This window comes from Mobula birostris, chromosome 3 (genome assembly GCF_030028105.1).
Source record: "Mobula birostris isolate sMobBir1 chromosome 3, sMobBir1.hap1, whole genome shotgun sequence".
Lineage (NCBI taxonomy): Eukaryota > Metazoa > Chordata > Chondrichthyes > Myliobatiformes > Myliobatidae > Mobula > Mobula birostris.
In genome coordinates, this window is record NC_092372.1 from 29,773,711 (window position 1) to 29,842,588 (window position 68,878).

General features: G+C 40.7%; 2 protein-coding genes and 1 long non-coding RNA gene across 8 annotated transcripts; 1 reads left to right on the top strand and 2 right to left on the bottom strand.

Annotated features, from left to right (window-relative positions):
- The first annotated feature begins 914 nt into the window (after positions 1 to 914).
- On the top strand, positions 915 to 9,277 carry LOC140194953 (uncharacterized). Of its 2 annotated transcripts, XR_011885331.1 has the most exons (4): positions 915 to 1,268; positions 5,959 to 6,181; positions 6,877 to 6,985; positions 8,417 to 9,277. It is a non-coding gene; the product is annotated as an uncharacterized lncRNA (long non-coding RNA). The 2 variants fall into 2 exon arrangements; XR_011885332.1 differs by lacking the exon at positions 5,959 to 6,181.
- rgp1 (GP1 homolog, RAB6A GEF complex partner 1) lies at positions 8,414 to 35,677 on the bottom strand. Of its 4 annotated transcripts, none has more exons than XM_072252406.1 (9): positions 35,438 to 35,521; positions 34,162 to 34,960; positions 29,884 to 30,020; positions 26,381 to 26,464; positions 20,051 to 20,200; positions 18,707 to 18,853; positions 16,647 to 16,774; positions 14,738 to 14,915; positions 8,414 to 10,706 (listed from the first exon to the last, which is right to left on the bottom strand). In XM_072252406.1, the coding sequence occupies exons 3-9, from the start codon at positions 30,014 to 30,016 to the stop codon at positions 10,483 to 10,485; spliced, it is 1,044 nt and encodes a 347-aa protein (XP_072108507.1). In that variant the 5' UTR covers positions 30,017 to 30,020; positions 34,162 to 34,960; positions 35,438 to 35,521; the 3' UTR covers positions 8,414 to 10,482. The 4 variants fall into 4 exon arrangements, 3 of the variants coding, with proteins under 3 accessions (XP_072108507.1, XP_072108506.1, XP_072108508.1); XR_011885330.1 differs by lacking the exon at positions 34,162 to 34,960 and adding an exon at positions 14,375 to 14,524 and having other exon boundaries at positions 10,620 to 10,706; positions 35,438 to 35,677; XM_072252405.1 differs by lacking the exon at positions 34,162 to 34,960 and having other exon boundaries at positions 35,438 to 35,677.
- Positions 35,678 to 47,262: 11,585 nt separating this feature from the next.
- Positions 47,263 to 58,578, bottom strand: tdgf1 (teratocarcinoma-derived growth factor 1). 2 transcript variants are annotated; one of them, XM_072251772.1, is made up of 6 exons: positions 58,299 to 58,578; positions 58,168 to 58,217; positions 57,693 to 57,866; positions 53,641 to 53,755; positions 51,007 to 51,113; positions 47,263 to 47,869 (listed from the first exon to the last, which is right to left on the bottom strand). In XM_072251772.1, exons 1-6 carry the CDS (start codon positions 58,319 to 58,321, stop codon positions 47,691 to 47,693), a joined length of 648 nt encoding a protein of 215 aa, XP_072107873.1. In that variant the 5' UTR covers positions 58,322 to 58,578; the 3' UTR covers positions 47,263 to 47,690. The 2 variants fall into 2 exon arrangements, with proteins under 2 accessions (XP_072107873.1, XP_072107872.1); XM_072251771.1 differs by having other exon boundaries at positions 57,693 to 57,872.
- Positions 58,579 to 68,878: the final 10,300 nt, after the last annotated feature.

Genomic DNA, 68,878 nt, shown 5'->3' on the forward strand with positions numbered 1-68,878 from the left:
CTTGTGAACTTCCTCTGAACCCCCTCCAAGGTCAGCACATCCTTTCTTGCATATGGAGCTCAATACTGAGACAAGTGAGGCCTCTCCAGTGCTTATAAAGCCTCAGAATTACATCCTTGCTTTTAGAATTCTAGTCCTCTCAAAATGAATGCTAATATTGCTGTCATGGTCCGGAACAGGTTCCCTTTAAATTTACTTTGTGTTACGATTCGGACCGTTGACTCCCTATTTCCCTTTAATTCCCTGTTTTCCTGTGTCCCTCAGGCTTGGTGATTAAAGGCAATTTACTCTCGACTGAACCGGCAGTTTATAAGTCTCCGGCTTCAGCCGTTCGGCGCGAGAGCGTTAACGAAGTCAGCGAAGCTAGTGCAAGCCAATGTCATCTGGCCAAAGCCAACTAAGTTTCTTGCCAGAGCAAGCCTAGTCTCCTCCCGAAGCAAGTGCCAGCAAGCCGCCTTCCCTTGCCAGAGCGGGTCCGTCAAAGTTAACCCGCCGCGGTGAGTCAAGAGCTAGCCGCTGCTTGGAGCAGACTTGTGCCCAGTTATAGTACTGTCTATCATTGCGTGGCCTCCGTATCCATGTCCTGTGTCGAAAAGGGGTCCCAGCCCTGTACACTGGAAGGGTCCTGACCCTGTGTAAAGAAGAGTCCCGACTCCGTCCAGTGTCTAAGGAGGATTCCCGGCTCAGTGTTTTATGTCCTGTGTCTGGGTCCCGAGTTCCGAGTACCAAGTCCATGTCTGGGTCCCGAGTTCCGAGTACTATTACATGCTCAAGGAGATCTGTTTTTTTTCGTGAGAATGATGTAATGGTCTTTTGGAGGTCACCTGATGTGATTTTCCCACCAATGTGAGGTCACGTGATGATATGTGCCCCCCCCCGACTATATAAGGGTCAACCCAGGTGCCGCAGTTAGTTTTTGAGTTTGTAGATTTCCAGGTAGAACGTGTTGTGCCTCCGTTTCTGTTGCATGTTGGCTTTTGTGACGCAGTTTCATTTTTAAAACGGTTGTACGTTCTGTTGAAAGATTCCATATTACTTGGACTGGAAATTTGTGGCTGGAAGTGCCAATTTACTCGATTCCGACAGTTTTGAAGGGAGAGTGAAGAATTCATCGAAGTGAAGGATTGAGAGAAGTCGGCATCGTTTGGCAGTTTAATAAAGGATCGACCTTATTGAGTCTTCGTTGGAGAGAACCTGCATTGAGATAACTCTTGCAATAGGGCAATGAGTTTATGCAAAAAGGTGCTCTCTCTCTAAAGGAATTTAAGGTCAGTTGATTTAAGCTGTTTATTTTTGGCGTCAGGAATCCTGTGGACAGAACCAGCAGTAAAGGTGTCGGTGAAGAAATCTTTCTCCAGAGAAGTCTCTCCCAATTGAATGTGTAAAACTGTTGGACTTTCAAAGTTATCACTTTAAGAACTATATCTGACTATATCTCTTTAAGAACTGTTTTCGCATTTAACGCTAAGAACTAGAGCCGAGTGGCGAGTTGGTGAACGGCTGCGTACCTGTTAACCTCCGGTTAAAGTTTTCCCTTGTTTTTTTTTTCCCTTATCGTCTATATGTGTTTAATAAACGTTTGGTTGTTTTTATATAACCTGTCTCGATTAATATTCATTGTTGCCGGTTACGTAACAGTACCAAGTCCATGTCTGGGTCCCGAGTTCCGAGTACCAAGTCCATGTCTGGGTCCCGAGTTCCGTGCTCTGAGGTCTGTGCTCCATCCAGGGCCTGAGTCCTTGTCCATTACGCTTATTCCTGCTTCTGCTTTGTTCTCCTTGTAATGAGTAATAAACTCAATTTAGTTAACCCTACAAAATGTGTTTGTGTCCTGTATTTGGGTCTGCCCCAGCACCCGCTTTGTGACAATTGCATTTGCTTTCCTCAGCACCTACTCAAGCTGCAAATTATCCTTCAGGGAATCTTGTACAAGGGCTCCATAGTCCCTTTCCCCTGCTGATTTTTTTTTAATTTCCTGCCTGTTTAGAAAGTAGTCTATGCTGTTATTCCTTCTATCAATGTGCATGACCATATGCTTCCCGTCACTGTATTCAGTCTGCCACTCTTTGCCCATTCTCCTAATCTGTCTGTTCCTCTGCAGCCTCCCTGCTTTCTCAATACTACCTGCCGCTCCACATATTTTTGTATCATCTGCAAACTTGGCCACAAAGCCATCAATTCAGTCATCCAAATCATTGACATATAACATAAAAAGGAGTGGTCCCATCACAGACCCCTATGGAACACCACTAGTCACTAGCAATCGTTGCCTCCTGCCAATCAGCCAATGCTCTATTCATGCTAGTACCTTTCCTGTAATGCCAAGGGCTCTAATTCTGTTATGCAGCCTCATATGTGGAAGCTTGTCAAAGGCCTTCTGAAAATTCAAGTACACAACATCTACCAATTCTCCTTTGTTTATTCTGCCTGTTACTTCCTTAAAGAATTCCAACAGATTTGTCAGGCAAGATCTTTCCTTCAGGAAACAATGCTGCCTTTGGCCTATTTTATCATATGCCTGCAAGTACCTTGAGAACACATTCCTAACAATTGACTCCAACATCCTCCCAACCATTGAGGTCAGGATAACTGGCCTATAATTTCCTTTCTTCTGTCTCCTTCTTGAAGAGTGGACTGACACTTGCAATTTTCCAGTCCTCTGGAACCATGCCAGAATCTAGTGAGTCTTGAAAGATCATTACTAATGGCTCCACAATCTCTTCAGCTCCAGGTGACCTATCCAGACCATTCAGCTTCCCAAGCACCTCATCCATAGTATTGGCAATTCCACACACTTCTGCACCCTGACACGTTCCAGCATACAGCTAGCATTTTCAGCAGTAAAGATGGATCAAACTACTTATTTATTTTGTCTGCCATTTCCTCATACCTCATTAGTGTCATTTTCCAGCAGTCCGGTATCTAGTCTCACTTCTCTTTTACACTTTATATATCTGAAAAAAACTTTTGGCATCCTCTTTGATATTATTAACTATTTTACCATATTTCATCTTTTTCCACCTTATGACTTTTTAGTTACCTTATGTTGGTTTTTAAAATCTTCCCAATCCTCAAACTCCCCACTAATTTTTGCTCTATTATATGCCCTCTCTTGTAATTTGTGTTGTTATTCTTAGCCCACATTCTGGCTACTGTTCACCAATATCAGACTCCCTAGCCTGTAGTTTCCTGGATTGGTTTTGCTACCCTTTTTGAACAATGGTACCACATTAGCCACTTTCCAATCCTCCAGAACATTCCTGTGGCCAGTGATGAAGCAAAAATCTCCTTGGGGCCTCAATTTCTTTTCCAGCTTCCCAGATCCAAGAATGCATCAAGACAGGCCCTGGATATCTAGTCATCCTAACAGATTTGAAATCTTCCTCCCTGCTAATATACATGTAGTCCAAGACATCACAACTCATTCCCAACACCACCCCCGGCCACACTTTTCCTTAGTTTTCAGCTTTTTCTTCACAGTAAAAGCTGAAGGAAAGTATTCATTAAAAATTTCTCCAGTTTTCTTTGGTCCCATGCTGATCTTTAAGGAGACATTCTCTCTTTAACCACCATTTTTGCTTTTAACATACCTATGGAATGTCTTGGATTTTGATTCAGCTTGTCTGCCAGATACTTCCCATACCCTCTTGTTCTCTCTTAACTGCACCCCTAACCTCCTGTGGTCATAAAGGGTTCACTATTTTCCAATTATTTCCCTCTTTAGCCAGAGTCTCAATATATCTCATCAACCAATGTTCCCAAAACCTGCCAGCCCTGCCCTTCACCCCAGAAACATGCAGAACCTGAAGTCTTGACGTCACACTTTTAAAAGCCTCCCTTTTGGCAGGCACTCCTTCCCCTGCAATCTTGCCCAGTCATCTTCCACAAAAATTTACCTAATGGCTCCAAAATTTGCTCTGCCTCAGTACAGGACCCTCGCCTGTGAACTGATTGTCTCCTTCTCCGGAATTATTTTAAAACTAATAGAATTATGGCCACTGGACTATAGTACCTACCAACAGACACTTCCACCACTTGCTCTACCTCATTCCTCAGGAGGAATTCCAGTGTTGTACCCTTTCTAGTAGCTCCCTCTAAAGGAAGGTTTTCCCTAGACACATTAACAAATTCCAGTCCTTTTAAAATATGTTTGTCCCAGTCAATATTAGGGAAGTTAAAATCTCCCATTAATACTGCTCTATTGTGTTTAGATCCGGCTGCAATCTCAGTACTTACCAGTTCCTCCAATTCCCATGGCCTAATGGGGGGCCTATAATGCAATCCTCTTAGAGTGACCATCCCTTTCTACCCATATGGCATTACTGAATGATCATCCAAGATTATCCTACAATGTCTTCTTTCACCAAGAAGACAACTTGGCCTCCTCACTTACCTGCAGCTCTGTCAATACCTGTAGCATAGCTATCCAGTATTTGCATAATAAAGCAATAGATTACTGAAAATGTTTTAAATTATTTTTCTTCTCTGAATAAAACACATGAACTAACTGATCCTTTTCCACTGATGTTTGTGTTACACAGTAACTGTCCTTCTAATCCTATAGTGTTTGCCTCTTTGTGAAGAATTGAAAATATTAGTAGATTGGTAATAAATCCATATAAATGTATCACGATTGAATTACTTAGGATTAATCAGGAATTTAATATGAATTTATGTCAATTGAGAACTTAATAGGATATTTGCGAAGATCCAGACTCACATTCAGTGGAGGTGAAGATGAAGAATGGTTGCCTCCTGTTCCTGGGCATTCTAATAGGACGGAAACTGGACAGTAGCATCGGAAATGGCGTCTATCGGAAACCCCTCATGCAGATTTATAACTCAACAATAACAGCCACCATCACGCCTCCCAACGTAGAGCGGTTCTTTCTATTTTGATTAACCGTGCGAAAACTATTTTGAACCCGGAGAGTCTCCAAGAGGAAACAAAACGATTACGCACAACGTTCCTAACAGAATGGCTACCAGATGAAGCGCCAATGGAAACCTAATAACGAGCTAACCGTCGCTACCGCCTCTCTTCCCTATATTTCCACGGTTTCCTGAAGGAATGCCAGGATCTTAAAGAAATAATGGATTAATACCATCCACACACCCGTAAAGTAAGCTCTAATCACAGGTTATGCGAGTCAAAGATGACCTGGGACTCAGGACGGCTCACATAGTTATTAATAATGCATGGATCACCTTGTGAAATTTGAAATCTTTTTAATGTCTCCTTAAAGCTGAAAGCAGTGCATTAGAAATGCCAGTTATTGGGTAAAATGTTAAAATGTTATGAAATATTTTTGGAACTGATTGCCAAATTGCAGAAACATATTACAGTACTGAAAATATTACTGAAAGGGCAACTTCAGAGTTTTGCACGGCAAGACAGATTGTACACTAAAATATGTTTGAGCTTCCTCTGGGTGACAAAAAATTGCAAAGTTTTTCATGGACAAATTTTGATTTCAATGTAACACACAGAATGCTGGAGGAACTTAGCAGGCCTGGCGGCATCTATTAAAAAAAGTAAACAGTCGACTTTTCGGGCCGAGGCTCTTCATCAGGACTGATTTTAATCCCCCTTTCACCAGCCTAGTTCTGGCATTTCCTTCCTAAACTTCTCCTTTAAGATAGTCATAAAAACCGTTTCACTGCTGAGCTTTTGATCATCTGTCTTAATATGACATTTACAGTAATTAAATGTTAAAATTGTTTTCAAACTTTCTCTCTGTGATCTCTGAAATTAATGGTTCAATATGAGTACATTTTGCTGTTACAGACTCTTAAAAACAAAGTTACCCTCTAACAAGATTTCCTGAAAAAAGTAATGGAGTTCATCTTTCACATATTTTCATATTGATGCATAGTATGTAAGAGTAACGCTAATTTTCTATTATAAACTGATTGGATTACTTTTTACCTATTTTAAAATACAAACTCTGTTTGCAGGCCAGTAGTTGGCACTTTTATTAAGTTACGAGGTACCTCTCCAGGGGTTGGTAACTTCCTCGATAGATCTTTAAACAGCTACATAGCAGGCTGCAGTTTGAAACATTGAACTTCCACTGGCTTTCATTCATGGAACAACGCAAGTTCAACTTTCTCATTCTCTCTCTTCTCTTGGCATTATTAATCCCTGAATTCCAGGCTGAATGCTACTGGCGAACAACAGGTAATGTAATAGTTAATCTGTACTTTTCTTTTACATGCTTCATGAGCAACTTGTTTTTGTTTTGCTTTATTATTGCTTTAAACAAGAAATAAACTTTTAAAAACTTTTTACTGGTTTATATTGAACTGTTTCAAGACCATCTGCGATAAATGTTGTCGTTAAGCAGATATACATTTTGTATAGTGCTGCATCCAAGTGAACTTTGTTTGGTTGGGTGTTGAGTTATGTTTCAGATAGACTGCTTCCAATTGCATAAGTAATTCTATACTCTTTGCGTGTTTTATTATAAAGTGTTCTCACAGTAAAACGATTTGATTGTTCAAAATGGAGCCTCTACCTTGAGTTCAACGCTGACTGGCAACTCCTGCGACACTGCTGATGTCAAACTATCGGTCTTTGCCGTTCCTTTGGATTCATCAGCTGTGTGGAGAGGAACAGCCTGCTACAAGGGCAACAGTTCGCTCTCTGTATCGTACTGTTACGGCTTGCACACTGGCTTGTGTATTACGTAGGCAGCTGACAGGCAACATCATTGTTGACCCCTGACAACCTGGTAGTGGGTTAATTTGATCGTTAAGCTTTTTTGTTTCCGAACAAATCCAGCTGCTTTTCCGTTTCCAAACAAATCCAGCCGCTTTTTTCACTGAGACACCATTTTCCAGCTATTTTGCAAAGAACATGTTTGTATTTTCCAGGTGCCTGCAAGTACGGAAAATACAAGTATAAAGTTGGGGAGATGTGGAAGACGAATGACTGCTATCAATGCAGCTGTATAGCTCCAACACAAATTATTTGCTGTGACATGTAAGTGATTTATGGATTTCTCATTGAACAGGGATATGAAATGTACTGCCAATCAGCTAGAAGTTACAAATTTCCTCTAAAAATGCCTTCCACCAACCAACAGCGCCAAATGTTCAGGTGTTTGTGGATTTGCTGAATTGGCTGGCAGATCTTCCAAGACAGGCAAAAATTATTCGTGTTAGGATTTTTTTTCAAATGGCTCCATCAATGCAGGAATTCATAGCCATTTAGAACAATGAACTGGCCAAAAAAATTACATTGGAAATAAAGATTGAGAGATGACCTAATTATTGAAGAATGAAACAATGGGTCACAAATGTAACATCACCATTTTTTTCTGATTCAGTCATAGTCATACAGCACCATGTCTATGTAAGCTATCACACCCATTTATACTAATCCCACTTCCCATGCAGTGAATTTCTATTTCATTTACACTGAGTTTTTCTAAACTTTGGTGTAATCAGGCTTTAGCTAGTGTCATTGGATAGGAGCAAACAGACACAACCTCAGTTTAGTATCTTACCAGACTAAAATTGGACGAAAGTGTAAATTTATGTATTCAAGCTCTCAACAAAAGTACTTTCTGGCTCAGAGAAACTTCGAAGTCTGGCTGGCTGTCTTACTGTGGTCAATTCACAAAGACACTGGCCCCAGCCCAGTACAAATGTAGCCTTCCCCAGTAATATAGCTTCATCTTTCTCCTATACTGGTTCAACACAGAAGTCTCCTTAAAATTGTTTCTTTCAAGATTTAGAAGATGTGCAGAGAACACTGAGCACATTGTGGCCTGAGCAACAAAATAGGCCAAATTATCTGCAGATGATGAACTGCCTGAAATTACTGGAACCATGCCATTTCTTCTTGTATAGTCCCGGATGCAACACTGTCTCTTGAATGACCTAGACAGCCAGGAAAAGCTTGACTCTCATCTCATAGTGGAGCCAGAATGCTTGCAAGTAACACTGGCATCCGTAAATATTTCAGACTATTACAAAGAAAAATACATTTTAAAACATTGCCACATACGGCTGGAGACCAAGTCATTTGGGTATCTTTAAAGCAGAGGTTGATTAGTAAGGGCATCAAAAGTTATGGGGAGAAAGCAGTTGGATAATGAATCAATCATGAAAAAAGTGAGGCACTCTGGACAGGCCAAAATAGCCTAATTCTGCTCCTATGACTTAGGGTCTTAAAAATAATGATTTCAGTTAGCATATGCTTTGGCCTGCATAGTTTGTCATCTAAAATGTATTTAAACAGTGCTCAGTTATCTTAATGCAGTTATTGTTGCTGGATGCTAGAGACCTTTAATTGCTGTTGTACACAAAATGACAAAAAAGACCCCATCTCATCAACTTCACAAGTAACTATAAATTACAGATTCATTTTTATTAAATTGAAAGTTAACTAGAATTGCTATCTGTTCAGGGTAAATTATACAGTTGATGTTCGTCAATATTGTGATACGTGGTACGATGCAAGGACTTGCCACCCCTCTCAACCATGCGGTCGACGTTTGAAGCAACAATTGAAACGATACAAGAAATCAATTACAGTATACAGAAACTTGCTTAGCTTACCTTCAAGCTTGCGAAAATAGAAAAAAAGCCGTTTTTGAAAAGCAAAATTTATTCGTATTTACATTTGTATATTTAAAACAGTTGACTGCATTCGCAAGTATGCTGTAAGAACTTCATTTATTATGCTCATTTTGTATGGAATGTGGCTGTAATCTGCAAGACTTTTGGATGAGAACTAATAATATTGTACTTTCAAAACCAAAGTCCTTTGCAATGCTACTTCAAAGCCAGAGGGTATGCATTGATGGTGAGAGAGGGTAGGTTCAAAGGGGATGTGAGGGTTAAGTTTGTTACTCAGAGAGCAGTGAACCTGGAATGTGTTGCCTGGTAATGTAATTGAGGCAAGTGTATTAGAGGCTTTTGAAATGTTTAGACAGGCACATGAATATGAGGAAGATGGAGGAATATGGACATTGTGTGGATAGGAGGGATTAGTTTTTGAGGATTTTTGATTTACTTTTTAGTTGGTTTGGCAAAACATTGTGGGCTGAAGGGCTTATTCCTGTGCTATACTGTTCTATGTTAACCACCAAATCAGTTATAACTTCCCCATTTCTTCTCAAATAATTTTGCCATATTTACTGCCAGTCTTAGTCCAAAATCAAATGTTTCAAGTCTTCCCACGTTTGTTCGCACCTGTTTAGACACAGTGCAAAATATGAAGTTGCTAGCATTTTTAGAGTAGGTATGATTTTTGAGATGTTCATTTTGTTCAGATGAATTGCTAAATAAATGTAAAGATACTGAATGAGTACAGAAATGTTTTCTTGGTGAAATAAAACCTTCAACATTCTTCACACAGCAGATGAATATTTCTGTCAGCCTCTAGGCTGCAAAACCTTTGCACAAAACATCACATAAATACTTCAAAAGGAGTGAATGTTATATCCTACAAACATGACATTAATATATTTTGCAAAAAACTGGGTAACATTTTAAAGTTTATTTCTTCTCAAAATTACCAATAAGTAAGGTACACAGGATATATACAAAAAGGGGGAAAACTAGATGAATACTAATTTAAATACTATTTGTTCTATAGATGAGCAATGCTTGCATGTATAATTATTGCCATTTAATTGTGATGACCAGTAACTTTAATGTGAAGTAAACATACAGGAGGAAGACTAAAATGAAGTTGAACATGGTTTTAGCTGCCAGTTAACCAAAACACAGCCATAGATGCAACTTATATGACATGCCAAGAGTCAAGCAGTAAATAAAATGTAATAACCAATAGGAACACAGAAAAACAAAACTGATTTACTAAAATATAATTAATTTTTCACTCCTGAGGTTAAGATGTTGAATGGTGATTGACAAGGTTTATTATTGTATTACAGCACGAGTAAAATCTACGTTTAATAGATGTTCCAGAACAACAAACTGTGTAATTGTGCAACACGTTTTTAAGATAAATAAATGCAAATACAACGAGCACCAATCTGAAGTTGCAATTCTTCTCAATTGTGGGATACAGAATTTAGACTATCTACAGCAAAACCCACAATAAAAAGCACTTCAGATCTACCAGTTCCAAAAGCTATACATAGTCTAGACAAAACAGTTCTCCGGATAAAATCTTCTCATCATTATCAATGTAAGGAATTTTTGAAATTGAATGTCTAAAATGAAAAAAAAAAATGTGGAAGGTGTAGTGTTCCATCTTAGTCTGTTCAATGATGGGAGAAACTGTAGTCATCGCTAACCTTGTTCCTCACACTTCCAGGAAGAAATACTGTCATTTGCAATTGCATTCTGTAGCATGTTCCAGTAATTTTTGATTAAGGAATAGAAGAACTACATAATACTTGAAGCAATATCATTGCTTGTTCTTTCATTTGTTGTTGCTATTCAACTGCTTCTCCAAAATTTCAAATGGTAAAACTTCCCAAGCTTAAAAAATTTAAGATTTCAGATAGTAATGGAGTTAAAAGATGTCAACTGTGAAACATATGACGCGAGTACAGGATTAGTTGGAAGCACTTTGATGGGCAGGTCCCAGCTGAATGTGTCCACATCTATTTTCCCTGCCCCAGTCCAAGTAATTATCTCCGATTGGTTCTCAAGTACAGTAGGTGGTTCCACTGGCTCACAAGCAGTGACAAACTCAAAGTGTAAACGCCACTTCAAGGATACTGAAATTGAAATATACAAGTATATCAAATTATTGTTAAAATTATGAATATAATAAAATATTATAAATTTGGTGTGTTGCACAAGATTTAATGAGAATTTTTGCACTGGTCACTTAAGACCCAATTACAACCAAATGATGAAAATAGCATGTTTTAATACTTTTAAAGAAGAAAAATGCTCAATTTTTGAGAAATGAGAAAAAAGATATTAACCAAAAAATAAGAAGAAAGAAATAGAGGTTTCTAAGAAAGAGAACAAAAGAGAAATTTGAAGTAATAAGTTCTAAAGAAAGATCCACAATGGGATGGCCTAAATTCATTGTAAAACATCCAAAGCGCATTGCAAGATAAAACTTGGAAATTCAGAGTCACAAATAGCAGTTGACTAGCAATTTGAATTTAACATAGTGAGATTTTAAGCTATTGGACTGAGGACTAGGGTTACAGGAGAAAAAAATAATACAAAATAGAACATGAGCAGTTGTTTTCAAATAGAGCTTAGGGAATAATATTTCATAGCACAGTTAATAGTGCTAATTATGGACTGCACTATGATCATCATCGAGTGATCATTCTTTTAAGAATGGCAAACTACCACCTATTAGGTACAAAGACTAAGTATCATCAGAAATCAGAACTTTCTAACAAGTGCACAGTTATGTGAAGGACCTGAATTAACACAAAAAAATTCCAGGGCTTCTCAAATTCACTTAGTTGGCAAATGCCTGCCGACATACAACTGTATTTTCTGCACCATAAATAAAAAAAGATCCACTCCTAGTGTTGCAACTCAAAACTGTTCAATGGTCACAGTATTTGAGAGCAAGTGGAAAGAGGGACATACAGATTGCATCCTTGTTCCTGCTACCTATGAAATCATTCCCACAGTGGGTATAACACATTCCAGAAGAACCAAGAGTTCATATCTTTGATCACAAAACTTCCAGTAGGGTAAATGATTTGCTTCCTAATCAGGTCCTAATAGCAAGCTCCACACAGAAAATGCTGGTGGAACGCAGCAGGCCAGGCAGCATCTATAGGAAGAAGTACAGTCGACGTTTTGGGCCGAGACCCTTCATCAGGACTAACTGAAAGAAGAGATAGTAAGAGATTTGAATGTGGGAGAGGGAGGGGGAGATCCAAAATGATAGGAGAAGACAGGAGGGGGAGGGATGGAGGTAAGACCTGGGAAGTTGATTGGCAAAACAGATACAGAGCTGGAGAAGGGGGAGGATCATGGGATGGGAGGCCTAGAGAGAAAGAGGAGGAGGGAAGCCCGGAGGAAGATGGAGAGCAGGCAAGGAGTAATTGTGAGAGGGACAGAGAGAGAAAAAAAGGGGGGAGAAATAATAAATAAGGGATGGGGTAAGAAAGGGAGGAGGGGTATTAACAGAAGTTAGAGAAATTAATGTACATGCCATCAGATTGGAGGCTACCCAGACGGAATATAAGGTGTTATTTCCTCCAACCTGAGTGTGGCTTCATCTAGACAGTAGAGGAGGCCATGGATGGACACAGCAGAATAGGAATGGGGATGGCATCCTACAGATGTTGCCTGGCCTGCTGTGTTCCTCCAGCATTTTGTGTGTGTTGCTTGAATTTCCAGCATCTGCAGCTTTTCTCGTGTTTGTGTTTTTAAATTCACAAAGCCTCTTCCAGTGATGCCTACACTGAAGAAGTTTAAATCTTCTCTTCAATGGGAGTTTAGTGAAACCGTCTCTCACTGCTCCCCATCTGTAATTTCTTCAGCCCTTCAACTTTTCAACCAAAAATGCCATCCCCTTCTCACAGTTCCTCCGTCTCCACCGCATCTGCTCTCAGGATGAAGTTTTTCATTCCAGGACGAAGGAGATGTCTTCCTTTTTTAAAGAAAGGGGTTTCCCTTCCTCCACCATCAACTCTGCTCTCAAACGCATCTCCCCCATTTCACGCACATCTACTCTCACCCCATCCTCCCGCCACCCCACTAGGAATAGGGTTCCCCTTGTCCTCACCTACCACCCTACCAGCCTCCGGGTCCAACATGTTATTCTCCGTAACTTCCGCCACCTCCAACAGGATCCCACCACTAAGCACATCTTTCCCTCCCCTCCCTTTCTGCTTTCCGCAGGGATCGCTCCCTACGCAACTCCCTTGTTCATTCGTTCCCCCCCATCCCTCCTCACTGATCTCCCTCCCGGCACTTATCCTTGTAAGTGGAACAAGTGCTACACATGCCCTTACACTTCCTCCCTCACCACCATTCAGGGCCCCAGACAGTCCTTCCAGGTGAGGCAACACTTCACCTGTGAGTCAGCTGGGGTGACATACTGCATCCGGTGCTCCCGATGTGGCCTTCTATATATTGGCGAGACCTAACGCAGGCTGGGAGACCATTTCGCTGAACACCTATGCTGTGTCCGCCAGAGAAAGCAGGATCTCCCAGTGGTCACACATTTTAATTCCACGTGCCATTCCCATTCTGCTGTGTCAATCCATGGCCTCCTCTACTGTCAAGATGAAGCCACACTCAGGTTGGAGAAAACAACACCTTACATTCCATCTGGGTAGCCTCCAACCTGATGGCATGAACATTGATTTCTCTAACTTCTGTTAATGCCCCTCCTCACCTTCTTACCCCTCCATTATTTATTTATTATTCCCCCCCCCCCCCCATTTTCCTCTCTTTTTTCTCTCTCTGTCCCTCTCACAATCACTCCTTGCCTGCTCTCCATCTTCCTCTGGGCTCCCCTCCCCCTTTCTTTCTCCCTAGGCCTCCCATCCCATGATCCTCTTCCAGCTCTGTATCCCTTTTGCCAATCAACTTTCCAGCTCTTGGCTCCATCCCTCCCCCTCCTGTCTTCTCCTATCATTTTGGATCTCCCCCTCCCTCTCCCACATTCAAATCTCTTACTATCTCTTCCTTCAGTTAGTCCTGATGAAGGGTGTCGGCCCAAAATTTCGACTGTACTTCTTCCTATAGATGCTGCCTGGCCTGTTGCATTCCAGCAGCATTTTGTGTGTGTTGCTTGAATTTCCAGCATCTGCAGATTTTTTCGTGTTTGCGCTACTAGCAAGCTCATCTCATTATTAAAAATAAAATCTTATAACAGTAAGCACTTGATAACAAAAGAACAAAGGGCATAACAAGGCACAAAAGACATCATGGTCATCTACTGCAACAAAGGAAACCCCAATTTGTGATACCTGTTTGGACCACTTCTGAGGTCAAGAGAGTGGAACTGCCCCAGTACAATGGCTCATCCATTTAAAACTTTCCCACACAGGTTCCTGTCATCGTCAGATATGACTGACAACCACCACCAAGTCATTACATTTGCTACATCATCAGCAGTAAATGAGCGAGTGATTATTGATTAAATTACATTAGACTAATTAATACAAAAGTAAAATACTGTTGATGTTGGAAGTACTCCTCAGGTCAATTTATCTAGTCTGATAGTTTTGACAAACTATTTCTTTAGCAAATCCCAGGTAAGGAAGTAAAATATTGAAATATTGCGCACTAGTCTGGTCTCTCAACACATTTAAGGGTTAAGGAAGCATGGTGAATGCTCAAGACATTGATTCTTGGGATGGTGGAAATATAGGATGAGAAAGCTAATTGAAATATTGTCTTTTATTTTATAAACATTAAAAATGAAGTGTAAATTTTTTATGAAACTTGCCAGCATCAATGCAGAAATGATATTTCTCACGGTAGAAGTATCTAGACCCAGAGATCATAGTATCAAAGAAAGTGGCAAGCTATCAAAGACGGGTGTGAAATTTCTTCAACCATAGCATAATGAATCTTTGGAATTCCTTGCCTTTAAGGCCTGTGGAAACAGTATATTCCAGAAAAGTACATAGATATTTAAAATATGAAAGTATAGGGTTAGTGAAGCAAAAATTAACCATGGTCTTAACAAATGGCAGAGTAGGTTTGATTTTTCAGTGGACAATAACAGGTTTATCCAAATACGCAAGATATGTTGATGCATATTGTCATATATGTCATATATACAAATGATAATTAATAAAACACTTACCTACAGTGGTCATAAAGCTGGGTGTAGCACTAAGTGGAACTGGTAAACTGAAATGAGTTTTAGCAGTATGCAAACATGATTCCTGATGCCGAGCATGTGTACTCAGTGAAACAGGTTGCCCTGGTTTTCTTTGATAATCCTCTTGTACATGCTCTTCAGTCTGCAAAGATACTGAGAACTGGAAATAAGGAGAGTCAAGGATTTGAATTAGTGAGTAAAACTTAGACAAAAGGTGAGTTTCATCTTTGTTAGTGGTAGCATTCCATATTGGGAAAAAAACAGCAAGATCTAGTTACCAAACAAAGATTAAAATTTCATAGTCAGCTGTACACTTGTGGAAATTAAACCATGAGGTCTCATCTATTATTCAGTTGGAAACAATTAAAATTTTATGTTGCGTATTTAAAGAATGGATTCTGTAACAACAGAACAAAAATAGCCAGTTAAAGTACCCCAAGACAAATATTGAGAAATAATGCTTTCTTAAATTCTCCATGACTTCAGCAAAATCTTCCAGTCAAGATGGCGCTGAGCTGAGGTATCCGTCAAAGTTGTGGCTCAGACAGGGTTGTTATTCAGGTTCATAGGGATGACTTTTGGGATAGAGAGGAGAGTTAGAGGTTTGGTTAGGGTTCGGGGATGGGGGTTTAGAGGAGTTAGAGTTTAGACCGCTACTCCATCCTCCGCATTCAAAGACCAGCCACCTGGATGTGCAACAAAGGACATTTATAGACAGATGTAGAACCAGCAAGCACTGTGAATGAAGACCAGCAAGGACAAGGACTGGTGACTCCCAGGTTAACAGGTCCCAGAATCAGAAGTCTGTGCAGGCAGTAGGCCAGCGAGTCAGGAGCTCGAAGCTGGAATTCAGGGTCCCATTATTGGCAAGTCCTGGGTCAATATCGAAGATCAAAGTCCCATGGTCGAAAACTGAAGTCAGCAAGACCAGATGTTGGTATTCAATGGCCGAAGCCCTGGGTTTGCAAATCCACCAGGAAAGAAAAAATGCCCAATGCCTGCGAGTCCATGAGTCCATAAGTCCACTGGAGGCTAAAGGCCTGGAGGGAGCCTGTCTTGGTGTTGGACGACTGTCTGTGTGTGTGAATGGTTATTGCTGTTGCTATTGTTGTTGTGTTGTTCTGCTGAACATTATGGGCATGCTACATTAACGCCAGACTGCGTGACAACACTTGCCCCAGCACATCCTTAGATTGTGTTAGTTGTTAATGCAACCAACACATTTTCACTGCATGTTTTGATGTACATGTGATAAATAACTAAATCTGAAAATGAAAATATCTAACAGTGCCACAAAGGTTATTAATGCATTTTGATCAACTGCAGCACAATCATAGGAAATATCAATTACACTGATTGAATGCCATGGTTGGTGCAGTCTTTCATTGTTTCTGAAATGGTTATTATTCTATTATGGAATTACTGAGTATACCCACAAGTCAATTAATCTCATGGTTGTATATGTTGGCATACATGTACTTTGATAATAAAATTACTTTGAACTTTACATACTCTGAACCAGCAATAACTGTTTATCTGAAGAGACAGAAGTGAAGACTGAATTAAGGAAACTGCAAAAACAGCATTGACTGTCTGCAAGTGTCGGGTCCAAAAGCTTGCTGATAAAACAGTTGGTCACGGAGGTAATCACAGTCAATCTCAATCCCACCTTCATCTAACATTGTTGGATACATTTTGAAGGATGGCAGTGATGCAGAACAATTGCAGCAAATTATTTTCTCTTCATCTTTATACAATGGGTGATAAAATGCAGATACTGTTAACACAATACCTGCACAACAGTTTAAAGATAAAGATAGTCATATCGGTAAAAGCTGTAATAACAGACATTGTCAAATGCAGAGTCAAAATATTTATGAAATGTACTGACCTGTAAACATGGAATATTTCCTTCAGAGAAATCAAATGTGCCCAATACATCTTCTCCAATTTTATAGATGGTTTTGAAAATGCAAAACTTTCCAACTTTCCCCCTGACATTAGTAATATTATACAAATCTGCACAAAATATATTATTTCACTTTCAGTCAAACATAATTTATAAGCAAAAGCACAATGTTACTGCTGTAATTTTTTTAGATTTATTTTAAAATGTTAATTAGGAGACGAGGGTCATATCAGATGAGATCAGAGCACATGACCACACACCAAAATTGTCATTTACATTAGTGCATGGGGACTGCAGGACATGTATGATGGTGTTGTATTCCGTATAATGTTCATTTCAGTATAATCTCTGACTAAGATCAGACTTAAGACATACTTCAAAATTTCCTTTCAAACAGTACCTTACACCATTGCTGGAATGCATGTAGAATTAAATTTCATGAGGTAGGTGTATTCTTTAGGTCTCTGTCAGTACTGATCACCCCATCACCCCCATTTTGAGGTCCTCAGGCCCTCCATTTATTGGCTACAGCTCCACCTGAATATTACAATTCCAAGCAAATTCATCTCCAAACTCCAGATCTAGAGATCAACACCTCCATTGAAACTGGATCAACAGACTGCAATCAATAATGAGAGGCAGTAATACCTTTACCATGACCATCTTCAAGACTAGTGCCTCACAGGACTGCCTCCTCAACCACCTACTCTACTCCTCTAAGTTTCCTCGATGCACTCTGCTCCAATTTCATTCACAAGTTTGCAGATGATATCATCACAGTGGACCATATCTCGAATAACGAGTCAGAGTGAAGGAAAGAGATGAAAGCCTAGTGACATAATGTCATGACAACAACCGTTCCCACAATGTCCGGAAAACAAAAGAGTTGGTTATTGACTTCAGAAAGGGAGAAGGGGGACGGTGCACATACTCCTGTTTACTCAATAGTGCTGAGGTTAAGAGTGTTGAGAGTTTCAGTGATCATCACCAATAGCCAAGTCAATCACATCGATGTCATGGCCAAGAAAGCTCACCGATGCCTCTACTTCCTTAGGGGGCTAAAGAAATCTGGCACATCCCTGTCGAATTATACCAATTTTTATCAATGCACCATATAAAGTATTCAATCTAGATGGATAACAGCTTGGTATAACTGTTCTCCACTTGCAGAAACTGCAGAGAGTGGTGGACACAGCTCAGCACAGAGAAACCTACCTCCCTTCCAAGGACTCTGTCTATACTTCTTACAGCCTCAGTAAAGCAGCCAGCATATCAAAGACTCCTCACACATGGACAGTCTGTTTTCTTCCCCAGTGGACAGAAAAGTATGAAAGCACATACCACCAGGCTCATGGAGATTTGTATCTCACTGTTATAAGACTATTGAATGGTACCCTAGTATAAAGTGGGGTAATGCCCTCACAATCTACTCATTATGACCTTGCACCTTATTATCTACCAGCAGTGCATTTTCTTTGTGACTGTAACACTTCCCTTTGAATTCTGTTATTGTTTTACCTTGCAATGAATTGATCTGTTGAAATAGTGTACGAGATGTTTTCTACTTTATCAAAATATCTATTCTCCTCGGTCTGATCTGCTGAATGTCCAACATCAATCCCAACATTTTAAATATCCTTCCTCAGGAACACAAATTCCTCCCAACCCTGATGCAGGATGGTCCTATTCTACTGCATATTTTGCCTCAAGGTTTGTGCAGCTTGAATATTGAAGGATGAGATTTTTAAATAAATCCAACTTATTTTCTAAAATAATCTTCCCAATAGTTTCTTCAAGTCAGATTCAGTAACAATAAGCAATTAACTTCGATGGTACTATTTGCATTACTAAACCATCCCAAAAAAATGGAAAATTCAATAAAAAATATTTGTTAATTTCTTTCATATTTTAGTGAAACTATCCTGCCCCCCATCATAAAATCTATTTTAAAAAATAGATGGATGTTCTACTTTTGATGGATGCAAAGGTATCTAGACTAGAAGTCCTATACTGCCTGCTGCTGGCTTAAAATTAATACTCACGAAGACTACGGCGAGATGTGCTGGTCATCAACATTTCAGTTGCAAGATCCACTAATCTAGTGTCTTTTTTAGTACTTTCATCTTCATCCAAAAATGGATTTGTAGGTGCCATAGCCTCATCTGGAGGAAACTGATAATTTTCCAATCCTGATGTGAATAAAAATGGAATAATCACTAAAAAGCCTTGCAACCAATAAATGAAATCTAGTCATTTACACACATAACTAAAAGGCAAATATTCACCATCCTACAGAAAATGGTCAATAAGAGAATTACACAATCCTCAATGGCATTTATAAATTAAACTTGGAGACAGTATGTAAAATGGAGATGGTGACATTTGATTTTTGCTGTAAATAAAACTGGAAATTCATCCAACCATTTCCAAAGAAAAAATACAATTATTACAAAATAAGGTATCAAAATCTACAATATGGGAAGTATGATTAGTTTGCAGATGACACAAAGATCACTATTGTTGTTAATCAGGAAGATAGTCATAGATCAAGTTGGGCAGAGCCAAGGCGGATGGTATTTAATCCTGATAAAGGAAAAAGACTAATTAGTATAGGGGACATGCATAATAAATGGTCCTAACTTCAAGAGTATCAAGGAACATACAGACTTCAGTGTACAAGTCCGAGGAAACCTGAATGAATCAGCAAAAATAGATAGGGCAGCCTTCATTAATTAGGGCAAAAATGTAAAAGAATGGAGGTTATTGTACAATTTTATAAAATATTGGTTAGACCACATCTGGAAGATTCTATGCAGATCCATTGTCACACCATAAAAAGAACATGATTAGACTAGAAAGAATGCAGAGGAAATTCAGCATACTGTTGCCAGAGATGGGGCACATCATTTATAAGAGATGGAAATGAACAGGCTGCATTGTTTTTCTTGGAACAGGAGTTTGAGGAGACCAGACAGAGATGTACAAAGTTATAAGGGGCATAGATAGGGTATGGCACGGTTGTCCGAAAAGCTAGTTTCTATTCTGTGTGACTCTAGAAGCTTGCAAAGGACCTGTATAACGTAACCAAAAGATACACTATCTGTAACAATAGGAATATGATCCTGCCATACTTATTCTTGAGTTCAAATTTATTCAAGAATAAAATTCCTAAACATCAGAACGACTTTGACTTTTGAAAGCCTCAATTCGCCAATCATCACTTCCATCAAAGAGAAATTACGAATTAAAAAGGAAAGAATGCGAACAATTGCCTTGGAATTATCTCTGGTCAAGAAGCAACAAATTGTTGCTGATTGAGAAATTAGCCATGTCATTAGTACAATTAGAATTAATACAAATCAGATAAATCTCTATCATCAACTCACCATAAACGACAAATACCCGAAAAGGAACCCGAAGAAGTTTGATTGGAGAATTTACTCTTTGGCAACCAACCGTCAATTTATAAGCATATTTCACCGACTGGCCTCGGAAGGATGGAGGACCATCAAGAGGTACAGTTTCACAGTAGGAATCTGAAAATTTACAGCAAAACCACATTGGATACCTCTAGATAAATGTCCATGACTAGAGGATTCAAGATTGTTTAACGTTATCTCTTGTACACAAGTATTAAGGAGAACAAAATAATTTTTACTCTGGATCCAATGCAGCACAAAAACAAAATGAACACAATAATAATACACAATAAATGTAATTACTAAAAATAGCTTATATACATAGATTGACTGTATGTCCATAAAGCGATGCTACACTGTACATGAAGTAACTGATGGGAAATAATAAAGTAGTGGTGGAGGTGTTGATCAACTTTACTGCTTGGGGATGCTATATAGCCTCCTCCCTGATGGGAGTGGGAAAAGCAGTCCGTGAGCAGCGTGTGTGGGATCCTTCATGATATTACTGGCCCTTTCCAGCACCTTTTTGTATATCTGTCCTTGACGGCGAGAAGGCGAGTACCAGTGATGCGTTGGGCAGTTTTGACTACCTGTTGTAAAACCTTTCTGTCCGTCGCAGTACAGTTTTCATACCAATCAGTGATGTAGCTTGATAGGATGCTCTCTATATACTGCAAGTCTGTAGAATGACGCGAGTATAGATGCGCGAAGTCCAGCTCTCTTCAGCATCCTCAGAAAGTAGAGGTGTTGGTGAGTTTTCTTGACTAAGTAGGATGTAGTCTGGGACCATGAGAGGTTGTGTGATGTGCGTTTCCAAGAGTTTGAAACTGCTTGCCGCCAACGTAAAAGGGGGTGTGAGTTCTTTTGAAGTTGATAAGCATCTCCTTTGTCTTGTTGACTTATGGAACAGGTTATTTGAATTTTAATAAAAAGTAACAAAACAAATGGTCATCTATCTACAAAGACACAGAAACGAAAAGCTGAAGACACATACAATAAGCTGGAAAAAAATCAGCAGGTCGAACAACATGTTTGAGATGGGGGAGCAGAAGGCAAAAAAATTTAATGTGAGGTTTTGACTCAAAACATCAACATTTCTTCCCCTCCCCCCCAAGATGTTGTTTGATACATTAAGTTTCTCCAGCAGATTTTATCGTCTGTAATGTAACAAATGTAGAAAGCCGCACAGTAGTATATTTTGCCCAGTACATCATGGGCACATTCCCAAACCCACCCTCACAACTAGCGGTATCTACATGAGGCACTGCCTCAAGAAGGCAATATCATCTAAGATCCTTACCATCCAAGCCATGGTATCTTTCTACAGATACCATCAGACTGTAGGTACAGAAGCTTTTAATCTCACGCTACCAGGTTCAAGAGCATCTACTTCCCTTCAACCATTTAGTTTTTGAAGCAACCTAGTCACTACAGTTTTAAAATACCATGACCACTGTGATCAATTTACACCAAAATGACCTTTTCTTGGTTTTGTGTTTTTCCCGTTAAAAAAATGTGCATAATTTGGTATATTTATGTTTTTCTTGTGAATGCTGCTGATTTGATGCTGTGTGCCTGTAATTGCACTTATGCATACATGTACTTGTGCACATGACGATAAACTCAACCTTGATCTATATACTGTACAATTGGTTGTCACTGCAGAAGTAGATAATGGGGACTCTTTCTTACACTTCAGTTAGTTTAGCACACATTTTGTGGTCAAACATTCCTCTATGTTCATTATGCCTTCATGAGTCCAAAGAATTCAATAAGCTTTTTTTTATTGTGATTTGTAGCACCATACACTCCATGGAGACATCTACAAAGAAACACATAAACAGAACAAGCAAAAGTATGTCTTCTCAGACTGAAGAATTGTTGAGACATATGTAGCTACAAACTAGACATTAACACATTGTTTTGTCCAGTGTTACATAACTGAAAATTGACTTTACCTGGAGTGAAATGCAGTAAAGTTCAACCAGGCTCTTTCACCCTTGTCCATTTGACACCTGTCTCCCTGCAACTGACCTTTGGAAAAACTGCAACAGAAATAGACTAAACTGTCCTGCCAAGTACCTACTGTTGGGCACTCCTAGAACAACTAGGTTTCAATAATCCAGCTTTGTTCCAATAGCAATCCTCTTCCCAAATCCTGTCTGAATTGCAGAGCAGTTTAGCATTTTTTAAAATTTCATTCAATACTGCTGTGTTGGAGATTACCAGAAAAATTCCTAGAGAATGAAGAAGTTTATTTCTTTTAATTCATTTTCCAGAATCAGTGTGTCATTGGCAAGGCCAACATTTGCTGCCCTGAGTGGGTGATAGTGGAACTTCCTCCTTCCTTAAACAGCTGAAATCTTTCTGGTGAACACTCTCTTAGAGTGGATTTTTGAAGGGAGTTCCAGGATTTAGACGCTGGGTGGTAACAAGCACAAACAAGGACAACAAAGAGGTGATCAAGGGAGGCTGAGGGAGTGAACCGAGCTGTGTTTATACACTCAGAGGATCAGATTGAATACACCACGGTTGTCACAAAGGTTATAAAAACAGTTGTAGGTGGGTGTGTCCCCACAAAATCACTGAGTCTTCCCTAACCAAAAGCCCCAGATGAACCATGAGATCCGCCATTTTTTGAGGGCCATATCAGTCACATTCAGATCTGGGAATCTTGTTAAATTCAAGAGGTCCACATCAATCTCTGGAACGCCATCTCACGTGTAAGGCAGCAATTCCAGATGCTCAACAGCTATGGCAGGGCTTGAATGCTAGCTATCACCTACAAAGTGAAACCAAAAGACACAGGTGACAACAAGGCTTCGCTCACAGGTGAGCTCAGTAATTTTTATATTCGCTTTGTCCATCAAAACATGGAGGCACCTTCACAAACACCCATAGCCTCCAATGACCATGTGATCTCAGTCTCTGAGGCTGACGTGAGAGAAATGTGAACCCATGGAAGGCGTTCAGCCTAGACGGGGTATCTAGCTGAGTACTAACACCTGTACTGATCAACTGGCTGGAGTGTTCGTCGATACCCTTAACCTCTCACTCTGGCAGTCTGAGGTACCCAGCTGCTTCCAGTAGGCTTTACTTATACCAGTGCCCATGAAGAACATGGTAACCTGCCTCAATGACTATCGTCCATTAGTACCCACATTCACTGTAATGAAGTTCTTTGAATGGTTGGTGATGACACATATCAGCTCCTGTCTGAGAAGCAACTTGGATCTACTCTAATTTACCTACTGTCACAACAGGTCAACAGCAAATGCCATTTCATTAGCTCTTCACTCAGCCCTGGAACATCTGGACAGTGAAGATGATACATCAGGATGTTCATCAACAACTACAGCTTAGCATTCAATATATTATTATCTACTCAAAACTAATCAATAATCTTCGTCGGAGGCCTTAATACCTGCTTGTGCATCTGGTTCCTCTATTTCCTCACTTGCAGACCCCAGTCAGTTCAGATTGGCAATAACATCTCCACAATCTCCCTCCGCACAGGTGCACCACAAGACTGGGTGCTTAGACCCCTGCTCTACTCACTTTATACCTAAGACTTTGAGGCTAAGCACAGATCCAATGCCGTATTTAAGTTTGCTGACAACACCACTGTTGGCCAAATCAAGGGTGGTGACAAATCAGCATATAGGAGGGAGATTGAAAATCTGGCTGAGTGCTGCCACAACAACCACCTCTCACTCAATGTCAGCAAGACATTGGAGATGATCCAGGAGGAGGAAACCGGAGGACCATGAGCCAGTCCTCAATGGGGAATCAGAGGTGGAAAGGGTCAGAAACTTTAAATTCCTCGGTGTTATCATTACAGAGGATCTGTCCTGGGTTGAGCATGCAAGTGCCATTATGAAGAAGGCATACCAACACATCTACTTTCTTAGAAGTTTGCAAAGATTCAGCATATCATCTAAAACTCTGACAAACTTCTATAAATGTGTGGTGGGGAGTACCTGGCTGCATCACAGCCTTGTATGGAAAAACCGTTGCCTTTGTATGGAAAAGCATATAAAAAGTAGTGGTTATGGTCCATCACAGGTAAAGACCTATCCACTGAGCAGACCTACAAAGAGTGCCGTCACAGGAAAGCAGCATCCATCACCAAGGAGCCTAACCACCCCGGCCATGCTCTCTTCTCGCTGCTGCCATCAGTAAGAAGGTACAGTAGCCTCAGGACCTGCACCACCAGGTCCAGGAATGGTTATTACCCCTCAACCATCAGGCTCTTGAACCAGACAGAAATGATAAATTCACTCAATTTCACTTCCTCCATCACTGTGGTTAAGAAGGCGTAAGGTGTATTGGCTTTCATCAATCGTAGAATTGAATTTAGGAGCTGAGAGGTAACGTTGCAGCTATATAGGGCACTGGTCAGACCCCACTTGGAGTACTGTGCTCAGTTCGGTCACCTCACTACAGGAAGGATGTGGAAGCCATAGAAAGGGTGCAGAGGAGATTTACGAAGATGTTGCCTGGATTGGGGAGCATGCCTCATGAGAATAGGTTGAGTGAACTCGGCCTTTTCTCCTTGGAGCCATGGAGGATGAGAGGTGACCTGATAGAGGTATATAAGATGATGAGAGGCACTGATCGTGTGGATAGTCAGACGCTTTTTCCCAGGGCTGAAATGGTTGCCACAAGAGGACACAGGTTTAAGGTGCTGGGGAGTAGGTACAGAGGAAATGTCAGGGCTAAATTTTTTTACTCAGACAGTGATGAGTGCGTGGAATGGGCTGTCGTCAACGGTGGTGGAGGCAGATATGATAGGGTCTTTTAAGAGTCTTTTGGATAGGTACATGGAGCTTAGAAAAATAGAGGACTATAGGTAAGCCTAGTAATTTCTAAGGTAGGGACATGTTTGGCACAACTTTGTGCTGTAGGTTTTCTATGCTTTTGTATGTTTCTATGTAACTGTTCCCACAACCTATGGACTCACTTTTAAGGACTTTTCATCTCATGTTTTTGATATTTATTGCTTATTTACTTATTTCCTTATTCTTTTTGTATTTGCAGTTTGTTGTTTCTTTTTGCAGTGGGTGGTGGCCTTCCATTGATTCTGTTGTGTTTCTTGTATTTACCGTGATTGTCTGCAAGGAACTGAAACTTGGGGTTGTATATGGTGACATATTTGTACTTCGATAATAGATTCACTTTGAACTTTGAAAGTGAAAGATTTACTGTATTAATAGAGAATGCTTAATTGACCACATGGCCTACTCATAAAAAATAGATTCAGCTGGCTGACAGCTGAGAATTAGGAAAATTTTTACCTGAGCAATATAGACTACAAGGCAATGTTACAGCACTTGTTTGAACAAGATGGAGAAAAAACTAGAGAAAACAGTGAGCAGACCATTTTAAATTTTGTTCACATGATAACGATAGTACTTAGTAGAGCTACTAGGACTTGATGTTTCAATCCATATGGTAAGTTGGCACTCTCGATGTTGGCAGTGGGCTTGGAGTGATGACAAGGAGGGAAGGTAGGTATGTCATCGGGGTCATCAGGTGGGCACCCTCCTTCTTTGACGTTTCGTTGATAAGCCCACAACGTCTCTAGAGGGCTCAACGGTGCTACCTGGCATCCCAGATACACCCCTCTCAGTTCCATACCCTCCTGTCTTCATCTTGCAACCCAGTTGTTGTCTTTCCTTTTAATCCAAATCCAATTGCTGCTTTCTTCTGCTGCATTTGACAAGGACTTGATTGCTTGTTGGAGGGAGTGACCCCTCACCCCCATCTTCTTCAATAGACTGGTCATGGATGTAGCAATGAATCCCCTGCAACCCACTTCTACAGGGAAAATCTTGATCTTCCAGCCATTCTGGGCAGCTTCAGTTCCCAGTTCAGAGAACTTGGTCTTTTTCCTCTCACAAGCTTCTTTGACACCATCTTCCCATGGTACTGTCAATTCCACAACATATGCCAGCTTGGCTGTTGTGGACCACAGGAGGATTAACCTATCAGTACAATTCCTGCAGTATGCTCTTTTGAAAGGAAACAGGGATAAATTGCATCAGAAGAATTTTTTTTAAATTATTCTCCAGCACAGAACCAGCAGAGACAAGGTATTTGATAACGCTCTATGGTTGTCAAATTTTCCAATCCCCCTCCACATTACCAGTCTATATACTAAAATTAGCAGACATCAAAAAAGCAGCTCAAGTACCACTTACCAAAAAACTCAAGCCCAGCACATACTGAATACTATGTATAACTGTTATTAAGCTGTGAAAAAGTTTTTATCTACATCAAAATACATTGACTTACATGACTTTGATTCACCAGGATCAAGGCATAGGTCACAGAACAGTATCTTGGGATTAGTGGCTAAAATACATTTTCCTCTTTCACCTGGAAATAAATGAGTACTTCAAATGTTTCTACAATATGTTTAATTTTAGATCAAAGACTAATACTGAAAACAGTTAATAAATAGGATACAAATTTAGTCAGACAATGTATTTTAAGGCTTGAGAAGAAAGGGAGCTTGGAGATGAGGCAAGTATCCACAAGGATAATGGCATCAACAGACAGTCTCTTTTGAGGTGATTTAAAGGAGACTCAGGAAAGATCGGATATACACATGGAGATGGAAATACATGCAATTAATCAGTTAGCAAGATGGCCAAAAACGGAAAAAGAACCAAGAGTAATTTACAGGGAGCAGGAGAGACAGACACCAAGAAGCAGGTCTTATGAACAAGATATGAGAAAAATAGTTCATGTGAAAGGAAGATGGGAGATGGAGAGTGAACCACGGCACAGGTATAGCCTGCTAAACAAGATGAAGGGCTGCCACAGAGGCACTTGTACAGGCAGCTTCAATCTTTTTGACCAAGTCCAGGAAATCCTCGCGGTAGTTGGAAGAAAAGGCAGAAGTTGTTCAAGAAAACAAATGAAGACACTAGTGTGGGGTGTGGTGGGGATGCAGAAAGAACACTGCTTTTTGGGATGCTCCCAAAATTATAGCAGATTGGGATCCATTTTGCTATAGGCTGATGAATCAATCATTGAACCAACTGTATAGTATAAATACAACGGTAATGTTGATGGGAACAAGACCAGGAAACAGTAAGGATTGGAGAGGTTTAAAATCTCTTTGACATCAAGGATGAGGGTGTGATTGCTAGATGGACAACACAGTGTCACAGTGAATAAAGCTTAAAAACTAAGATTGCTGGGACTCTAAATGTGCCATTATAAGTGATCTGATACGGTTTACTAGAGGTGAACCCAGAACATGAAAACAGATGAAAAAAAATTAGCCATGGTTGTGATTGAAGTGTAATCAAAAGTGAACTGACAAGGTGGAAGGAATGATCATTAGTTAAATGAGCTTGTGCAGAGGAAGAAATGAACAAAAATAGATATCCCAATGGAGACAAAGTACAATAATTTGAGCTGAAAGTTGAAATTACTGTGTACAAGATGATTTAGGGAGAAATTTTGAGAGAAAAGGGTGAAGACATCATGACAAGAAACATGGTGTCAAAGAGTTTGTTATTGCAGCTGTAATGTTAAAGATGGGAAAAAGTGGACATTTATGATATCTAAATGACCAGAATTTAAAATGACACAGGTTTGGGAACTTAAGCCAATACAGAACAACAAATAAAAAGATAGATTTCTGCTTGGAAATGAACACTGAATTTTCTAACTTCAGATAACCCTCACTCCCACAGCTTTCCTCCCACACACACTCACCTCTGACCTAGTTTTCTTTTCCCTTTGTTCATCTTTCCCATCCACTCCCATAACTGCTTCCACCTGCCGATCATTGCCCCTGCATCTGGTTCCACTTGTCATTATAAGTTTCTGTCCCACTGTCCCTCTATCTGCTCATAGTATGGCCTCATCTGGCTTCACCTTTTACCTGTCAGCCTCTATCTCACCCACCTTTGCACTGATATATACAGCAATTTCAGTCCTGATGCAGAGCATTGACCTGAAACAACAACATACACTCTTTTCCTGCTCTGATGCTGCTTGACCTGCTGAGTTATTCCAGTATTCTGTTGTTGTCCCACAGAAAAATGAGGAAGTGAAAGAGGACCAATATACGTGATATACCACAATTAGAAGTTTGAATGACATTAACACGATGGAACACAAGTGTCTGTCCTGATGAAGGGTCTCGGCCCGAAACGTCGACTGTACCTCTTCCTAGAGATGCTGCCTGCTGCATTCACCAGCAACTTTTATGTGTGTTGTCTGACCATTAGTTACATCTGGAGGTGGCAAAGGTATGACTGAACATTTCAACAAAAGGATGGAGGCATATTTCTGTACAGTCAGAAGAACAGACAGTATTGGTGAGAGAGGAAATGAGACCCAAATCTCCTTCAAGGATTAAGAGCAAGCGAAAGTTGCAAGTAGCCTCAATCAATGCAAGACAAAGGCTTAAGAGAGAGAAGAAATCAGTGACAGGGGTAGAAACTTGAGATGGAGACTGAAAATTTCATAAATTTTAACTCATCCAAAACCAGCTGTCTGAACCGCAGGCCAACAGAGATGGAGAAGAAAGTAGTTTCAACAGCAAGTGGAAATTTACTTCACATATCCAGAATATAGTGTCCAGGAGAATGGAGACAAAGTAAAGGGCTGGGTACTGGGGTTATGTTGGATTACTGGAGTGCTGTCTAGTTCCTACAACACGAGGGAGAACTTGAAATTACCAGGAATATAATTAAGAAGGTTTCGAAAATTAAGAATTGAAAAAAATGGATGGACAACAGAAACAAGCAGCTGAATAGTGAGAAAAAAACTGAACAGAAACTATGGTCAATGTGGTCAAAATCATATGCGATGTGGTCAAAATCACATGCAGTGTTATGTGCGACTTTGGTTACAGCAATTATGGTGGGATTTTAAGAAGAGAAATGTAACTGAAGAGATTCAAATACAGCTGTGGGAATAACTTAAACTTGAAGTGACCATGAGGTGGCATGTTAAAGTAGCATTTAGTGCAATGCTTTACAGCACTGGTGATCAGAGTTCAATTCCCACCATTGTCTATCGGAGGATGGATGTTCTCCCCATGACTGCATGGGTTTACTCTGGGTGTTCAGTTTTCTCCCTCAGTCCAAAGACATACAGGTTAGGATTAGCAAACTGTGGCACTTGTGGGTGCTCCCAGCACATCCTTGGGGACTGCGTTAGTCGGTGACATAAATGAAGCATTTCATTGTACGCTTCGACAAATAAAGCCAATCTTTAACCTTAGTACATTTAAGAGCTTTGCAGAGGAAAAAAAACCTTGGAAATAAAGTAGATCGAGGGTTAAATGAGGGGATTTAGAGGTCAGATACAGAAGGAGGAAAGTGAACAGAGCACAAAGAATAGGTAACCTTTTAAAATGCCAGCAAATAAAAGGGCCAAGAAGGAAAGCTGGGAACCAATGCTATAATGCACAACTTGGATCTCAAACAAAACTAGTACTAAGGGTGCATTAAGTAAATGGGAAAGAAACTGGAAGGGTAACTCGGAGAAAGGGGTTTGATGAGATGGGATTTGATTTAATTTGATGAGAATTTTAAGAAAAGATAAAAGAAAAAACTAATTAGACCATTGAGCTCCCACCCATTAATGAAGAGATAATTTTCTGCAAGGACTGTTAAGAACTCCTGTGCATAATTTTAACACAACAATTCAAGACAGCAAAAAGTAATACTGATTCATCCAGTACATTGTGTTCAAATCAAGCAATACAAAGCTTTAAGAATAAATAATCTGATCCATTGCACCAAGCAAACTCAAAAATAGCATCCTACCTCTGTTTGGAACAAATACAGTTTCATTTTCAGCCTGCACATCGTACTTTGTTTCTTCAGAGGGAGGAAGTGCAACACGACTCTCACTGGTATGAAATTGGCAATGTATTTGAGCACTTGCCCATGCCAACATCTCACTGAAGTAAATGACAAAAGTTAAAGACACAATTTTAAAATACATTAGTACATTTATATTATGTTTTACAAAGCATGTGGAAAACTGAAAATATTCAAAATCCAAAAACAGTTTAATCTCAAGTACATTTCTCAAAACCATTTCCAAATAACTGTTAAATTCACCATTATTGTGAATACTTAAAAAATCCCAGTCCGACTGCAAACCTGTATTTAGAGACCACACACGTTTGTTATAAATAGGCACAAAAGTGATGGAGGCAAGCACAGAAATTGCCAAGCCCCTAGCAGATAGTTAATGACAGGTTAACTACCAAAGTATTGCAGGATAGCCAATTTTATTCTGTTGTTCAAGAAAAGCTCTAAAAATAAACCAGGAAATTATAGGCTGGTGAGCCTCACATCAGTAGTGGGAAAGCTATTGGAAGCTATTCTGAGGGATTGAATATATAAGTATTTAGATAGACATTGACTGATTAAGGATAGTCAATATAGCTTTGTGGGTGGTAGGTCATGTTTAACCAGTCTTACAGAATTCCTTGAGAAGGTTACCAGGAAAGTTGATGAAGGCAAGGATGTGGACGTCCCCGAGGATCTAACCTGGTCCCAACATATCGATGTAGTCATAAAGAAGGCAAGACAGCGGCTATACTTTATTAGGGGTTTGAAGCGATTTGGCATGTCAACAAATACACTCAAAAACTTCTATAGTTGTACCGTGGAGAGCATTCTGACAGGCTGCATCACTGTCTGGTATCGAGGGGCTACCACACAGGACTGAAAGCAGCTGCAGAAGATTGTAAATCTAGTCAGCTCCATCTTGGGCACTAACCTACAAAGTACCCAGGACATCTTTAGGGAGCGGTGTCTCAGAAAGGCAGCGCCGATTATTAAAGACCTCCAGCACCCAGGGCATGCCCTTTTCTCACTGTTATCATCTGGTAGGAGATACAGAAGCCTGAAGGCACACACTCAGCGATTCAGGAACAACTTCTTCCCCTCTGCCATACGATTCCTAAATGGATTTTGAAGCTTTGGACATTACCTCACTTTTTTTTATACAGTATTTCTGTTTTTGCACATTTTTTAATAACCTATTCAATATACATAATTGATTTACTTATTTATTATTATGTTCTATTTTATTTATTTTTTCTCTCTTTGCTAGATTATGTATTGCATTGAAATGCTGCTCCTAATTTAACAAATTTCACGGTGATAATAAACCTGATTCTGATTCTCTCTAAGGTATTTGACAATGTCTCACATGGGAGGCTGGTCAAGAGGGTTCAGTCTCTGATCATTCAAGATGAGGCAGTAAATTGGATTAGACATTGGCTTTCTGGGAAAAGTCATAGTGGTAGAAAATGGTCGCCTCTGACTGGAGGCCTGTGACTAGTGGCGCGCCGCAGGGTTCGGTGCTGGGTCTGTTGTGTTTGTCATCTATATCAATGATCTGGATGATAATGTGGTTAACTGGATCAGCAAATCTGTGGATGACACCATGATTGAGGGTGTACTAGACAGCGAGGAAAGCTATCATGCCTTGCAGCAGGATTTGGACTAGCTGGAAAAGTAGGCTGAAAAATGACAGATGGAATTTAATGCTGATAACTGCGAGGTGTTGCTGACATTACCAAGGTAATCTTATACAGTGAATGGAAAGGCAGTAAAGGGATCTTGGAATATGGGTCCATAATTCATTTAAAGTAGCATCACAGGTAGATAAGGTCATAACAAAAGCTTTTGACACATTGGACTTAATAAATTAAAGTACTGAGTACAGGAGATGAGACGCTATGTTTATATAAGGCATTTGTGAGGCCTAATTTGGAGTAATATGTGCAGTTTTGGTCATCTATGTACAGGAAAGATGCAAATAAGGTTTAAAACAGTATAGAGAAAGCTTTAAAGGACGTTGCCAGGTCCAGAGGACCTGAGTTATAAGGAAAGACTGAGTAGGCTAGGAATTTATTCCTTGGAATGTGCATGATTAGCTTACCAAAAGGCTGGACCCAGGATGTGGCTTTCCTTTCCAGAACATCACAGATCGAAGAACAGGGCTTCCCTTCCTCCACCACTGATGCTGCACAACACCCACATCTCCTCCATGTCCCGTCACCTCACCTTTCTCCATCCACTTTCACCTCATTTTCCCACCAATCTAACAGGGATAGAGTTCCAGCTGTCATCAGGTGAAGCCAAGTGCATGGAAGAGGGGGATGACGTGAGAAGTTGGGAGATGATAGGTGAAAAAGGTAAAAGGGCTAAAGAAGAAATCTGATAGCAAAGGAGAGTGGGCCACAGGATAAAGGGAAGGAGGAGGGGCATAAGAGGAGGTGAAAGGCTGGCCCCAAATCGTTGAGTGTGTGGCTTCAGGTTCCTGATGGTAGCAATGAGAAGAGGGCATGTCCTGGGTTGTGGGGGTCCTCAATGATGGGTGCCGCCTTCTTGAGGCATTGCTCTTTAAGAACATAAAAAAATAGGAGCAGAAGTAGGCCATCAGTCCCATTGAACCTGCTCTGCCATTCAATAAGATCATGGCTCATCCAGCCATGGACTCATCTCCACCTAACTGCAGTTTCCCCATAACCCTTAATTTCACTACTATGCAAAAATCTATCCAACCTTGTCTTAACTATATTTACTGAGGTAGCCTCCACTGCTTGAAGGTGTCCTGGGTACCACAGGGTTAGTGCCGATAATGGAGCTGAGGGAGTTCATAACTTTCTGCATCTTCTTTCCATCCTGTGCAGTACTCTAGCAATCATCGGACAAAGTCAGCATGGATTTGTGAAAGGAAAATCATGTCTGACGTATCTCATAGAATTTTTTGAGGATGTAACTAGTAGAGTGGATAGGGGAGAACCAGTGGATGTGGTATATTTGGATTTTCAAAAGGCTTTTGACAAGGTCCCACACAGGAGATTAGTGTGCAAACTTAAAGCACACGGTATTGGGGGTAAGGTATTGATGTGGATAGAGAATTGGTTAGCAGACAGGAAGCAAAGAGTGGGAATAAACGGGACCTTTTCAGAATGGCAGGCAGTGACTAGTGGGGTACCGCAAGGCTCAGTGCTGGGACCCCAGTTGTTTACAATATATATTAATGACTTGGATGAGGGAATTAAATGCAGCATCTCCAAGTTTGCGGATGACACAAAACTGGGCGGCAGTGTTAGCTGTGAAGAGGATGCTAAGAGGATGCAGGGTGATTTGGATAGGTTAGGTGAGTGGGCAAATTCATGGCAGATGCAATTTAATGTGGATAAATGTGAAGTTATCCACTTTGGTGGCAAAAATAGGAAAACAGATTATTATCTGAATTGTGGCCGATTAGGAAAAGGGGAGGTGCAACGAGACCAGTCCAACGAGATCATTATACACCAGTCCTTGAAAGTGGGCATGCAGGTACAGCAGGCGGTGAAGAAGGCGAATGGTATGCTGGCATTTATAGCAAGAGGATTCGAGTACAAGAGCAGGGAGGTACTACTGCAGCTGTACAAGGCCTTGGTGAGACCACACCTGGAGTATTGTGTGCAGTTTTGGTCCCCTAATCTGAGGAAAGACATCCTTGCCATAGAGGGAGTACAAAGAAGGTTCACCAGATTGATTCCTGGGATGGCAGGACTTTCATATGAAGAAAGACTGGATGAACTAGGCTTGTACTCGTTGGAATTTAGAAGATTGAGGGGGGATCTGATTGAAACGTACAAAATCCTAAAGGGATTGGACAGTCTAGATGCAGGAAGATTGTTCCCGATGTTGAGGAAGTCCAGAACGAGGGGTCACAGTTTGAGGATAAAGGCAAAGCCTTTTAGGACTGAGATTAGGAAAAACTTCTTCACACAGAGAGTGGTGAATCTGTGGAATTCTCTGCCACAGGAAACAGTTGAGGCCAGTTCATTGGCTATATTTAAGAGGGAGTTAGATATGGCCCTTGTGGCTAAGGGGATCAGAGGGTATGGAGGGAAGGCTGGTGCAGGGTTCTGAGTTGGATGATCAGCCATGATCATAATAAATGGTGGTGCAGGCTCGAAGGGCTGAATGGCCTACTCCTGCACCTATTTTCTGTTTTCTATGTTACCCACTTCCCCCCACTCCCCCCCACACACACACACACACATACACCATTCCCCATACCAGATGGTGGTGCAGCCAGTTAGAATGCTCTCCCTGCTTCCAGAGCAGCACACACAAAATGCTGGAGGAACTTGGAGGAACTCCGCAGGTCAAGCAGGATCTATGGAAATGAGTTGACGTTTCGGGCTAAGAACTTCATGCTGAGTTCCTGAACTTCAGGAAGTTCATCCACGGGTGTCAGCTGTGTACATACATCTATTGATGCTTCTGGACACACCTTCAGTGATGCTCCTGGAATCATCGGGTGTTTCGGGTCTTTCAACATCATGCAACCTCCTCCAGGTGACCCAGCCGGGGCTGATCAGACCCCAGCTTGTGTCCAGATGGCTAGCTACTTATGGCTCCATGGCTCCCCTCTTTTGAGCCACAGCCATCTTGAGGCTCTCTCTGCCGCATCGGTGGTACTGCGGATGGCTCTCCTCTTCCTCTCTCCCTCGATGCCCAAATGCTGAAAGGTTTAACTAAGGAACGGGCTGCGAATCCCCTACAACCACCCTCCACTGGGAGACACCTCGCTCTCCATCCAGCCTGCTGGATGTTGCTGACCAGTCCTGTGTACTTGGAGAGCTTCCTTTCAAAGGCCTCTTCCAAGCTGTCTTCCCATGGGACTGTCAGCTCCAGCAGCACCACTTGCTTAGTAGACTCAGACACTAGGACAGTGTCTGGTCTCAGGGTGGTGGTTGCGATATGGTTGTGGAACTTCAGCTGCCCTTCGAGGTCCACCAACAGCTGCCAGTCCCTTGCAGAGGTCAGAATGCCTGCCCATGTTCTTTTGGCAGGTATTGGCTGCTCCCCAGCTCTGACAAAGCAAAGACAGCCTGGCATGAGTAGGGTAGCCTTGCACACAAACTCACCTCCAAGGCCAGACGCGCGCATCACGAGCGGGGCGATCGACTGCAGGAGAGAGCGCGCTGATCGGGATGGGGGGGGGGGGAGAATGCAGGGCGCGCTGATCGGAAGGGGAGAATGCAGGGCGCGCTGATCGGGGTGGGGGGGATGCAGAGCGTGCGCTGATCGGAGTTGGGGGGGGGGAGAATGCAGGGCGCGCTGATCGGAAGGGGAGAATGCAGGGCGCGCTGATCGGAAGGGGGGGATGCAGAGCGTGCGCTGATTGGGGTGGGGGGGATGCAGAGCGTGCGCTGATCGGAGTTGGGGGGGATGCAGAGCGCGCGCTGATCGGAGTGGGGGGGTGATGCAGGGCGCGCGCTGATCGGGTGGGGGGAAATGCCGGGCGCGCGCTGGTTCGGGTGGAGTGCCGGGCGCGCGCTCCCTTTACCTGCTGGCCGAGGTGGAGCGAGCCGTGACAGGATTGGTGAAAGTTATAACACATTCCAGCTCTTCGCCCGTCAGGAAGACCGGGCCTCGGAGTAGTTTAGCCACCACTTCAATCATGGCGAACACTGTTCCGGATGGACTTTTACTGCTTCTCAATCCATGGGCGATATTTAAATCACTATCAAAACATGGAAAAAAACAGACTCCATTCTCTTGCGGTTGAGGGTTACCCAGCACAACAGGAAGTCTGCCGGCAAAGCACATGCGCATTGACGGTGTGTGGCGGACACTCGCGCCCAGCGGAGGCAAAGGCGAAGGCAGCCGGCAGGGTCTCAGGGAAGAGGTAAAATGTGGCGTGGATTTTCTTGGAGGAGGGGATGGGTAGAACAGTAGATCAGTAGAGCTACTAGGACTTGATGTTTCAATCCCTATGGTAAGTTGGCACTCTCAGTGTTGGCAGTGGGCTTGGAGTGGTGACAAGGTAGGTCATCGGGGTCATCAGGTGGGCACCCTCCTTCTTTGACGTTTCGTTGATAAGCCCACGACGTCTCCAGAGGGCTCAGCGGTGCTACCTGGCGTCCCAGATACACCCCCCTCAGTTCCATAACCCTCCTGTCTTCATCTTGCAACCCAGTCGTTGTCTTTCCTTTTAATCCAAATCCAATTGCTGCTTTCTTCTGCTGCATTTGACAAGGACTTGATTGTTTGTTGGAGGGAGTGACCCCTCACCCCCAACTTCTTCAATAGACTGCTCATAGATGTAGCAACGAATCCCCTGCATCCCACTTCTACAGGGAAAATCTTCAGCGGAGTATAGAATGGATACAATAAAATTAGAAAATGATAAACACAAAACATTCTGAAATGCCAGAAATCTTCAGCTACAAGCATAAAGTGCTGGAGGAACTCTGCAGGTCAGGCAGCATCTATAGAGAGGAATAAACAGTCGAAGTATGGGATGGAGACCCATCACCAGGACTTGACAGCCTGGCAGCATCTAATGTGGGTGACCACCAGGAAAGACAAGGGGAGCAGGTGGACAGTGTAGGGGTTCCCTGTGGCCTTTCCCCCTCACCAACAAGTCTACCTCTTTGGAGCAGTGGAGTTGGCGGGGTAGCGGCAGCCAGGCCTCTGGCATTGTAACTGCTGTGAGACTCAGTGGGAAAGGGTGCAATCAAAGCTCAAAGGAAATTCATCGTCAAAGTCCATATTTGTCACCATATACCGCTCTGAGGTTCATTTTCCTGCAGACCTAATCAGTAAATCCAAGAAACATAATAGAAATCAATGAAAGACCACACCCAGCAGGACAGACCAATGTGCAAGACAACAACCTGTGTACATACAAAAGAAAAAAGTAATAATAAATAAATAAACAAACAAACAAACAAACAAGCAATAGATATCCAGAACATGAGATGAAGAGTCCTTGAAAGCGAGTCCATAAGTTGTGGGAACAGTTATATCCCCCCTGGTTCAAGAGGCTGATGGCTGAAGGGTAATAACTGTTCCTGAACCCGGTGGTGTGAGTCCTGAGGCTCTTGCTATATCTTCTTCCTGGTGGCAGCAGCGAGAAGAGAGCATGACCTGGATAGGGTGGGGAGGGGGTTGGTCTTTGAGGATGGGTGCCACTTTCCTGAGACAGCGCTCCATGCAGATGTGCTCAATGGTGAGAAGGACTTTGCCCATGATGGACTGGACCGTATCCACTACTTTTTGTAGGATTTTCCATTCAGATGGAGCAATAGTAATTGGAGATGCTGTGTGATCTTCTGAGCTCCTTCAGTGTCTTGTGAGTTTTTCAGCATCTGCAGTCTCTTTTCTATCTCAATGACCGGACACTCAGTAGTTAGGAAGACAAACAAGGATGGTGTGTCACCTCCTGCATGCCAGGATCAAGGGTCTCAATGAGTGATTGCAGAACATTGTCAAAGGGGAAGAGGAAGTACCGGAAGATCATTGTGCACTTTAGTGCCTAATGGTATTGGTGGAAAAGGGGATGAAGTCTTATGGAGTGAATATAGGAAGTTAGGAGAGAGATTAAAAAGCAGGACCTCAAGGGTAGTGATCTCTGGATTATACCCAGTTAATTTTTCCAGATGGAGCACAATTTGATGTAAAAGCAAGGATGGTCCTATAATGTACTGAATTCTATGTCATTCAGCTGAGTTTTGCAGAATAAGGTTTTGAAAAATGAGGGAAACTCAATTGTTCTAGTGAAATAGAAGGCCAGCTGAACACGGTCAAGGAGTCTCCCAATTCTTTTTTAAACCACACCAAAAAAGATCCTTCGGCCCACTGTCTCCATAATAACCATCAAGTATTTATCTGTTCCGATCCTAGTTAGCAGCATTTGATTCTCTACCTCCTGTGTAGTAGCCCACCTCGATACTTCCTACATGATATTGGAGTAGCAGCCTGCACCACTCACTGAAGCTGTGAGTTCTACATTCCAACCATCTTCTTGGAGGACGACTGGCGTCCTGTCGCACTCACCCCAATAATAAAGAAATGCTTTGAGAGGCTGGTCAAGGATTACATCTGCGGCATGCTACCACCCAAACTGGACCCACAGACCGACACAACTGATCGACAGAAAACGCAATAGCCACTGCTCTACATACTGTCCTTACACATCTGGAGAAGGATGCTTATGTGAGAATGCTGTTCCTGGACTACAGTTCAGCATTCAGCACCATAGTTCCATCCAGGCTCGACAAGAAGCTCAGAGACCTAGGCCTTGACCCTGCCTTGTGGAGCTGGATCCTGGACTTCCTGTCAGATCACCAGCAGGTGGTAAGAGTGGGCTCCCTCACCTCCACCCCACTGAATCTCAATACAGGATCCCCTCAGGGCTGTGTACTAAATCCCCTGCTTTACTCCTGTATAGCCATGACTGTGTCGCCACCCGCAGCTCTGATCTACTAATTAAACTTCCCAACGATACTACATTGATTGGCCTTATCTCAAACAATAACGAGGTGGCCTACAGGGAAGAAGTCAACCCTCTGACACAGTGGTGTCAAGAAAACAACTTCTCCCTAATGTTGCAAAAACAAGGAGCTGGTTGTGAACTACAGGAGGAATGGAGACAGGCCCTATTGACATCAATGCATCTGGGATTGGGAGGGTAAACAGCTTTAAGTTCCTTGGCATCCACATCACCGAGGACCTCAGGTGGTTTGTACACACCAGCTGTGTGCTGAAAAGACGGTTGAAGAAGTTTGGCATGGGCCCCCAAATCCTAAGAACTTTCTACAGGGGCACAACTGGGAGCATCCTGACTGGCTGCATCACTGCCTGGTATGGGAACTGTACCTCCCTTAATTGCAGGACTCTGCAGAGAGTAGTGTGGACAGCCCAGCGCATCTGTAGTTGTGAACTTCCCGTGATTCAGGACATTTACAAGGATAGATGTGTAAAAAGGGCCTGTAGGATCATTGGGGACCCAAGCCATCCGAACCACAACCTACTCCAGCTGCTACTGTCCAAGAAACGGTATTGCAGCATAAAAGCCAGGACCAACAGGCTTCGGGACAGCTTCTTCCAACAGGCCATCAGACGAATTAACTCACACTGATTTGAGTGTATTTCAATGTTGCATTGACTGTTCTATTTATTATAAATTACTATGATTGCACATTGCACATATGGACAGAGACATAGTGTAAAGATTTTTACTTCTCATGTACATGAAGGATGTAAGAAATAAAGTCAATTCAATTCAATTCAATTCTTCCTCAGATCCTCTCTGATTGTAAACCACTGCCCTCTGGTTTAGATACTCATGCCATAAGAAATCATTGCCAACCATCTACACATCTATGCACTTCATAATTTTGTATACCTCTTTCCACTTTCTAGGACTCTTCATCTCATGTTCTCAATATTCTTATTTATTTATTTATTATTATTTCTTCTTTTATATTTGCACATTTTGTTGTCTTCTGCACTCTGGTTGAACACCCTTGTTGGGCGGTCTTATCATTGATTCTGTTAATGTTATTCTACAGATTTATTGAGCATAAGAAAATTAATCTCAGGGTTGTATATGGTGACATATCTGTACTTTGATAATAAATTTACTTTGAACTTTGAACATTCCCTCCAAACATCTCTAATATTTCATTAAGGATTACAGTTGTGAATGCTTCCATGTCACTTACTCACTGCCCATTACACCGCTGGTATTTAGGGCAGCAATAAGGTCCTCCATTATAGAAGGAATCCTCATTCCCGTCTCCATAGCAATTGCTTTTTGACCAGTCAGGGTTGATAGCCCAGAGATGAACCCTCGAACCTAGAGGACCTGGCCCTAGCTCCAGCCAACGTAGCTCTCTGGGTCACTGAGGCACACAAACCTCCAACCCCTATGACAAGGTTGTGGTCCTCTTGGAGGATTTGCACGTCACTATCGTTGCAAATCGGTGAGATTTGGAGCATTGGCAACAAGTGTTTCTAGCAATAGTCTGTGCTAGTAAAAATCAGTATACCTGAAAAACATCCTGTAAAGCAATTATTTCTAGACAGTGTACTAATCTCTAAATGTAAATATAGTGTTTAATAAATTTATGTCATTGAAATCTCAAACTGAGTTACCCCCATGTAGTCAACTTTAAATTGTTCAACATATACAGTATAACATGAAGTTATACTATTTGTAACGCAGTTGTGCTTCTAACAGCAGATCTGATAGTTCTTCATTTTAACTTGAAAGTGAAGTGTAATTGATTGCAATATAACAAAGATCATTTAACTAGAGCTGGAAATTTTAGAAATGATTATTTTTATTCAAGAAATTACACAGAATAATCACTGATTTAGCACATTAATTCAGTAGGCTAATTCTGTGCTAAATCTAATTTTATTGCTCACAGGAACATTTTGTGTAATTGTTGAACGCTGCAAGAGCAGATAAAAGATCAATAGAAGTAAAAACGGCCACTTATTTATTTAAGAACAATAAGACCTCTAACAATACCAGTTTACTGCTGGTTATTTTATTTTGCAGATAGCTTAGAAAGTAAGACTATTTGAACAGGCCAGAGGTCACACAAAATGTCATCTATTAATATTAAGTTTTTATTAGGTATTAAGTATTATCAAAACATATACATTAAACTTCATTCTAAATTATTCAACAAAATATAAAATGCAACCAATCCTACTTAAGCTGCAACTATTCCTATATGTTGACAATGATTCCTATATGTGTTGATACCAACTTTACAACCGTGGTTTCTGTATTTTTTATACATTAAGGCAACCTGATTTTTCTATGGTTGGAAAAATGTTTTGGGTGAATTTGAAAAGCAAAAATGCTGTAGATGCCATCTGTAATCATCTGTGCATGATTGTCTATTAATGATTATTACAACCTAAATATAGTCTTATGTACAAATTTTTTTTCTACAATTGATTCATAGCATAGACAGAACTTTTTATAAAATCATATAAAGGCATGATCTCCTTATCTATTTCTGTCTTATCCATTTCATCTGTTAAACTCTGGATTTTGGTATGCTTGCCAAGCAGATTTTATAGATTGCATATTTCTGCTGTCAGTAACTCTGCATTTTTATTTAATTTTCTTTGAGCATGTTATTCCTTCAAAGTAGCATCACAGGGAGATAAGGTCGTAAAGAGAGTTTTTGGCACTTTGGCCTTCATAAGTCTGAGTACTGAGTACATGAATTGGGATGTTATGCTGAAGTTGAATAAGAGATTGTCAATCAGCCTAGTTTTGAGGAACAAGGATCAAAGAATCCGTGAGGCCTAATTCGGAGTATTGTCTGCAGTTCTGGTCACCTACCTACTGGAAAGACATATACTCGATCCTTTCATCAGAACCTTAGCTGCTTAGAATCATAGAAGAGTTCAGCACAGAAACAGGCCCTTCGGCTCATTGAGTCCATGCCAAGCCATTTAAACTGCCCACTCCCATTGACCTGCATCAGGACCATAGCCCTCAATCCTCTTTCCATCCATGTACCTATCCAAACTTAACTTAAATATTGAAATCGAGCTCACATGCTGACAGCTTGTTCCACACTCTCGCAACCTCTGAGTGAAGAAATTTCCCCTCATGTTCCCTTTAACTTTTCCCCTTTCACCCTTAAACAATGACCTTCGGTTGGAGTCTCACCAAACCTCAGTGGAAAAAGCCCATTTGCGTTTACCTCATCTATACCCCTCATAACTTTGTATACCTCTATCATATCTCCTCGCAGTCTTCTATGTTCCAATGAATAAAGTTCTAACTATTCAATCTTTCCTTATAACTCAGGTCCTCCAGACACAGCAGCATGCTCGTAAGTTTTCTCTGTACTCTTTCAACCTTATTTACATTTTTCCTGTGGGTAGGCCACCAAAACGGCATACAATACTCCAAATTAGGCCTCACCAATGTCTTATAAAACTTCAGCATAACATCCCAACTCCTGTACTCAATACTTTAAGAAGGCCAATGTGCCAAAAGCTTTTTTATGACCCAATCTACCTGTGACGTCACTTTCAATGAATTATGGATTTGTATTCCCAGATCCCTTTGCACACATCCCACCCTGCAAAAACTCATTTCAGGGAGGTATCACCACCATTTCAGGGAGGTAGCACCGCAACCCCATATCTACCGCCCCCCCCACCCCATCGACCTCCAAGGGTGTATGTAATACTTTGTTTAGTGATTTTGTCTAATCTGCAAACCAAGTTGGGTATATGCAGCAAATGTGACATTGAAATATGTACTTATATTATCATGTTTATTCTATTACAACTTTAAGCAAGTCTACAGGGAGTTTGGCCTCATCACGTAGGACATCAATAGCGTAGCTTCTTAGCAGCTAGCCAGCTAGTTTAAATAACGTTAGCTATGCTAGTGAACGAATGACACCTGTTAAGCTCACCTCAACATGTCTTTTACATTTTAACCCACCATGGGCAATAGAAAAGTCACTGTTGCAAACAGTGCAGCGAGCAACACTGTCATTATTTTTGAGGTCGACTGTAAAGCCCGCCCACAGAGAAATCTGATAGATCCACTTAGCAGGGGTCCCCAACATTTTTTGCACCGCAAAAAATTGACAATATTCTTGCGGACCGGCCGACCGGGGGTGGGGGGGGAGTGTTAATAAGAACCGGAATATAGGTGATAAGTCAATAGCATCATAACATTTTAAGTAACGTTTGGATATTAAACACACTGCGTATATTTTCCTTGTATGAACATATAAAATCATTGTAACACACCAATATCGCTGAATCAGTGGGAGCCCTGGGCTTGTTTTCCTGCAACAAGACGGTCCCATCGAGGGGTGATGGGAGACAGCGATACTCGAACGGGGTTCCTTATGTCCAGTCTATTCCGCTATTTAGTTTTCGTTGCATTCATTGCAGAGATATGTTGGAAATGGAAGCAACGTTTTCAGTGCTTTCGCGGTTATCTCTGGATATTTAGCCTTGACTTTGATCCAGAATGCCGGCAGAGATGTTATGTCAAACATACTTTTCAGCCCGCCGTCATTTGCAAGCTTGAGCAGTTGATCTCCTTCCCACGCTGACATGGATGACGCGCGGGTAATGAGCTCGCGTGCGTTCCAGCTCAACAGTGGCCGTGACAGGGAAAGAGGAAAGGTGAAGCTGACTCATATCGCCAAATCATATCGTTTCCTTGCGGCCCGGTGGTTGGGGACCACTCTTAGCACGAAGAGAGACCAATCAGGATGCTCGCTCTCCCTCTCAAAGAAATCTATTTCCAGGACATTATATATAATTTCCCGGCATCAGGGAGCCATTATCGATATCTGGGAGACTCCCGGATCTTCCGGGAGAGATGGGATGTCTTGCCTTTGCTCTACAGTACTCCTCAGTGCCCTACCATTCACTGGGTAAGACCTACCCTGGCTGGCCCTACCGAAGAGCAAACCTCACACTTGTCTGCATTAAATTCCATCTGCCATTTTTTGGCTCATTTTTCCAGCTGGTCCAGATCCTGCTGCAAGCCATGATAGCCTTCCTTGATGCATACCAGACACACGCTATCATCCACAAATTTGCTGATCAAACAGCACTGATCCCTGCAGTACTCCACTATTCACAGGCCTCCAGTCAGAGAGGCAACCGTCTACTACCACCCTCTGGCTTCTCCCACAAAGCCAATCTCACTTGCTGCCCACATTCTCATTTTAACATGATAATAAATGTACCTACACCAGCTGTGCTTATACTTCTCATGCAATGAGGTTATGTGTATCCTTGCCATTTTTTTAAATTACTCAACATTACATTGCTAAACCAGAAGGCTCTGAGACCAATTGCAACAAGATTCATTAACCAGGTCTTTCATTCACTCATATTCGTCATGTGATTTATATGAGAGATTACAACTTACTTACAAATGATAGGGAAGAAATAAGCAACGCATGGTTCAGCTAGTCCATTTCAAAGCCCTACAAACAATGATGTAGGGTTCTCTTGATCTCTTGAACCAATATCACTACACCATGTGCACCAGAATAGAATAACACAGTTTAGTTTATTGCCTGTGCTGATTTAGCTGATCTCAGCTCGGGTAGCTGTTAATTGTAGGTTAATTCGAGATTAATTTTCAAATAAAGGTCATATTCTTGACAAGGTAAGTTGGAGTTAAGGTCATGAAGTTATGCTATTTTTGTTTCTTTGTTTCTTGCTCTTCACATCCACAGATCCCTTGCTTAACAAAGTGAGGAACAGCCATGAAAGAGTAGCCTTCAATTTATAGTTGTACTGATAAAGTCTTTCATAAAAAGCTATAGGAAAATATCATCGTCGAGGGGGGATAGGGAGTAGTGGGGATAAGTTAAATGCTCCCAATGGTGTGCATCTCAAATAGCCTCTGACAGCCAAGGACAGCTGCCGGCTTTCATGTGTGGCTTACCTACTTGGCCTGGCAGAACCATTTCTACTGACAGGAGAAGGGGCAAAGGCAAGTTACAGGCACCTTAAAACCAGTCTCTTCGAGCAGACGGGGCTTGTCGGTCATGGTTGGCAGCTCGTCTAGAAGGAAAACTCTGATCTCAAACCTCCGCTGCCCTGCAGCTATACCCACTCATGGGAAAGGCTTCGGAAGTAAACCCCGAGGAAATGTCCAGAGCTGCAGTCCCTTAGGCAGTTGACCATTGAGTTCAAGACTGATTGGCAGCTCCTGCGATGCTGCCTGTGCCAAACTGTAAGGGTCTTTGCTGTTCCTTTGGATTCATCAAATTCAAAGAGCAGAGGGAGAGCCTGCTGCATGGGCAACAGCTTGCTGTCCATATCATACTGCACTGGCGTATCACATAGACAGCAAAGACACAACATCCACGATCGACCTCAACCAACAGAAAACCTCAGGGAAATGTGCAGAATTAATCATTGGACTGTCTTCACTTGAGAAATTACAATCATCAGACAAAAAATTCCAAACCTATATGCTAGCTATCTGTCAAATATAAACACAATAATCAATTTCAAATTTCAAAGTAAATTCATTATCAAAGTACATATATTTTACCAGCTATTACCTTGAGATTTATTTTCTTGCAGGTACTCAGAGGGGAAAAAAGGAAATACAATAGGATTTTATGAAAAGCAATTGTTACATGCTCAAGGAGATATGTTTTTTTTTGTGAGAATGATGTAATGGTCTTTTGGAGGTCACCTGATGTGATTTTCCGGCCAATGTGAGGTCACGTGATGACATGTGCCCCGTGACTATATAAGGGTCGACTCAGGTGACGCAGTAGGTTTTTGAGTTTGTAGATTTCCAGGTAGAACGTGTTGTGCCTCCGTTTCTGTTGTGTGTTTGTTTTTGTGACGCAGTTTCATTTTTAAAATGGAAGGTGCATTCTCTTACAAGATATTGTATATTTGAACTGGAAATTTGTGGCTGGAAGTGCCAATTTACTCAATTCCGACAGTTTTGAAGGGAGGGTGAAGAATTCATCGAGGTGAAGGATCAAGAGAAGTCGGCATCGTTTGGCAGTTTAATAAAGAATCGACCTTATTGAGTCTTCGTTGGGGAAGTACCTGCATCGAGATAACTCTTGCCAGAAAGAGTGAAGAGTTCATGCAAAAAGGTGCTCTCTCTCTCTCTAGAGGAATTTAAGGTCAGTCGATTTAAACTGTTTATTTTCGGCATTGGGAATCCTGTGGACGGAACCAACAGTAAAGATGCGTCGGTGAAGAAATCTTTCTCCAGAGAAGTCTCTCCCAATTGAATGTGTAAGACTATTGGACTTTCTTAGCCCATATCTGCAACTCATCCATATCGTGCTGTATTCTTTGACAGTCTTCTACACTATCCACAACTCCACCAATCTTGATATCATCCACAGATTTACTAACCCACCCATCTACATTTTCATCCAGGTCATTTATATACTTTAGCAAAAGCAGAGGTTCCAGCACAGAATCCTGCAGAACTACACTAATTACAGACCTCCAGCTTGAATAAGTTCCTTCTACCACTACCCTCTGTCCTCTATGCACAAGCCATTTCTGAATCCAAACAACCAATTCGCCATGGACCCCATGCATCTTAACCTGCTGGATTAGCCTCCCATGAGGGACTTTGTCATATGCCTTGGTAAAGTCCATGTAGACAACATCCACTACCTACCCTCATTAATCCCTCTCGTCACCTTGTCAAAAAACTAAAGTTGATAAGACACAACCTGCCCTGCACAAAGCCATGCTGGCTCTCCCTACTTAGGCCATGGGTTTCCAAATGCTCATTTATCTTATCCCTAAGAATCTTCTTCAGCAATTTCCCTACGACTGACGTGAGACTCACTGGTCTATAGTTCCCAGGATTTTCCCTTGTTCCCTTCTTAAATAGAGGTACAACATTAGCCACTCGCCAGTCCTCCAGGATCTTGTCTATGGCTAGAGAGGACACAAAAATACTGGTCAAGGGCCCAGCTATCTTGTCTCTTGCCTCCTTCAATAACTTGGGTAAATCCCATTAGGCCCCAGGGACTTATCCACCTTAATACTCATTAAGAGGCCTAACACTTCCTCATACGTGACCTCTAAATGCCCTAACATATTTATACACTCACCACTGATCTCCTGGTCCTCCATATCCTTTTCCATGGTAAATACTGAAGTAATGTACTCATTAAGAAACTCACTCACATTCTCTGCATCCAAACAAATGTTACCCCTTTTGACCATTAATGGTCCCATGCTCTCCATAGAATCCTTGATTTATGTATCTACTTGCCAAGGACTTTTCATGGCCCTTCCTACTTTCCTAATTCCCTTTAGTTCCTTTCTGTCGTCCTTATACTCCTCATGTGCTTCGTTTGATCCTGACTTCTGAAGCTTTACATAAATTTCCTTTTCTTCTTGACTAAATTCATCACCTCTCTAGACATCCAAGCTTCACTTTCCATCCCCATCCTTCCTTCTAATAGGAACATACCTTTCCTGTGCTTTGTGCAATTGATCTTTAAACATACCTCACATATGTGATGTGGACTTGCTGGAAAAAAGGTGCCCCCAATTAATGCTTCTTAGCTCCTGCCTAATGCCCTCATAATTCTGCCAACCTTGTTGTAGTTTTTTTTCTGCCTACTATGGCATTTGAGTTTTACATGCATGGCAAATTAATTACTGGATTTTATTGCCTAGTGGAGATCTTTAGCCATCAGGATTAAGTAGTCATTTCCAAAACATCAAGGAACTTGTATATGATTGAACAATAACTATCTATTGGGATAAATAGGTTTATTACAATTATATTATTGTATAACTTCATATTTTTAAAAGAAATTATATACAACATAAATAATATTTTAAGGTTATCATTGATAATATTATTCAACAATCTAACAAGCAGTTTCCTTGAACAACAAAACTAGGAAAAAGCTTAATGTTATTTTCATTAAACTGTTAATCTGCTCAAGGTTGTCTTGAACAGTACTCTCTCTTTAATATCACATGATTCAATCATTGCAGCACTCCCTTCTTACCTATCTTTATGACGTTGCAAATCAATGAAGATATCATGAAACAAACACTATATTTTACTATACTAAGTCAATACCTCACATATAAGGTGCACTTAAAGTCTGTCACAAACATACCCTGTACCCGTAATCTTTTCATGATAAAGCTGATGCAGTGCTTTGGAAAATAATAGTAAGAATCCATTGGAAGTTGAACTACTGTTAATATTACAGCAGCATCTTCTCATGGATGAGGATTAATTCTCTGGAATATCTGGAACACAACTAAAATGTTTCATGAACCATTTCTAATTTGTCAGACCATACATTCAAAGGTAAAAGTCCAAGAATCACAGTTGTTAAGAATATCCCAGGCAACAATAAGCATCTTATTGGTAACAGCCGAGAACCCCCTGAAATTAACTGGTAATGTCTGAGATCTTCTTTTAAATCACCTTTAATATCTGAAATATAAAAGAAACGGAAGGCTAAGCATAGAGAAGTGGATATTCAGAATTAATCAAAAGCAAGTCAGTAATGACCTGGAAGATTTCAGATTTGCTGATGATACAAAAAAGTAAATGGAACAACATATTGTGATTCGGCCACCAGATATAAATAGATTGAGTAAGTGGGCAAAAGACTGTCAAATGTAGGTTAATATCACCCGGCAGGCTCAAGGACAGCTTCTATCGCATTGTTTTAAAGCTCTTGAACAGACCTCTTGTAGGTTAAGGTGAACTCGATCTCTCAGTTGACCTTTTCATGGCCCTTGTACCATATCTGTCTACCTGCACTGCACTTTGAAACTTTAAAAATACATTTTATACTGTTTTTCCTTTTGGACTACCTCAATGTACTTATGTTAGGGATGATCAGTTTGCAGCTGTTTGTTTGAAGACAAAATAAAGCTTTTCACTGCATCTTGGTACACGTGACAATAGGAAACCAATAAACAATGTGGGGAAGTGTGAGGTTATGCGCTTTGGTAAGATAAGTGGAAAGGGCAGAATATTATTTACCAAGCAGTACAAAGGAGATACACCAGGCTAATTCCTAGGATGAGAGAGTTGTCTTAAGCCTATTTTCCATGAATTTCACAAGAACTAAAGAACAGGTAGAGAAATTATTTGATAGATTGAGCAATGGAGGCTTATGGAGAAACGGCACAGAAGAGGAATAAATATCAGCCTTGTTCATGTAAAATGGCAAGGGAGTCTTTAGGAGTCTGATTCCTGCCCCTGTACATTAATAGTGGTAGTGGTTCTTGCTTAATGTTTCTACAGATCAAATCAATACTCCGTGTACTTAAGATTTTTTTTTAAAATGAAGGATAAAGTGTAAAAACTTTTTTAAAAAATGCAGTACAAGTGCAAGATCAGAACCAGGTACATTGTGGTGGTAAGAGTCCATCTTACTGTACACAAGGTCCATTTAAGTCCTGTGATAATGGGATTGAAGCTGTCCTTGAATCTGGTGGTACATGCTTTCAAACCTGATGGGAGAGGGGAAAGGAGAGATTGTCTGGGTGGGTGGAGTTTTTGATTATGCTGACTTCTTTAATAACGCAGCAAGAAGTATAGACAGAGTCCATAGAGGTGAGGCTGGTTCCTGTGATGTGCTGAGCTGTGTCCACAACTCTGCTTTTTTGTGTGGTCATGTGCAGAGCAGTTGCTATAACAAGCCATCATGCATCCTGACAATGTTTTCTATGGTGCATTGATAAAAAAAATAGGTTACAATCAACAGGGACATGCCAAATTTCTTTAGGCCTCCTGAGGAAGTAAAGGCATTGGTGAGCTTTCTTGGTCTTGATATCAACGAGATTGGATCAGGATAGGTTCTTGGTGATGTTCACACCTAGGAACATGAAACTCTCAACCTTCTCAAGCTCAACGTTTTTGATGCAGACAGTAGCATGTGCAGCGCCCCCTCCCCTTTGACTAATGGTGAGGTCTTTTGTTGACACTCAGGAAAAGGTTATTGTCATGACACCATTTTTACTAAACTCTCTATCACTTTGCTGTATTCTGATTCATTGTTATTTGAGATGGTGTCCACTACAGTGGTATCATCTGCAAACTTGTAAACGGAGCTAGAGCAGAATCTGGTCACGCAGTCATGAGTGTACAGGGAGTGGAATAGGGAGCTGAGGATGCAATATAGCTGAGCACAAATACCTAAACCCTATTAGTTCTAATTTTAATATTTTTGCATGTGTGCGGCATTGATGAGACTTATCACCAAGAAACTTAACTGGAAGTTTCAGGGTGTAATTAATTGTTCTGTGTTCCTTTATCAGTGGAAGAATCATTCATCTCCTTTCTCCCTGCAAATTCCTTTTGTTATGTTAACCATTTACTCAGATTACATAATAAACATCCTCTCATCTGGAATGAAAATAAATTGTTTATACAAACACTCATGGTTGCAAAGTCTCTTCATCCAAATGATCATGCTCATGAATTTTCAGTGGACTCACACAAAAAACTCATATTGACTCCTCCAGCAAATTGCTTAAGATTACTGAAACTAATGACTAACAACTCCTGTGTAATTTTCTGTTGACAAATGTTTATTGACTGAGACAAACTATCTTTATAAAGAGATTAACCACTTATTTCTGTGGAGTTATTAGTTATTAATGAACACAAATATGCTGATTTCATAGGGAATGCATAATAAATATGTTAGGTAATAACTATGTTAATTAGGAATACTTAAAAACAGTTACTTCCCTCAAACTGTCAGACTAATCAACATCTCCACCAGTTAACCCGCCCCACCACCCCTCACCACTGCTACATACACATCACCTAGCGTCACTTTATGGACATAAAATCTTGAGGCCTCCAATAGCCAGGGTCAACAAGTGTGTCCCAGCTGTCTACATGATATGCAAGTCAGGGTAGCATGATATGGAGAGCAAGCTGTTGCCCAAGTCACAGGCTCCCCCTCTCCATGCATCTGATGAATCAAGAGGACTGGCAAAGACTGATACATTTTGGCATCACAGGAGTTGCCAGCATTGAATTCAATGTTGTTCTGCCTTAGGGACTCCAGATCCAGATTTTTCCTCAGGGTTTACTCTCAAAGCCTTCCCCATGAGTGTGTAGAGCCACAATGCAGGAGAGGTTTGAGAATCAAAGTTTTTCTTCTCCAAGATGAGCTGCCAACCATGGCTAATAAACCCTATCTGCCCAACGCAGCTGGTTTTAAGGTGCCAGTAACCCACCTTTACTCCTTCTCCTGTTAGTAGAAATGGTTCTGCTTGGCATAGTAGCTAAGCTGCATGTGAAGGCCAGGAGATGGTCTTGGTTGTTAGAGGCTGTTTAAGACAGACACCATTTGGAGCATTTACTAGGTAGTGGGAGCTTATTCCCCACTACCCACCCCGCCACCCCCAGCCCCTTTCCTGTATGACAATTTTAGCTTATTGTGTTCTTTTATGTTGCATCAAAACCAATCATTTCATTCTTTACTCTCATGTACTGAAGAATGAGAATAAACAAACTTGAACCTTAAATCTTGAAAAGAATCTAAAGGCTGCTATGGCAAAGTTTCCATTAAGATCAAGATCACAAGAAAAATAGATTCTTACCACAGTCGCTCTGAGATCCATGAACACAGTGTAAAATCCCATAGCTACACTTACACCATGTACAGTTTTTAGGCACCCATGCTCCTTCAGGAATGTAGCCACAGTTTCTGACACAAAGAGGGAAAAAAATCATAGGCAACTATTCAGCATAATATAATCCAAAAGATGTGATTTCTTTCCCCAATTTCCCTCCAGGTTTTGTGAATATATATATTCCTTCTCCAGCAGGTGTTTCATTGAGATGGTCTTGAACTACCTCAGCATAGTAGCTTTTATCCTCCTTGAACCTAAAGAGTGTGTATCTGCAAACTAATTGACTGCAAAAGGCTTCACAACCAAGCCTACTTTGACTTGTAAAAGAATTATACAGATAACTAGTTAACTTTCCTTTCTCTCTAGTCAAATTGTGATAAAGATTCATAAAACAAAACCATTTGCTAATCAGATAATGCAAAGAAACCTAGTATTGTCTAGCCTATTGGCCAACCAACCAGGATCATTGCAAAATTTCAGTTTGCTTTCCTATGGTTACTGAGAAGCATCTGAAGATTTTAATTTTATGCTTCAATATGCAGTACAAACTTGTTTTTTTAATAAATTGGAAAATGAGTTTATTATTGTTACATGTTACATGTACTGGAACCAGAAGTGCAATTTTCATGCTACAGATGATCTGTGAACGAGCCATTCAGGTACAAAAAGACGTCTACCTATGTTTCATTGACTATACAAAAGCTTTTGACACTGTCCGGCAGCAAGATCTTCTGGAAATGCTTCAAGATCTTGACATAGATGGGAAAGATATATGTTTCTTAGGAAACTTATACTGGGACCAGACAGCATCCATCAGGATAGAAGGAGAAGTGAGTGAGTATGTGAATATCATGAGAGGAGTCAGGCAAGGTTGTGTCTTTGCACCAGACTTATTCAACCTGTATAGTGAAAATATCTTGAGAAGTATCAAAGACATCAAAGGATTCACAATTGGAGGCCATAATATAAATAACATCAGATATGCTGATGACATCGTACTAATAGCTGACTCAGAAACAAAACTTCAAGAACTACTCACTATAGTGGCAGCAGAAAGTAATCTCAGAGGCCTCTCAATCAACAGCAAGAAGACAGAAAGCATGGTCATCTCCAGAAAGACAAACATCCCACAATGTGTGATCAACATCGAAAATAAAAAAAATCAAACAAGTCAACAAATTCAAATATCTTGGCAGCCTAATAATAAGTAATGGCAGGTGCGACACAGATATCAAATACAGAATAGCAATGGCGAAAGAAGCTTTCCAAAAAATGAAGACCGTATTAACAGACAGGAAGATGAGCACGTACACTAAAAACAGAATACTGCAGTGCTACATTTATTCTATCTTGACTTATGGAAGTGAATGCTGGACCCTTTCTCCAGCAATGGAAAAGAGACTAGAAGCAGCTGAATTATGGTTCTACAGGAGAATGTTAAAAATATCATGGACCACACACACATCGAATGAAGAAGTTCTCAGAAGAGCCCAAGCAGTTCGATCACTCATACCAACAATAAGAGAAAGACAACTCAGATTCCTAGGACACATCATGCGGAAAGATGAACTAGAAAAACTCATACTCTCTGGAAAGATTGAGGGGAGCAAACCTAGAGGAAGACCTCAGCTTATGTACATCAAAAGCCTAGCCAGGTGGCTGCACATCGAGGAAAAGGATGTCATCCAAAAAACGAAGGATAGATCTATATGGAAAACCATGGTCACTAATGTCCGCATCGGATATGGTACCTAGACAGACAGATGAAGTACAGTGAAGAATTTTGTTTTGCATGCTATCCATACAGATCATTTCACTACAACAGTGCATTAAGATACTACAAGGTAAAACAATAACAGAAAGCAGAATGAAGTGTTACAGTTACAGAGAAAGGGCAGTGCAGACAGACAATAGGGTGCAACACCTCAACAAGGTAGGTTATGAGGTCAAGAGTCCATCTTTTTGTACTATGGGACCATTCAATAATTAACATATAATAAAATATTAAGCAAAATATTTTAAATAGTCATGTGTATGTTACAATTATAGATAATGAAAGGAGTAAAATTATGCATCAAGGATATCAGAAACCAAGATCCCCTAAATGAAATCAAAAGGAAATAAAACTTGGCATTGTGTGGTTCAGCATCGCTCTTGAATATTCTCTACTGTGCTTTAGTACTATGTTCGACCTGCGCCATGACTACATTAAAAGAATGAATATCTGGAAGACGCTGAGTCTGTACTTGAAATGTGAGGGGATGGGAGTTTAGGGTGGGGTTGAATGATCAATCATTTGAAGTGTACAAGTGAGAAATATTGTTAAGAGAAAGAGAAGATGAGAACTGCCCAGTCATTAAACATTATATGTTTTATCATCTGGAATGCAATATATAATGACTAAATGCACATAACAGAAAGTTTTCTTTTATTGTGGGCCTAAATATATAATGAATATAAACAGCACAAATCAAGAGGAGGATAACCTTAGGAGGAATAGCAATATTTTTCTTCATCACAATCCTTTAAACCTATGTAACCTCAACAGTAACCAGCAGAGAGCATTGCAGTTCTTAGACTTAACAACACAATTGATCATACCTAATGCGCTCATCATATTCACAACTTCTCCCCACAAAATGTTTGGGGCAAATGCAGAAACTGCCAAGTACACAGGTTCCTCCATTCTGACAGCAACTCTTGTTTAGCCTGCTGCCTGGGGAAAGAAAAATAAATCATGCACCTTCAGAAATAGAGCATTGTCTGCTTTGATCCATTTCCTCTCATCAAAGAAAGATGCATGTAACTTGTAAGTTTCATTACTAGAACTCGTTTGAACCTGGTAGTTGACTTGTTGCCTGATTTAGTGAAAGCAATGTGGAAGTGAGCCATTCTGATTAAGGGTCTTTGTTTGGTTCAAATGATAAGAAAATTATGTTTTACTTTGGGGTGCCAATGCTTATATAAACTACATGCATGAACACGTACACCCAGTGGCCACTTTATAAAGTAGCCTATCCTCTTCAAGGTTTGACATGTTATGCATTCTTATTATTATTATTATTATTATTATTATTATTATGTTATGCTCTTCTTCACACCACTGTTGTAATGTATGGTTATTTGAGTTGCTGTCACCCTCCTGTCAGCTTAAACCAGTCTGGCTATTCTCCTCTGACTTTATTAACTAGGCATTTTTGCCCAGAGAATTGCCAATCACTAAATGCTTCTTGGTTTTGTGCACTCACCATTCTCTATAAACTCTAGAGACCGCATGAATATCCCAGGAGATCAGCAGTTTCTGAGATACTCAAACCATCCTGTCTGGCACTAACAATTATTCCCCAGTCAAAAAGTCACTTAGATCACATTTCTTCCCCATTCTGAACAACAACTGAACCTCTTGACAATGCAAGCATGCTTTAATGCATTTAGTTGCTGCCATAGGATTAACTGATTAGATATTTGCATTAACAAGCAGGTGTACAGGTGTACATAATAAAGTGGTCACTGAGTGGAGATTAGTTTTATGATCAATAAGATTGATCTCATCTGGGCTGTTCGTTGTGTTGTTACAACTGGTTTCCTTATTACAGTAAAATGCCAGTCAGTATCTAATGACTCGTGATGAAAAGCACACTCTAGTGGAAAATAAGTGAGAACAGGATTGGGGTTCAGATATAATGCTTTGCATGGAATCAGAATCAGGTTTATTATCACTGACATACAGTATGTCGTTCAAAAGGAGAGGTTGTCACTATGTTTGTATTCGTTTAATTAAACAATGCAAAGAATGGTAAATGGAGCAAAAGAACATTTGCAATAGGATAAGTGACTTTTTTTTGTAATGTATACAAATATAAGTCAAAAAGTAAAATCGACTTAATTAATATTTACCATTGTTCAATTTCTCAGTATCTTCAGATCAGATGTGGCTATTTAACTTAGAAATTACAGCCCTCAGTCATTTGGTTCACAGAGCACATGCAAGTTGTTAAATTTCACAGAGATTTCTGGAGAGCATTCTGACAGGCTGCATCACTATCTGGTATGGGGGGGCGGGGGGTCTACTGCACAGGACTGAAAGAAACTGCAGAGGGTTGTAAATCTAGTCAGCTCCATCTTGGGTACCAGACTACAAAGTACACAGGACATCTTCAAGGAGTGGTGTCTCAAAAAGGCAGCATCCATTATTAAGGATCTCCAGCACCCAGGCATGCCCTTTTCTTACTGTTACCATCAGGTAAGAGGTACAGAAGGCTGAAGGCACACACTCAGCGATTCAGGAACAGCTTCTTCCCCTCTACCATCTGAGTCCTAAATGGACATTGAGCACTTGGACACGACCTCTTTTTTTTAATATATATTTCTGTTTTTGCATGAATTTTAATCTGTTCAATATATATATATTGTAATTGATTTACTTATTTATTTATTATTATGTTCTTCTTTATTATGTATTGCATTGAACTGCTGCTGTTGTTAACAAATTTCATGACACGTGACGATGATAATAAACGTGATTATGGTTCTGATTCTGAGATTTGCATTTGATTTCACCCAGGTTTAATAGTAACAACGTTGGAAATACAATGTTGAAAAATGCATGGTCATGCACTTTGGTAGTAGAAATAAATGTGGGGTCTGTTTTCTGAATGGGGAGAAAATCCAAAAATCTGAGATGCAAAGGGACTTAGGAGTCCTTGTGCAGAACACCCTAAAGGTTAATTTGCAGGTCGAGTCAGTGGTGATGAAGGCATATGCCATGTTAGCATTCATTTCAAGAGGTCTAGAATATAAGAGCAGGGATGTGATACTGAGGCTTTATAAGTCACTAGTGAGCCTCACCTTGAGTATTGGGAACAGTTTTGGGCCCCTCATCTTAGAAAAGATGTGCTGGCATTGGAGAGGGTCCAGAGGAGTTTCACAAGGATGATTCCAGGAATGAAAGGGTTATCATACGAGGAACGTTTGATGTCTCTGGGTCTGTACTCATTGGAATTTAGAAGGATGAGGGAGATCGCCTTGAAACTTTTTGAATGTTGAAAGGCCTAGACAGAGTAGATGTGGAAAGGATGTTTCCCATGGTGGGAGAGTCTAGAACAGGGGGGCACAGCCTCAGGATTGAGGGGCACCCTTTCAAAACAGAGATGCAGAGAAATTTCTTTAGCCAAAGGGTGGTGAATTTATGGAATTTTTGCCACAACTGGCTGTGGAGGCCTGGTTGTTGGGTGTATTTAAGGCAGAGATTGATGGGTTCTTGAATGGACATGGTATCAAAGGTTACAGGGAGAAAGCTGGGAACTGGGGTTGAGGAGGAGAAAAAAAGGACCAGCCATGATTGAATGGCGGAGCAGGCTCGATGGGCCAGATGGCCTAATTCTTCTATGTGTTATAGTCTATGGTCTATGGTAACGCCGGTTTCCGTTGGTCAGAAAGTTGTGCTTTCAAGCCCACTCCAGAGATATTGAAGTTTAATACAGGTACTAGGGGGGGTGATGCTGTGCTGTTTTGGGTATTTGCTTTCTGCAGAGATCCTGTCTGATCAATTAGGTGAAAAGAAGGCAAAGGCTTTGCATTGTGAAAGAAGAATTGGGATGGTTAACCATGAGGTCCTGCTAATATATTCACCCAGCTGACAATATCAAATAAAATGGAACTCTGTCTTGGGCTCAACCTATATGTTGCATCCAAAGATGCACCTGTCTCGGCGTCAAGTTAAGTCCTCGTATCCTCCCTATAGGATAAGCTTAAAATTACTATGTACTGCAAGTATCAGGACTCAGATAAATCCTGATATATTTCAACATACTTCTTTTGGTTGAACATCCAAATTCCAACTCATCCCATTATTCATGCAGAGCAGACACAGCAAGCTTGAAAATTCAGAAAACTTTTCAATTCTTAACAATCTACTAAAATATGTTATAGAGTACTAACCGCTGTAAGAATAACGTTTTCAAAATGCTCAATTAATCACAATTGAGAAACCAGTAAAAAATAGTTATTCTGGAAAACCTGGATACTGTATTGGGAAATACCCCTTGCTCCCTCACAGTTTCAATTTCGTTCCGTTTGAGTCCGACAGGGTCAGTTCCGTGGTTGAAAGTTCTCTCACACAGAGGGTCCAGCAAGCAGAAGTAAATTATTGCTTATCAGGCGTTTAGTTTGAATGGGCTATTTACAAACGGAAGCTCTTCAAACCCGTTCTGCTATTCCATGAGGAATGAAAAAAAAACTTTTTCTGTTAATTTCTATTACGAATTTAAAATGCGGTCAATAATTATCATCTGGAAGCGTCTTCTTCAGAAGACTTTCCCACCCAGATGGTAGGACGATAATAAAACCAAGCGAGCGTGCTGTGTTTACTTAGTGAGGACTCGTTTGTTTGGATAAGGATTAAAAAGCTAAAGAGAGATTATTGAAGATGTGATTGATTGATTAGGGGGACGTGGCAATTAAAGTCAACTTGGATCAAGTTTACGACTTCCGTATGAATATTGCAGCATAAACTGGAATATTAGTACCTATTATGCCATTTTATCGCCGTTGACAAAGAGACCCACTGCCGTTGGTTAACGGCTGAATCCAAAACTAGACTCCGCAACTTTACTCGATCTCATGACCTCCGTGTTTTGATCGCCGTGACTTACTGTCCGTTAATCCAATGAACGGTATGACCGCTTCATGGCTTCGCGATTTTCGGTCTTCCGCCTGTTTGTTAAAGTGATTAAAGTGTCTTAAAGAGGATCTGTGATGTTTTTCTGTGTGTTTCTGAACAGCGGAGTCGGAAGTATCTTTATCTTCACAGTTTTGACCTTCGCAGCCTGAAACTGACCGAACATAACTGCTTGGTATTACTGGATATCACAAGAAAAAACGTTCAAAGTTCAAAGTAAATTTTTTTATCAAAGTACATATATGTCACCATATACAACCCCGAGATTTAATACATTTACAGTAAATACAAAGAAACACACTGGCATCAATGAAAGACCGCACACAAGACGGACAAACAATCCAAGTGCAAAAGTAAACAGACTGGGCAGATACAAAAAGAAGAAAAATAACAATAAATAATATCAAGAACATGAGATGAATAATTCAAGTTTCACTTGAGTCGCTCACCAGTCTCAGTTCCCGCCGCCTGTAAGACGAATATCACCACAGAGAGGAACCTAAAAGTACATCAAATAGCGGTGAGTACTGGGACTAAACGTACCAGAGGAATTCGCAAGTCATCCCTGCAGTAAACTTACCGAGAGACTCTTTCCAATTTCATTTTCTTGCTCGGGGTTATAATTCACTAGTACTTGGAAATCCGGTAAATTCGAGGGGGCGCCAGTGGGAGATGCCGCCCTCCTGTTCAGCGGTTTTCAGCCCGTTCTTCAACTGTAGTTCTCACCTCCTCCTTCCCGAGCTCTCGGGAAACCAATACAAACCTGTCCCGCCTCCACATTCAAATAAGCAGCTTCTCCATCTCCCTTTGACTAAAGAATTTTTCACTCGCTTTCATTTTTAATGTCAACATTCAGACGGCAGCAGTTCCACCCGTAATTTCCCACCCTACCACACAGGAGCCCAACGACTGCGGAGAGCTCCAATGGCTTCGTTCTCATTTGCTTAAAACAAAAGACGGAATCCGCTGGACGCTGCATTGATATCAGTTTCAGAGAACTCTGTTCTGAATTCCTGCACTTCAAATTGTACCTGACCCTGCATAAGTGATTCCTCAATTTATTAACAATGACGAGAGAAGGCAGGACGTCAATACAGGGCTAGAGAATAATCTTTACCTATCCGCGAGACAGGCTGAAATGAGCAAATGCTCGATCATTGAGATGGCTGTTGGGCATTGCATGATTCGCTATTATAAGAATGGTCACTTCAAGGTAAAGGACCACATTAAGCCACACACTTTTCAAGTGATCCAACAGGAACCTTCAGCTTTTTCTCCTTTCAGCTTTAATCTTCCTTTTCCCAGACTTGCTCGCCTTTATCTCTTTAGCAGTTTCATTTCAGAACGGAACCGTTCTAGTGGGATGTGACTCTAAACCGAAAGCATCAGTAGACCCGACCAGAAATTCTCCCTGATGTCACCCAGTGGCCACGGGAAAGAAATTTCCAGCAGGGGGTCACTCAGAAAGCAATTAGAGGTGAGAATTCTGGCTCTTTTTTACTTGTTCGCCCTGGGCCACCAAGGCCAAATGTCATGACTCGTAGGAGATCGGTAAACTCGGAGATGACCCCACGATTCTTGCTCTGGCCTAATAACAAAAGTTGGTTTCATAGACTAATTTCTTAATTTAGACATATTGTAAATTACATTAATATCATATGGTACAGATTTTGGTGAAAGTCTATTAAAATACTAAATTGAATTCCGTTTGGAACTTGAAAACTCAATTTTATCTTTGGATTCTAGAATTAAACAAATAGATTGTAAAAATCTATAATAACTATGATACAAAAGAAAATAACATTTTGATTCTATTTTAGCAACACACATCAAAGTTGCTGGTGAACGCAGAATTATAGTTTGGTTTTGGATGGCTGTTCTATCCCCAGAGACGGTATCAGATGAGAGAAGGAATATGTATTTTAAAGCCACTCCATTAAATCACATAATTATAATAGATACAAGGTATACACTTTACAACTTTATCTATTAACGTTTTAACTAATGAGCCTTTTTTTTCTGGGTGAACAATATACTGCTGCATAGTTGTATCACATGGGGAGCTATAAATCATTAACTCTTTCCATTGGTTATCTAATGCTCACTCAACACAGTTGGGAATAAAATGTGTTCCTAGAGGAGGTTTGCATTCCATTCAATGCTATCTTGTTTGTCACGAAGTACTTGTTAGTTAGATAAAGAACATGGTATAAATGCCATTCATGACACTCATTCAAATGGGCCTTAATTAAGTATTCTGTCTCAGGAAATATTTGTCCATCCTTTACTTTCAATACTCTCCACTCAAATCTCCTGATTGAATTTAACTGCTGAATGAATTATGAATTTACGAATGCTGTTATTTGGAAACATAAATACTTGGGTCAAGATTTGTCCCAAGGAGATGCACCATTAGTGGAGTCTATGAACTACAGGCTGTTCAAAGGGATCCAGGTTAGAGAAATATCAACTGCTGATGCAATATCATCAACTCCATGAACGATGCCCATAGTCTGTTGATGTTCTGGCACAACAAAGACTTTGTGATGACTGTCTAAAGTCTAACGTTCTGCTGTCACGGAACTCTGAGGGGCTGGGTCCTGTGTGTCAGCTTCTCAGACATTTCATTTGGAGTACTGTTTAAGAAGGAAACATAAGTGTGTTGATGCTTTGTAAATAAAATACGTTGGTTAGTGGTGAAATGAAGGGACTGATTTGATAACAATATGAATGTAAAAAAAGATGTACTGATCATATTGTATCTTATGCAGTATATTTTCATGAGTATGATTTATTTTTTAAATTTAAAAAGTGGTTTGCATAAGGAGATGCACTTTGGTTTGCACAAAGCTTGTTGATCTTCACTTGTTAGGAGTATCCACAACTGTATGTCACCATCTTGCACATTCCAATGTGCTGGAGTTTGTGCTGAAGGATGCACTGAGACTCAGTGCAGCCAGCACAAAGGCTCTGCGACAAGGACCACATTTGTGGTCTTGCCACTACTGGACAATCTGTAAAAGCTTCTCAAATGCTTCATGACTGTTTTGTTTAAGAAGGAACTTGTGCTGTGCTCGGCTGTGTCCACAATTCTCTGCGGTCTCAGGCAGAGCAATTTGACATACCAGGCTGTGTTACATCTGGATATGATGCTTTCTATGGTGTATCAATAAAAAATGGGTGAAAGTCAAAGTCAAACTTCTTTAGCCTCATGAAGAAGTAGAAGAACTGGTGTGCCTTCTTGATATGAGGGCTGTAGTGACCAGATTTGGTCAATGACCATATCAGGACCATATCTGATATGATGGAAAATGGGACCTTTGGCATTTCTCTGTGAGAGCTAGCATGGACTTGATAGGTCAAATGTTCTCTTCTGCATTGTTCCATATATATTTGCCAGTAAGTGTGAATTAACTTATAACAATCCTGGTGGTGATTTAAGATCATTAAGCTGAAACCTTGGCAATTGTTACATACAAAGTTGGGTAAAATTAGGTGAGGGTTAATGTAAAAACATTAAGAATTTAAAACTTGACTCCAGCCACATGTTTCAGTGGTGAACACCGTCATACAATTCCTGACTCTTCTGTTCTCCCTTCTGACCTCTGACCTTCCTTTGGCCCTTCAATCTTCCATGATTGTGGCCTTGGTTCTACTGAATTCTCCTGAACCTAATCTCTGCCTGATTCTGGCTTCTGATTTCTCCTTTTGCTCCCAAGCGCTGCATCCCACTCCTGGTTTTCCTGATCCCTCTGCTTCTCATGCCAAATGTCTGTCCTGCACAAGAGCTATCCAGCCTTTCATTCTGGTTGGGTATTGTCAGGAAACACTGACAATTTTTATAACTGAGAAAATCTGCAGATGCTGGAAATCCGAGCAACACACACAAAATGCTGGAGGAACTCAGCAGACCAGGCAGTATCTAGGAAAAGAGTACAGTTGACGTTTCGGGCCGAAACCCTTCGGCAGGACTGGAGAAAAAATGCTGAGGAGTAGATTTAAAAGGTGGGGGGAGGGGAGAGAAAAACACAAGATGATAGGTGAAACCTGAAGGGGGAGGGGATGAAGTAAAGAGCTGGGAAGTAAATTGGTAAAAGAGACAGGAAGGCCATGGAAGAAGGAAAAGGGGGGAGGAGCACCAGAGATAGGCAATGGGTGGGCGAGGAGATGAGGTGAGAGAGGGAAATGGTGAAGGGGGGCATTACTGGAAATTAGAGAAATCAAAGTTCATGTCATCAGGTTGGAGGCTACCCAAACAGAATATAAGGTATTGTTCCTCCAACCTAAGTGTGGTCTCATCACGATACTGGAGGAGGCCATGGATGGACATATCGGAATGGGAAGTAGAATTAAAATGGATGGCCACTGGAAGATCCCACTTTTATAATTTTTATAATAAGCTGCAGCTACTAATTCAGCTTAACCAAAGAGAATCCACTCCACAATATCTTCAGCCAGAAAATGTTTCAAAATCATATCAGTTATCTTCTTTTTTTAACCTAAGACATATAAGCAAAATATGGAACTGACAACCCTGTCAGTAGTTCTGTGCTACTTACCCAAGCCATTCAGATTAGCTTAGTTGTCATCTGGCCTTGATTCAATTTTCAGATTTGTGCTTTTATATCACATTTAATCTTGTCTTTTGTATAAGCCAGCGGTCCCCAACCACCGGGCCGCAAAGCATATACTACTGGGCTGTGAGGAAACGATATGATTTGGCGATATGAGTCAGCTGCACCTTTCCTTATTCCCTGTCACACAGTGTTGAACTTGAACACACGCAAGGTCATTACCCGCGCGTCATCCGTGTCAGCGTGGGTAAGAGGTCAACTCCTCGAGCTTGCAAATGACGGTGGGCTGAAAAGTATGTTTGACATAACATCTCTGCCCGCATTCTGGATCAAAGTCAAGGCTGAATATCCTGAGATAGCCACGAAAGCACTGAAAACGTTGCTTCCATTTCCAACGTATCTCTGCAATGAATGCAATGAAAACTAAATTGCGGAATAGACTGGACATAAGGAACCCCCTTCGAGTATCGCTGTCTCCCATCACCCCTCGATGTTGCAGGGAAACAAGCCCAGGGTTCCCACTGATTCAGCGATATTGGTGTGTTGCAATGATTTTATATGTTCATATGGGGAAAATATGTTCTGTGTGTTTAATATCCAAACGTTACTTAAAATGTTATAATGCTATTGACTTATAAGTGACTTATATAGCCATATAACAATTACAGCACAGAAACAGGTGATCTCGGCCCTTCTAGTCTGTGCCGAACGCTACTCTCACCTAGTCCCACCGACCTGCACTCAGCCCACAACCCTCTATCCCTTTCCCGTCCATATACCTATCCAATTTAACTTTAAATGATAATACCGAACCTGCCTCTACCACTTCTACTGGAAGTTCGTTCAATACTTACTTCAAGCTCCCCTGTCCCCTGCTGATAATTGACTTATCACTATATTCATGTGAGGAAAATGTGCGCTGTGTTTTTAATATTAAATTCATCAGTTAAACCCTTTTAGAAACGAAATTGAGTGTATTAGCCACTTATCACCTATATTCTGGTCGTGATTAACACCCACCTCCCCCGAACAGAATCGCCAAAAACGATGTGTAGAGAAAAATCAGCACATACACGCATAAGCACTGGTGCCCGCGCAAGGCTTCATGGTCATTGTAGTCTTTCTCAGGGTAAACACAACGTATTTGACTGCTACTCTTGTCCATTGGCAACCCTACCACCACCCCCCCCCCCCCCCGCCCCGGTCTGCCGGTCCACAAGAATATTGTCAATATTAAACCAGTCCGCAGTGCAAAAAAGGTTGGGGACCCCTGGTATAAGCGATCATATTCTCTCTAAAAAAAAGGCCCATTGGAGCACAGAGCTCAAAATAATGTATTTTCAGTATACCATGGCGATAAAGCAACTGAATCAGGTTTATTGTTACTGATATACAGTAGTGTGTAAAGGTCTTAGACACACACGCACCACTTCTAGACCCAACAAAAATACTTTACCTCCTCTTCATATAAAATTTATTGAGATATAGCGTGGAGTAGGCCCTTCCGGCCCTTCAGACCACATCGCCCAGCAGTCCCCCAGTTTAATGCTAGCGTAATCACGGTACAATTTACAATGACCCCTTAACCTACATACTGGTATGTCTTTGGAATGTGGGAGGAAACCGGAGCACTTACTGCCATTTCTCTTCCTGGAGCACTAATCTTAAAGAAATCAATTTTCCCTTCTCCTGTATCATTTCTGCTTACCTATTTTTCCCTATTTAATTTAATTATTAAACCTTTCCTATCTGTTTTTCACAATGATGTGACAAAGAATTATTTACAAAGCTACGTGTGTTTACTCAGCATATGTCTCCAGTTCTGACTCATTCTTTCTGGATTCGTGCTCAGTTTTGGACAATTGTATCAGCACTGACTTCAACATTACATTCAGTTTTCCTCTTGCTGTTCAATACCATTGTGCTCACCTTATAAAAAACATCTCTCTGTGCACGGATTTCCTGTTTCCACCCACGTCATTCTGCAGTTAAGTGGCCACCGTCAATTACTCTGTAATGTAGGTTAATATCAGAAGGAATCAAAGTGCTGTTGGTGGACGTGTGGGGGAGAATAAGTTCCAGGAATATAGGGAATACGGAGGATGGACTGAGACTAATGAGGTTGTTCTTAGATAACAGGCCTACTGTGTTGTAAATACTGTATAAAATCAGTTAATTTTCATCTTTAACTTCAGCCACTTTCTCCTGAAAATGATCGATGCAGTTATAAAGAAGGCAAGACAGTGGCTATTCTTCATTAGGAGTGTGAAGAGGTGTTGAAGTGGGAAGTATTAAGCTCCTTAGTTACACAAATCACTTTTTAGAACATCTGTGACTCCATAAGAAATGCAAGAGGAGCAAACAAGCAAAATATAGACATTTTAAAGAAAGTTCTTATTTTTTTCAGAAGGAAGTAAAATGAAAGATAAGCTTTATTTGTCACACGTACATTGAAACATTGAAACATACAGTGACATGCTTCATTTGTGTCAACCACCAACACAGTCCGAGGATGTGCATAACAGGCGCCATGTTTCTGTCACCAACGTAACAAGTGTTACAAGACACACCCACCTGCACCAGCTTCCAGGGTTTAGATGCCCTAACGCTCCAGAATATGGGTAGATGGCATAGCCTCTTTAAGGGTTCAGGGCCGTCTTGCTAATTAGCAATCATGTGTTGGGCACCAAGAGTGTTTAAAGAGCACCTGTATGGAGCCTTTGTGCTCAATCGTAAATCCAACCAGAGATATCATCTAGCATTTTATTTTGTGCTCAGTTCTCAATCCAGTTTTATTCAGTGTCTCAATCCTAACTTTGGATACTCCAGCATTTGGGTTCAAACCATCCTCGTCAAGGGCTCTCGTCACAGCAAACCTGCAACTCACTAACCCAAACTTGTAAAACTTTGGAGTGTGGGAAGAAACTGGAGCACCCAGAGGAAACATACACGGTCACAGAGGGAATGTACAAACTTCTTGCAGACAGAGGCGGGAACTGAATCCATGTCTCTGGCACTGTAAAACGTTATGCTAACTGCTTTGCTACCATGCAGTCAAATTAAAATGCTTTCCTTTAAAAAGCTGGCTATTTTTCTTTTGATTTCCTTGGTCTGTGCATTTATCTTAAACATCAGCTGGAAGGATACCCACATGATAGCAGCTGAATGCCTGAATTTCAGGAATGGAAGATAACTACTTTGTTTTAGTCTGTCTCATCATGCCTCATGCTTATCCAATGTCCACTTGCATGTAGTCTCTGTAATGTCCCATCTGGGCGCTTTGTCCTTTAGAAAGCATTACTGTGCAAACTTTAATTGTCATCTGTTTCTTTTCTCTTGTTCACAAACAGTTAACCTCAAAGAACAAACATTTCACAGCTCTTCAAACAGTTTTATTGACTCTAACTCAGCAGACTGAGTTTTCCAAATTTACCTTAAAAGCTGGACTATTCTCAAAGTTCAAAGTTCATTGTACAAACGTAAGTTTATTAGCAAAGTAATATACTGTATGTCACCATATACAACCTCGAGATTCATTTTCTTGCGGGCATACACAGCAAATTCAAGAAATGTGACAGAATCAATGAACAACTGCACCCAACAAAGTGGGCCAACAACCAATGTGCAAAAGACAACAAAATGCAAATACAAAATAAATAAATAAATAAATAAATAGATAAATAAGCAATAAATACTGAAAACAAGATGATAATTTCTTGAAAATGAGTCCATAGGTTGTGAGAACAGTTCAGTGATAGGGCAACTGAAGTTGAGTGAAGTTTTCCACTCTGGTTCAAGAGCCTGAAGATTGAGGGGTAATAACTGTTACTGAACCTGGTGGTGTAGGTCCTAAGTCTCCTGTACTTTCTTCTTGTTGGTAGCAACAAGAAGAGAGCATGGCTTAGGTGCTGGGGGTCCTTGATGATGGATGCTGCTTTCTTGCGACAGCACATAGTGTAGATGTGCTCAGTGGTGGGGAGGGTTTTACCTGTGATGGACTGGGCTGTATCCACTCCTTTTTACAGGGTTTTCCATTCAAGGGCTTTGGTCTTACCATACCAGTCTGTGGTGCAGCCAGTTGATAAACTCTCCACTGCACATCTATAGAAGTTTGTCAAAGTTTTACATGTCATGCCAAATCTTCACAAAATTCTAAGAAAGTAGAGGTGTTGCTGTGCTTTGTTTGTAATGGCACTTATGTGCTGGACCCAGGGCCGATCCTCTGAAATGATAACACTGAGTAATTTAAAGTTATTTTGTTAATTTTGGGATTTGTGGTTAATTGGAATCAGAATCAGGTTTATTATCACTGATCTAAGTTGTGAAATTTGTTGTTTTGTGGTAGCAGTACAGGGCAAGACATAAATCGTTACTATAAGTTACAATAACAAATATACAAAGCAATAAGCAAATAATCAGGTAATGTTCATGAGTTCATGGACCATTCAGAAAATCCATTACTTTTTTTTCTGTGTAAAATTGCTTGATCATCACTGCCATAGTGATGTAACTGAGAGGACCAAGGTTGGATAGGTTTCTCATTCTCATTTGCCATCCAGTGACTCCTGGCAGGGTCCAGGTGTGGGTGTTTGGAAGGAGACAAAAGCCATAGTGTTCTAATGTCACCTGAAGAGACTCAAGTTCAGGCTTGTGTCAGAAAAAAGTTAAATGTGATTCCTCCTTGGTATGTGCTAATATAAAATGCAAGTCTGTAAGACAAAATGGTGTTAGCTTGGAGTGGGTTTGTTTTGAGAAAGCACAAGTGAAACAGTCCACAGTAATGTTTTGAGAAATACCAGGAACAGTGGAAAGTGGTGAAAAACATGTACTTCTGGGCAGAAGGTGGCTAAGGGTGGGGTGCAGTTGCTACCACCAAGAAATGTAAAAGTACCAGTGTAAAGGGTTTTGAAGGGCATAAGAGGGACACTTTCTTGGTGTGGGGGCGGGGGGGAAGAAAGATTTGTCCTAGGCTAGGTCACAGCTGGTGGCTAGTGTTGTGAAGATATTATGTCCAGTCAGAGTTAGACTTAAACTCAGAGAGAGTGAGAGAGGAGAGGCAGTGTGAAAGTCTGTTGGCATTCCATAGATAAGCTCATTTAGATGATGATAAGTTTTATTTTGATTTCTGTACTGCTGTAGAAATTTGTTTTTTTCCTTTTGTATTGCATTTGCTAGATCTAATAAAGTGTTTTCTTGTGGCATTGAACACGTGAGTTGTCTCCTTTGTTTGTGAATACATATGCAAGTAACCTGAGCAGAACCAGGAATGAATTTTAAAATAGTTTTTGTTTATGCCTTGTACCTGAGAACTCTATCGCCTAGAAATCCCAATATCAACAACACTTTCAACAAACTTTGCAGATTAACACCCTCAGCTAAGGAAGGGAGAAGAGAAACAAATCTGCAAAGTAACAATAAGGAAAACATGTAAACGATTCACTGTTGCTGAAAACGTATTTCTTAATAACATGAATATTTCTAAGTATAGATAATTGCCTTGCTGTCCTTGTTCCAAAGAGACTTTCTCAGTTCCTTTACTAAGGATTGTCACTTTGCAAAGTAGATACTCAAGGTAAGTGACTGTGGTCTGTTTGTTTAGTTAAGGGTGAGCTTTGTTTAGTTAAGGATTTAAAAAGCATAACAAGATAATAGGTAATGATCTGATTGATTAGTTAAAACTGAAGCTAAAGCTAAATCTCAGGCCAAGTTTACAATTATTTTAAGAAACTTAAATAAATGTCTTTGAATTTAACTGCAATTACTTTTGTAAATTCTTATATTCAATTACAGTAATTGAATTAGAATTTCAATTAATACTAGTTTTATGGACCTCAAGGGTCTGAGCTTATTTAAAAATGGAACATCTTAAGATGAAGTCCAATCCCATTTTCATCTGAATGTCAGTTTTCCTGCTTGGGGGGGGGCGCCAATTGGATAATGATTGGGGTTGTAACTCTGAGATGATTTCTTTACCTCCCTTAATTTAAGGTTAATTGTATTTTCCCATTCCCTACTTTGGATTGATTTAACCAGCTTAGTCAGAGAGATCAGGAATTAAACCCAGATGTGCAGTACTCTGATTAGTGTCATCAGGTTAATTGTTTTATATTTTACAAGTATTTTCTTCTTACAATTTTATCTAAACATAGGTAGTCTCCAGAATTCAGTTTGTGTAGCATCTATTGTTAGGACACAGTGGATGTTATGTCACAACATGGTGACTACATTGTGTCACAACTTGTGTTTGCTGTAATATTGGTGTAAGCATAAGCAAACATCTTGCTAAAGCCCTGTGGATTTGGAAATCTCTTGGGGTCTCTCTTCCCAACATTACAGACGCTGCATCCATAAAGCAAACAGCATTATGAAGGATCCCACACACCCCTCATATAAACTCTTCTCCCTCCTGCCATCTGGCAAAAGGCACCAAAGTATTTGGGCTCTCATGACCAGACTATGTAACGGTTTCTTCCCCCAAGTCATCAGACTCCTCAATACCCAGAGCCCAGACTGACACCATCCTACTGCCCTCTACTGTGCCTATTGTCTCGTTTATTATTTATTGTAATGCCTGCACTGTTTTGTG

Coding starts and splice junctions, on each gene's coding strand:
- rgp1 (XM_072252405.1), bottom strand. CDS start 35,553: ATGATTGAAGTGGTGGCTAAACTACTCCGAGGCCCGGTCTTCCTGACG. Junction 14,916..16,646: donor GAAATATTCCATGTTTACAG/GTCAGTACATTT, acceptor CCTTATTTCCAG/TTCTCAGTATCTTTGCAGAC. Junction 10,707..14,737: donor CAGCTTTATGACCACTGTAG/GTAAGTGTTTTA, acceptor TTTCAATTTCAG/TATCCTTGAAGTGGCGTTTA.
- tdgf1 (XM_072251771.1), bottom strand. CDS start 58,321: ATGAAATTGGAAAGAGTCTCTCG. Junction 51,114..53,640: donor GAATATGATGAGCGCATTAG/GTATGATCAATT, acceptor TCTTTGTGTCAG/AAACTGTGGCTACATTCCTG. Junction 47,870..51,006: donor TGGATCTCAGAGCGACTGTG/GTAAGAATCTAT, acceptor TTTATATTTCAG/ATATTAAAGGTGATTTAAAA.